We start from the raw sequence: 70,548 nt of genomic DNA, 5'->3' as shown, positions 1-70,548 counted from the left end.
AAGTTGAAGCATATTACAATAGCTGGTAATATTATCAAATTTCCATGGTAATATTTACTATTTCAGGCTGGTGCTGATGTCAATGCTGGTAGCCCTGCAACTCCATTAACATTAGCTGCAACGGATGGCTTAGCTGACTGCATCAAGTGCTTGTTGGAAGCTCATGCTGATCCCAATATTCCTGACGAAGTGAGTTTTTTTGTGATTCTACTTAGGGTATTAGTTGTAACTCTAATTGAGCTTCTGAGCTAGCTGTGTGTTGTACTTGCAAAACACTTCGTGGTGTGTTTGTGATGAGTCGATTATTGTAACATCTGATTATCTCTACATTTTGTAGATTATACTATATATTGTACTATCTAATAACAAGAGAAAATGTAAGCTATTTGATAAACGTGCATAACTGATGCCATATCTTGCTATTTAGGTTTGTTAATTGTTAGGGTTCAAATATCATTGTTTGTAACTAGCTTGTTTTATGCAGAGTTTCCCTTCTGTTTATATGGATATTTTGTATCTGTGTTACTTTAAAAAAATTATTAAGAAAAAACATCAAAGGTTATTTCTTTGAAAGAGATAACTGTTAGCATGTTTAAGTGTTCAGTGCTGCCCTGCTGAAGATGGATCAGTAAGATGTTAAATTCAAAAACTAAAGCATTGTGAAACTCAGTTGTAGTAACTGGAATTCTTTCTATATCAGATCATTGTATGGTTAAATATGCCACCCTGAAGTCCTGTGTGCGCTCTCGTCAAATAATGATCTATCACGATGAAGTTCACATCATCTGTGCTTTCACAGAAATGAGAAGCACAAAGGAATTAAACATTCATGGACATGTTTATCTTTGCACATGTCCTGTTCCTCGGCCTTAGTTAGCATTTTTCGGATATGTTGGGAACCTGGGAACAATTATATTGTAGACCGCTTCATATTCTACTATGCTTTAGTGCATGCATTGCATAATCTCCCATACTTCCTTATATTTTGGATGTTATGGACATGCTTGAATGTAATTCCTTTGCTGCATTCTCTATTTTGTGCCATTCCCTAAACTCTCCCGTGCTTATTCTAAAACTGATCCTTGTGAATGTTAACAGATTGGTAGAATGCCAGTGGAATTAGCTGCAATCCATGGATGGAAGGAATGTGTTGAGATTCTCTTTCCTGTCACATCCCGTGTAGCTAGATTCGCAGACTGGAGCATTGATGGAATAATGCAACAGTGCTCACATGTATGAATAAAATATTTCATATTCTACTTATTGTTCCAGTTAGGTTGATGTCATTAGATTTACTCAGATCAAGCAAAAAAAACTGAAATTAGCTTTCTTTGAGGTATTTGTCACTGCCATGCATTCTATTATATTTGAGTTTCATTTACACATTTGGTTTAGGGTAATCTTCATAAAAGTGAGGAACCTGCTTTCAAAGCGCTAGGGGATGCTGCATTTAAGAGAAAGGATTATACTCATGCATCAGCTCTATACACCAAGGTAAAATTCGTTTGATCAGATCGGTGGCTGCACATTAGTACAATAAATTACTTGGTTAACTTATGATATATTGAAATTACCAATGAATCAAATCACATAGTCATTTTGTCAACAGTGCTACAGATCTGGGCGTTCTACTTGGAAACAAACAACTTTTATTAACAAAATTTGAGGTCCCAAATTTTCTATTTAGAAATATTTGTACATGTAGATATCAGATTGTTCAGAATCTGCTTTCTATCATATATTTTGTTAATTTTTACATAAGTATTTATAGGACAAGGAGTGTTAGTGTAGTCATTTGCAGCAGTCTTGATCTTGTTGTGGGATACCATTTGATGGCTCCAGGGAATGGACACTGACCCTAAGGATTCAACCTTGTACGCAAAGAGGAGCCTTTGCTGGCTGCGTATGGGTGAGAAAGACAAAGCTTTGGATGATGCCAATACCTGCAAATGTATGATTCTTGATGGATCAAATTGCTTCCCTGAGCAAGGAGCAGCTCTAATACCGACGGAGGTACGAGCATTTTATGTTCCATAATGTATTGTGTTACCTGGCCATGCATTAATGCTTATGTGCTTAGGACTATGGCCAAGCATCTGAAGCTCTTATATCTAGCTTGAAGTTGGATTCTGGAAGCGGCCTGGTTGATGAAGTATCTGGGTAATCTCTGCTATCTGCTTGCCAATGTTTGGTTGGATAGCTCCAAGTTGTTATTTTAATATAAATCATTATTGTCAACCAATTAACAGAAAATATAATCACTTGGGACATCATCATGTTGTTTCTCCCATGCCCATTGTCGGTTCTGTAATGTTAAACCTTCATCTTCCTTTTTGCCCTTTGTTTTGGTTTTCAGATTACATGTCACCAAGCATAGAAGAAGATTATTCAGAGGAATCTGTTTGCTTATTCTTGATTTCTGCTGAACTTTTCATTAATGTCCAGTGATTTAAATTGTACTACTCGGAGTACTATATATATGCTACTATTATTCTATTAACTTGGCATTAGAACTTGCAGGGAGGAGGATAAGTGAATAAAGGTTAGTTACTGCCCGGACATGTGAAGCGTCCACTGAAGTTGTGAGGCGTTGTGTTTTGTTCGATCTTGCACGTTGTACTGTATAGCCTGTTGATATTCTGGTGAACAAAACAACGTAAGCGTGGAGATGTAAGTACCTATAGATAGCACAAACGAGTAGCTGGATTGTAGATGATGCCAACATGTTACATATGGTACTGAGCTGTGAAACTGAACAATGTACCATAGTTGCTTACTTGGGGTATAACTGCGAATTTGGGACAATAACTACACCACTATTGCAATTGAGATTGTTGGGAGTTTAAACATGTTGAAAGTCTTTTGTTTGTTAAAAGATGCGACTGAGATTATTGGAATTTCTTATGTTCCATGCTACTTTATTGATGATACCTACATGTTTTATACATACTTTATGTCGTATTTATGCATTTTCCGGCACTAACCTATTAACGAGATGCCAAAGAGCCAGTTGCTGTTTTCCGCTGTTTTTGGTTTCAGAAATCCTAGTAAGGAAATATTCTCGGAATTGGACGAAATCAACGCCCAGGATTTTATTTTTTCCATGAAGCTTCCAGAACACCGGGGGAGATACGAAGTGGGGCGACGAGGCGACGCCACACCAGGGCGGCGCGGCCCAGGCCCTGGCCGCGCCGGCCTGTGGTGTGGGCCCCTCGTGGCGCCCCCTGACCTACCCTTCCGCCTACTTAAGCCTTCGTCGAGAATAACTCCAGTACCGAGAGCCACGATACGGAAAACCTTCCAGAGACGCCGCCACCAATCCCATCTCGGGGGATTCAGGAGATCGCCTCCGGCACCCTGCCGGAGAGGGGAATCATCTCCCGGAGGACTCTTCACCGCCATGGTCGCCTCCGGAGTGATGAGTGAGTAGTTCACCCCTGGACTATGGGTCCATAGCAGTAGCTAGATGGTCGTCTTCTCCTAATTGTGCTATCATTGTTGAATCTTGTGAGCTGCCTAACATGATCAAGATCATCTATCTGTAATGCTACATGTTGTGTTTGTTGGGATCCGATGAATAATGAATGCTATGTTATGTTGATTATCAATATCATCTATGTGTTATTTATGATCTTGCATTTTCTCCGTTGCTAGTAGAGGCTCTGGCCAAGTTTTTGCTTGTAACTCCAAGAGGGAGTATTTATGCTCGATAGTGGGTTCATGTCTCCATTAAATCTGGGGGAGTGACAGAAACCTCTAAGGTTGTGGATGTCTTTGTTGCCACTAGGGATAAAACATCAATGCTATGTCTAAGGATATATTTGTTGATTACATTACGTACCATACTTAATGCAATTGTCTGTTGTTTGCAACTTAATACTGGAGGGGGTTCGGATGATAACCTGAAGGTGGACTTTTTAGGCATAGATGCATGCTGGATAGCGGTCTATGTACTTTGTCGTAATGCCCAATTAAATCTCACAATACTCATCATAACATGTATGTGCATGGTCATGCCCTCTTTATTTGTCAATTGCCCAACTGTAATTTGTTCACCCAACATGCTTATTCTTATCGGAGAGACACCTCTAGTGAACTGTGGACCCCGGTCCATTCTTTAACATCGAATACAATCTACTGCAATACCCGTTCTACTGTTCTCTGCAAACAATCATCATCCACACTATACATCTAATCCTTTGTTACAGCAAGCCGGTGAGATTGACAACCTCACTGTTACGTTGGGACAAAGTATCTTGGTTGTGTTGTGCAGGTTTCACGTTGGCGCCGGAATCCCTGGTGTTGCGCCGCACTACACTCCGCCGCCATCAACCTTCAACGTGCTTCTTGGCTCCTACTGGTTCGATAAACCTTGGTTTCTTACCGAGGGAAAACTTGCCGCTGTACGCATCACACCTTCCTCTTGGGGTTCCCAACGGTCGCGTGATGTACGCGTATCATACACCGGGGGTAAAGCCGTATGATCGGCAGATGACTACCGGGGTGTACGGATGGACAAAAGGGTGGGTATGAAGGGTCGCGGAGAAGGCAGTGATTGGCTTGGATGTTACACCTAGCCCCACACCAAGGAAGTGTGGACGAGAAACGGGTCTCGGTAAGGTATCAAGGATAAGTTCTCTTATGAGAAAAGTAACGCACCTCTGCAGAGTGTATCAAATTGTGGCTGTCACTCCCTGTTCCGGGAAGGGAACTACAAACGCGGCAGGAAAGGAACTCCATGAAGTCCTGTTCAACCTGTGAAGACTGGCGGGCATAGTTTTCTGAATAAAATCAACCTTTTGAAGAAATATTTTCGAAACATGCATTGACCTGAGATTTTCTGATCAATGGTCGTAGCTAGTGCATCGAACACAATTTTCATTTTGAGCTTGCTGAGTACCTCTATACTCACTTTCTTTCGACACCCTTGCTAGAGTGTGAAAATTAAGTGGAGGCCACCGACGGAGCACCGGAAGGAGATTACGAGTTGTTCTACGAGGAGCCAGATCTGTCCGGAGGAGTGGAAGGCGCGGACTATGGGATAGTCTACGGAGCCGACAGCAGTGAGGCGGAGGAGTAGTATCTTACCCTAGTATCATAGAGCCAAGCAGCGTAGTAGCTTACCTAAATAAGTTGTTGAGCTCAGTTTAATCTTCATGCTGGTTTGTAATAAACTTTAGTAGTATCTTAGGGCATTCTCATCGCACCTGTGAGAATACCAACTTGTTAAGTCTGTGATTGTAATATTATCTCGAGTGTTATGACCTGCAATGTTTCTGTTGTACCATGATACGTCTCCGACGTATCGATAATTTCTTATGTTCCATGCCACATTATTGATGTTATCTACATGTTTTATGCACACTTTATGTCATATTCGTGCATTTTCTGGAACTAACCTATTAACAAGATGCCGAAGTGCCAGTTCCTGTTTTCTGCTGTTTTTGGTTTCAGAAATCCTAGTAACGAAATATTCTCGGAATCGGACGAAATCAATGCCCAAGTTCCTATTTTCACCGGAAGCATCCAGAACACCCGGGAAGGACCAGAGGGGGGGCACTGGGCCCCCAGACCATAGGCCGGCGCGGCCCAGGCCCTGGCCGCGCCGCCCTATGGTGTCGTCGCCCCTTCGACCCTCCTGCGCCGCCTCTTCGCCTATTTAAAGCCCCTGGATCGAAAACCCTGATACCAATTGACGAAACTCCAGAAAGACTCCAGGGGCGCCGCCGCCATCGCGAAACTCCAATTCGGGGGACAGAACTCTGTTTCGGCACCCTGCCGGGACGGGGAATTGCCCCCGGAGCCATCTCCACCGCCGTCTTCACCGCCATCTTCACCGCCATTGCTGCCTCCATGATGAGGAGGGAGTAATCCACCCCCGAGGCTGAGGGCTCCGCTGTAGCTATGTGGTTCATCTCTCTCTCATGTACCTCAATACAATAATCTCATGAGCTGCTTTACATGATTGAGATTCATATGAGTTTTGTATCACAATTTATCTATGTGCTACTCTAGCAATGTTATTAAAGTAGTTCTATTCCTCCTGCACGATGTAATGGTGACAGTGTGTGCATCCGTGTTAGTACTTGGTTTATGCTATGATCATGATCTCTTGTAGATTATGAAGTTAATTATTGCTATGATAGTATTGATGTGATCTATTCCTCCTACATATGCATGAAGGTGACAGTGTGCATGCTATGTTAGTACTTGGTTTAGTCTTTTGATCTATCTTACACTATAAGGTTACTTAAATATGAACATCTAATTGTGGAGCTTGTTAACTCCGGCATTGAGGGTTCGTGTAATCCTACGCAATGTGTTCATCATCCAACAAGAGTGTAGAGTATGCATTTATCTATTCTGTTATGTGATCAATGTTGAGAGTGTCCACTAGTGAAAGTGTAATCCCTAGGCCTTGTTCCTAAATACTGCTATCGCTGCTTGTTTCTTGTTTTCTTTGCGTTACTACTGCTGCAATACTACCACCATCAACTACACGCCAGCAAGCTATTTTACGCACCGTTGCTACTGCTCATATATATTTATACCACCTGTATTTCACTATCTCTTCGCCGAACTAGTGCACCTATTAGGTGTGTTGGGGACACAAGAGACTTCTTGCTTTGTGGTTGCAGGGTTGCATGAGAGGGATATCTTTGACCTCTTCCTCCCTGAGTTCGATAAACCTTGGGTGATCCACTTAAGGGAAAACTTGCTGCTGTTCTACAAACCTCTGCTCTTGGAGGCCCAACACTGTCTACAGGAAAAGGAGGGGGAAGTAGACATCAAGCTATTTTCTGGCGCCGTTGCTGGGGAGGAAAGGTAAAAGGTACTCACACTCCGGACCTCGGCTACCAAGCTATTTTCCGTCGTTGTAAGTACTCGAAGCTATTTCCTTTAGATTCTGCAATTGCATCTTTTTGTTTCTTGTTTACACTAGTTAGGCATAATGGAAAACAACAAAAAAATTGGTGAGCTTTTTAATCTTTTTCCTGATTTAGAATTGTTTGATGCGAAAATAAAAAAACCTATGGAACCTTATTTGCATGCTAGTAGCGATGTTATTAGTATGAATGCAATTACTGCTAATACTATGGAAAAGTCTAAGCTTGGGGAAGCTAGTTTATATAAAAATAATCTTTTTTGCTCCTCAGCTTTGGAAGAAATATTTTGCTCTGATAATGCTTTATCTCACATATGCGATAACTCTAATGATGCTTCTGATATTTTAAATCCACCTGCTGAAAGTATTCCGTATAAAATACCTATGAAAATTATTGAACGTGTTATGGACAACCACTATAAAGGGGATGGAACTGTCCATCCTAGAGATCATTTACTGTTTTTGCACGAATTATGCGGGTTATTCAAGTGTGCAGGGATCTCTATGGATGAAGTGAGGAAGAAGCTATTCTCTCTGTTTGTCTGTGTAAAGCGGCGCATTGGTATAAATTGTTGGAGAATAGACATTCTCTTGGTTGGGAGGAAATTGCATCTCTCTTTTATTCTAAATTTTATCCTCCTCATGAAGTGCATATTGATAGGAATTATATTTATAACTTTTATCCTCGTGATGGAGAGAGTATTTCTCAAGCGTGGGGAGACTGAAGTCACTAATGCTCAAATGTCCCATTCATGAGCTCCCCCGTAATGTTATTGTTAACAATTTTTATGCGAGGCTTTCAGGACAACACAAGGACTATCTGGACGCGTGTTCGGAGGGATCTTTCACAAGCAAGGAGGTTGAAGCTAGGTGGGATCTTCTTGATCGGATTAATGAGAATGCTGAAGGATGGGAGAACAATGAAGGTAAAGAGTCAGGTATAAATTATGATTATGAATGCATTGAAGCCTTTATGGATACCGATGAATTTCGAAATATGAGTGCTACTTATGGTCTTGACTCTCAAATTGCTGCAAATCTTTATAAAGCCTTTGCTTCTCATTTTGAATTGCCTAAAAAGAATTTTGATAAGTATCATGAACCTTTTAAAGAGGCTTGCATGAAGAATGAAATTGTTGTTAATTATTGCAATGAGCATGCTCAAACTCCTAAGAATGCTATTTCCTATAAGCATGTTAATTTTTGTGGAATGCATAGACCTTGTGGAATTAATCAAATCGAAGATGAATATTGTATCCATCATATTAATGAAAAAACTAGAAAGTGGTTTAGGGCTCTAGATGATCTTGGTAAAAAAGTTTGTGCCCTCTATCCTTTTATTTGTGAAGTTTGCCATGAAGTGGGTCATTTTAATTTTCAATGCTCTTCCGATGATAATTTGAACCCAATGAGTGCTGCAAATTTGTATTGTGATGATGAAATTACTCCTAATCAGCATGATGAACTTACTTTATTTTTGGGGTGTGAAGAAGCGTCGAGAAAAATCTCTTTGTTACATATGAGTGATCTTGATATTGATGATGTCCTGCATGGGTGTTTTTCTTATTGCATTGATAATAGCCATACAAATACTTACATACAAAATATTTTAGAAGATGACACCTTGCCAAAATATGATAGGACCGCTGTGTGTTTTCAACTAATTAATGAAAAGGAGGGATCCTCCCAAATTTCTTCTATTGTTTCTGAAAGTAAATCAGGTTATGCGGACGAGCCACCCTTCAAGCCTCATCCTCCTAAAGAAGGGAACGAGGAGAAGGAAGAGAAGAAGAAGAAGAAGGGAACGAAGAAGAGGAAGAAGAAGAAGAAGAAGAATAAAAAGAAAGAGGTAACGGCGTATCCCCGCGTGAATGAGATAACGCTAGGTAACCGTAAGTATGTTGCTCCTAATGATTATTGTGATAATGAATCTGAATACGATGATCTTCCTATACCCTTTACATACATTAGCAATCATGATTTGAATGAGCACACTACTTTTGATATTGCAAATCTCTGGGAAACTAATTCTGAAAATGATGATGATAATAATTGCCATAGTGTCAGTGCTATCCATGCTTCCTCCCATAATGATATAGAAAGCCCTAAGCTTGGGGAAGAGGTGTTTGAAAACCCTTTTGCTACTGATCATTATGTGTTTGATACATCTCCTTCTAATAACAACGATGGTATGGTCATAGATAAACCGACTGTGAAAGATAACTATTCTATTTCTTATGATGACACTGTGCCTCCGATCTTTGATGATTATTATAAAGAATGCTATGATATAGGTTATAACTATCCTTATGAAACTTGTCATAGTCATGATTGGATTACCAAAAACAATTCTCTTAATATGCAACTTGTTTTCCATGTTCAAATTCTTGATAATAATCTTGCTCCAGTTACTATTAGTGAGAAGAACTCTTCTTATGCCAAAATTAATGATACTTCTATGCATATGAATCATGATAATGTTTTAAGTGATGGGTATATTGTGGATTTCATCAATGATGCTACTGAAAGTTATTATGAGAGAGGGAAATATGGTCGTATGCATCTTAATAATATTAAGTTTCCCCTCTTTATGTTGAGAATCTTAAAGTTACTCGTGTTTTATCCTCTTATGCTTGTCACTTTGTTCTTCATGAATTCATTTGTGTACAAGATTCCTCTTCATAGGAAGCATGTTAGACTTAAATTTGTTTTGAATTTGCCTCTTGAAGCTCTCTTTTGCTTCGAATACTATTTCCTGTGAGTGGATCATTAAAACTGCTGAGCCCATCTTAATGGCTATAAAGAAAGAACTTCTTGGGAGATAACCCATGTGTTATTTTGCTACAGTATTTTGTTTTATATTTGTGTCTTGGAAGTTGTTTACTACTGTAGCAACCTCTCCTTATCTTAGTTTTGTGTTTGGTTGTGCCAAGTGAAGCCTCTAATCGAAGGTTGATACTAGATTTGGATTTCTGCGCAGAAACAGATTTCTATCTGTCACGAATCTGGGCTGTTTTCTCTGTAGAAAAATCAGAAAAATATGCCAATTTACGTGCGTGTTCCTCAGATATGTACGCAACTTTCATTAGTTTTGAGTTTTCTGATCTGAGCAACGGAAGTATTTATTAAAAATTCGTCTTTACGGACTGTTCTGTTTTGACAGATTCTGCCTTTTATTTCGCATTGCTTCTTTCGCTGTGTTGGGTGGATTTCTTTGTTCCATTACCTTCCAGTAGCTTTGAGCAATGTCCAGAAGTGTTAAGAATGATTGTGTCACCTCTGAACATGTGAGTTTTTGATTATGTACTAACCCCTCTAATGAAGTTTATGAGGAGTTTGGTGTGGAGGAAGTTTTCAAGGATCAAGAGAGGAGTATGATGCAACATGATCAAGGAGAGTGAAAGCTCTAAGCTTGGGGATGCCCCGGTGGTTCACCCCTGCATATTTCAAGAAGACTCAAGCATCTAAGCTTGGGGATGCCCAAGGCATCCCCTTCTTCATCGACAACATTATCAGGTTCCTCCCCGAAACTATATTTTTATTCCATCACATCTTATGTGCTTTGCTTGGAGCGTCTGTATGTTTCTTATTTTTGTTTGTGTTTAAATAAAATGGATCCTAGCATTCACTTTATGGGAGAGAGACACGCTCCGCTGTAGCATATGGACAAGTATGTCCTTGGTTTCTACTCATAGTATTCATGGCGAAGTTTCTCCTTCGTTAAATTGTTATATGGTTGGAATTGGAAAATGATACATGTAGTAATTGCTATAAATTTCTTGGGTAATGTGATACTTGGCAATTGTTGTGCTCATGTTTAAGCTCTTGCATCATATGCTTTGCACCTATTAATGAAGAAATACATAGAGCATGCTATAATTTGGTTTGCATATTTGGTTTCTCTAAGGTCTAGATAATTTCTAGTATTGAGTTTGAACAACAAGGAAGACGGTGTAGAGTCTTATAATGTTTTCAATATGTCTTTTATGTGAGTTTTGCTGCACCGGTTCATCCTTGTGTTTGTTTCAAATAAGCCTTGCTAGCCTAAAACCTTGTATCGGGAGGGAATACTTCTCATGCATCCAAAATACTTGAGCCAACCACTATGCCATTTGTGTCCACCATACCTACCTACTACATGGTATTTTCCGCCATTCCAAAGTAAATTGCTTGAGTGCTACCTTTAAAATTCCATCATCACCTTTGCAATATATAGCTCATGGGACAAATAGCTTAAAAACTATTGTGGTATTGAATATGTAATTATGCACTTTATCTCTTATTAAGTTGCTTGTTGGGCGATAACCATGTTCACTGGGGACGCCATCAACTACTCTTTGTTGAATTTCATGTGAGTTGCTATGCATGTCCGTCTTGTCTGAAGTAAGAGAGATCTACCACCTTATGGTTAAGCATGCATATTGTTAGAGAAGAACATTGGGCCGCTAACTAAAGCCATGATCCATGGTGGAAGTTTCAGTTTTGGACATATATCCTCAATCTCAAATGAGAAAATTATTAATTGTTGTTACATGCTTATGCATAAAAGAGGAGTCCATTATCTATTGTCTATGTTGTCCCGGTATGGATGTCTAAGTTGAAGAATAATCAATAGCGAGAAATCCAATGCGAGCTTTCTCCTTAGACCTTTGTACAGGCGGCATAGAGGTACCCCTTTGTGACACTTGGTAAAAACATGTGCATTGTGATGATCCGGTAGTCCAAGCTAATTAGGACAAGGTGCGGGCACTATTAGTACACTATGCATGAGGCTTGCAACTTGTAAGATATAATTTACATGATACATATGCTTTATTACTACCGTTGACAAAATTGTTTCATGTTTTCAAAATCAAAGCTCTAGCACAAATATAGCAATCGATGCTTTTCCTCTATGGAGGACCATTCTTTTACTTTCAATGTTGAGTCAGTTCACCTATTTCTCTCCACCTCAAGAAGCAAACACTTGTGTGAACTGTGTATTGATTCCTACATACTTGCTTATTGCACTTATTATATTACTCTATGTTGACAATATACATGAGATATACATGTTATGAGTTGAAAGCAACCGCTGAAACTTAATCTTCTTTTGTGTTGCTTCAATGCTTTTACTATGAATTATTGCTTTATGAGTTAACTCTTATGCAAGACTTATTGATGCTTGTCTTGAAAATACTATTCATGAAAAGTCTTTGCTTTATGATTCAGTTGTTTACTCATGTCATTACCATTGTTTTGATCGCTGCATTCACTACATATGCTTTACAAATAGTATGATCAAGGTTATGATGGCATGTCACTCCAGAAATTATCTGTGTTATCGTTTTACCTGCTCGGGACGAGCAGAACTAAGCTTGGGGATGCTGATACGTCTCCGACGTATCGATAATTTCTTATGTTCCATGCCACATTATTGATGTTATCTACATGTTTTATGCACACTTTATGTCATATTCGTGCATTTTCTGGAACTAACCTATTAACAAGATGCCGAAGTGCCGGTTCTGTTTCTGCTGTTTTTGGTTTCGTAAATCCTAGTAACGAAATATTCTCGGAATCGGACGAAATCAACGCCCAAGTTCCTATTTTCACCGGAAGCATCCGAACACCGGGAAGGACCGGAGGGGGCACTCGGCCCCCGGACCATAGGCCGGCGCGGCCCAGGCCACTGGTCGCGCCGCCCTATGGTGTCGTCGCCCCTTCGACCCTCCCGCGCCGCCTCTTCGCCTATTTAAAGCCCCCTGGATCGAAAACCACGATACCAATTGACGAAACTCGAGAAAGACTCCGGGCGCCGCCGCCATCGCGAAACTCCAATTCGGGGACAGAACTGCGTTTCGGCACCTGCCGGACAGGGAATTGCCCCGGAGCCATCTCCACCGCCGTCTTCACCGCCATCTTCACCGCCATTGCTGCCTCCATGATGAGGAGGGAGTAATCCACCCCCGAGGCTGAGGGCTCCGCTGTAGCTATGTGGTTCATCTCTCTCTCATGTACCTCAATACAATAATCTCATGAGCTGCTTTATATGATTGAGATTCATATGAGTTTTGTATCACAATTTATCTATGTGCTACTCTAGCAATGTTATTAAAGTAGTTCTATTCCTCCTGCACGATGTAATGGTGACAGTGTGTGCATCCGTGTTAGTACTTGGTTTATGCTATGATCATGATCTCTTGTAGATTATGAAGTTAATTATTGCTATGATAGTATTGATGTGATCTATTCCTCCTACATATGCATGAAGGTGACAGTGTGCATGCTATGTTAGTACTTGGTTTAGTCTTTTGATCTATCTTACACTATAAGGTTACTTAAATATGAACATCTAATTGTGGAGCTTGTTAACTCCGGCATTGAGGGTTCGTGTAATCCTACGCAATGTGTTCATCATCCAACAAGAGTGTAGAGTATGCATTTATCTATTCTGTTATGTGATCAATGTTGAGAGTGTCCACTAGTGAAAGTGTAATCCCTAGGCCTTGTTCCTAAATACTGCTATCGCTGCTTGTTTCTTGTTTTTCTTTGCGTTACTACTGTGCAATACTACCACCATCAACTACACGCCCAAGCTATTTTCTCGGCACCGTTGCTCTTGCTCATATATATTTATACCACCTGTATTTCACTATCTCTTCGCCGAACTAGTGCACCTATTAGGTGTGTTGGGGACACAAGAGACTTCTTGCTTTGTGGTTGCAGGGTTGCATGAGAGGGATATCTTTGACCTCTTCCTCCCTGAGTTCGATAAACCTTGGGTGATCCACTTAAGGGAAAACTTGCCTCTGTTCTACAAACCTCTGCTCTTGGAGGCCCAACACTGTCTACAGGAAAAGGAAGGGGAAGTAGACATCATACCACTCCGAGGGATGTGATATTTATGAAGAAGTCCCTTCATGAAGATCATATCAACGACTTGTATACTACAACATGCAGTGGTATACTGGATCACCGCATCTCCCCAATCAGTTTGAAGAGCAAGAATTTTCTCGTCAAATAGTCTTTCGACATGATGCTGAAAGTCAAGAAACTTCTGAAAACATCAGAAATATATCCAAGTGAACTTGCTGTAATTATCAATAAAACTAACATAATATTTATTTTGACCAACTGTAGCAGGACCCCATACATCCGAAAAAGAAGATACACTTAACAGCTTTGGATAAGATAATTGATGACTCTTGGCCTTTTTTACAGGAATCCCAAATTGACTCTTTATTGGACTCACTAAACTCAATTTGATTGTCTCGGAGAATTTGCTGAACTACAATGGATGAAGGATGCCCTAAGCGCCGATGCCAATGCAACGACGACTTGACACCAAAATCTTGTCTCCCGGATGATGATGATGATGATGTCGAGGTTGGAGGAGGTAGAGGATAAAGATCATCCACACATCTACCTTGAAGAAGAATTTGCCTCGTGTCCTGATCCTTAATGAAGAAGTGATTAGGCCAATATTCAAAAAAGCATGATTATCTTTTGTAAGATGATGAGTAGAGATGAGACTTTTGGTGGCTTGGGAGGCATGCAAGATATTATTGAGACGAAAATCATGATTGGGGGTATGATATAGCGAATGACCAATGTGATGAATATCCATACCTGAACCATTAGCATTGTGAATTTGGTCCGAGCTGTTGTAGCGATCTCTCACGGTGAGCTTGTCCAACTCTCCTGTAACATGATCTGTTGCTCCCATATCGCTGTACCAATTTGTGTCGACAACATATGAGCTCATGGCTGCACCAACCGACCTCCCTGAACTTTGGAAGCCTTTGTTGAAGCGTTTCCAACAACGGAACGCAGGGTGCCCTTCTTTGTCACAAATCTGACAAATAATGCCAGAGCTTCCACCTTGGCGTCCTTCCCCACCTTGATGTTGCTGCTGGTAGTTGCCACCACCTTGGTGATTAAAATTTCCGCCACCATTGTTTCCTTGGTGATTGAAGTTGATGCCACCATTATTCTGGTTGCTATTACCACGGCCATAGCCGTTGTTTCCTCATCCACCACCGCGATCTCCCATATACCCAAAGCCACCACGGTTACCACCATCGCGCGCTGTAGCATTGACCGAGTGATCTGATCCAAAGCTGTGTTGCTTCTGTTGCTAGGGTTGCGTCCTTCCAGGCGGGACTCACATGAGAGGAATAGAGAGTATAGGTCACTGAGACACATGTTTTCAGCCTTGATTAGAGCTGTGATCGCTGCCACGAAACCATCATACTGATCATCAAAACCAACCAAGATGTAGGAGATAATATCTTCATCATCAAGCTTCCTTCCAGCATTGGCCATCTCATCAGCGAGGGCCTTGATACGACCAAAATAAGCCGAACCCGAGGAGAACATCTCCCTGCGTGTTTGCGCCAATTAGGTGCGGAGCTGGACCACGTGAGCCTTGGACACCGATGAGAACATCTCTGTCACGGCTATCTAGACCTCTACCGAGATTGATAGCCTAGCAACTTGAACAGGGACCTCCCTCGTCATATTCCTGAGGAGGTAACCAAGAACGGTTTGATCTTGGGCGATCCATCTTGCGTACTCCGTATTGGGAATCTTCACGTCTTTACCATCGTTGTCCTTCGCATCAACCTCCTTCTCTGGTTCAGGCACCGTTCCATCGAGGTAGCCTATGAGCTGTGCGCCTCTGATCGGCGGAAGCACTTGAGTCTTCCAAATCAGGATTCCCCGGTTAGTTTCTCTGAAACCGATTTACCAAGGGATCCTCCAACAGGCGCCATGGATGAGGAGGAAGAAGCACCGAAGCTCATCTCAATTGTAGATGCGTTTGTAGGAAGACAGGCTCTGATACCATATGCAAATTATGGAAGCGCTCGTACCCCTCTAGGGCCGGCGTGTATTGTATTTATATTAGGCAACATACAAAGATTACATAGACACGAACATATTACGTGTATACATACACATAGTACATGAAGACTACAGCTAGATTACAACTCGTTTAACACGCATGCCATCTTGTACTACTAATTCCAAATTATTTTTAGGTTTAGTCAAAATCAAACTTCTTAAAGCCTAATTAAGTAGTATTAAAGAATATCAATATCTGCATTGAAATGATATTGATTTCATATTATGTATATTTCAGTATATTTACATATATATTTGATCAAACCTTACAAAGTTTAACTTTCATCAATAAATAAACCAGATACTCCTTTTTTTTTTTGAGGAAAATAAACCAGATACTCCTACAAGAGAATGACGAAAAACACAAAACAGGCTAAGCATGCTAAATAGGCCCATCCAGCCCATCCGATTCTCTGTGCGACAGAAACCAGCCTATATATATGTGGTAGTCGGCTCCGGAAGCCCAACACGCCAAGGTCCACCCCGCCCGCCCAGCCATCCCTGGCTTCGCGCTCTTTTCCCCTTCCCTTCGCCCAGAGCCTTCTAGAACCTTCCGTTCCACCCGGAGCCATCGCCATGGCCGCCGCCTCCTCCTCCTCCTCCTCTTCCGACCGCTTCCCCCTCGTCTACGAGACCCTCCTTCTGTCCTTCAAGCCGCGGGTCTTCCCCAACTACTTGGTCGAGGTCGACGCGAGGCGCACCGACCCGGCCGCGCACATCTTCGTGGCGGCGGTCGACGGCGACATCCCTAAGATGAAGAGTAAGTCCAAGCGAAGCCTCGCGGGTAGGTTTCGCTGCTCCTGGATCTGCATCTGATGCGGTTTCTGGTTGCTGATTTGTGCGTGCAGGGCTGGCGAAGCAGAGGAAAAGGGAGGGCAAAAGCGTGGAGGTGGTGGAGGAGATCACGGGCTATCGGGGCAGCAGGAGCCTCGGGGCGCTCCATGTGGCGGCCTTCTCCGGGAAGCACAAGATGTGCAAGTTCCTCATCAAGGATCTCCGCCTCGACGTCAACGCGGCCGCTGAGCACGGTAATTAACCCGTCCCTTGTTGAATTGAATTATTGGCGGGGGTTGTTGTTGATCCAGTTTAGTTGTACGAAATCGTATCACGTGATTTGGGGTGCGGAATTGCTCCAGCCTGCTCAGCTTTTGTTTACTTTCGCAATTCTGCAAATGCTGCTATGCTAGTGCTACTTGAGTTACGCCACTCTGTGTTTTCCGATCGAGGCTGCTAATAATTGTACTCTGTTAACTGCAAATAGAAAGTAGTAGTGATGCTGAAGGTGTGCCTTATTAATTGGGGTCACGGTATATGATCGTTTGTTCCTTCTATGCTGATGGGACGTCATTGACAAGTCTATTGTGTTTTTTACTGTTTTTGTTTTAAGCAGGGAGATATACTTGTGTTTACGTCACAAAAGTTCCACGGATAGTTGGTTTCTTGAAAATGGACCTGTAAAATAGGAACATTCGAGGTACATGAAACCAGAGACCAATGATGGAAGTGTGAGTGAATTAATGTTCTTGGGCTTCGTTTTATTTTTATGCATGACTCACTTGTGGTACCTGCTCGTGCCACTTTCTAGTATGTATTTTGCAGGTTCAGTCGCTCTTGCTTACGTATCCCTCTTTTGGTCGGAAGAAAGAACGGGTGGTCATTTTGACAAAGTTTTTATCATATCTTGTGCTCTTGCTAGGTTTATCACCTCTGCTGTGTGCAATATACGGTATTGCGCCTAAAAGAATTGTGGAGCTTCTACTTGATCGTGGTGCTAATCCAGACATACCATGCACAGAAGGGTTTACTGCGCTCCATGTTCTTGCAACAATTAAAGGTTCTCTCTGCCTATATATTTGTTTCCAACTTTTGTATTTGTATCTTTAATTAGGATTATCCTGCCAAACCTTATCTGTCATATTTGATCCAAAACTGGTTGCAGTGTCTCTGCACAGATACAATTTTTTCGAAAATACTATGAAATCTAGTTTTTTATCTATTGTATCCTTCATGTTAATGTGACACAGTGAGTGTTTTCATGTAGTTTTTCCAGATCTCTTTGGAGTAGCAGATATATTGTTATCCAGAGGGGCCAATGTTGACTCTATGAGCTCAGAAGGAACACCACTACATTTTGCTGCTCAGTGTGGAAATGTGGAAATGATGAAAGTACTGTTGAAGTATAAGCCAAATGTATTGATTTCCTTCTTTCCATCTCTTCTACGCTCTCTTTCTGGTAATGTTTGGTATAGTTTATACAGTCTTATATCATGATAAAGAGAAGTCGTGGCCAAAAGGTATTTACCTCAAGGAACTATCCCAACCCTGCATACTTGGCGGAATATATATGCTATTTTTACCTCCTTGACCAAACTAAGCTAGGGCTCTCTTTTGTTTGCTGGCTCTAGTCTTGTGTCTTTTATGTTCTTTTCTTGTTTTACCATTCATCATTTGTGCATGGGTCTTTTGTTCTTCCCTTGCTTAAAATGTTTTGGATTCTTGATGAATGCCAGATCGGGGTCCGACCAAGTTCCAGTTTAATCCACTGTCCATGTTGATGGGGCTCACTTCTCCCGATCTAGCCCACATAACTGCTTAATTGATATTCTGACTTCTGAGTGCTGATGCTGGGTAGTTGCAACTTTGCACACAACTTACTGGGATGCTAGCAAATATCAATCGGTGGCGATAACTGATAACGGCAACATATGACCTTCCTTAAGTTACCTTGATTCTTTTGCAGTGCTCTTAGATCCTTCATTTGATGGATGTAGTGGTAATAATTACATGAGGGCCTTTGCTACTGAACACTGGAATATCTTTCCAAAAAGATATTGGGTGCATACTCTTATGTCCAATGATTCATTTGGAAAAGCAAAGATGATTAAAGCACATGATTTCCTTTTGCACCTATAGTTTTGTCTGGAAAAATAACTAAAGTACATCAAACGGTGGTTTTAGTAATTTCTGTATTTGGTCTGCTAATGATTGCACAATAAAGAGCTGATAGTTTATTGTTCTTCATTGACTACCGTGTTATTATTTCTCTGCAAGTAATGTGATGTTTGTCTTTTCTCCAGCCTAACACAGTTGTGCGACTATTCTATGCACCACTTACAATGGCTCTGTTCGCTTCTTCATTGAAATGTGTTGAACTACTTATTAAGGTGCAGTGACTTGTCCCTTTAAGATCTACTTACAGTAGAGATATTTTGCCAAAAGGACCTGCTTTTTTCTTGTCATGTCATTCCTATTATGAGACAACTTGCAGCATATTACAAAACACCATCTTCACAATTCTGTGGTAAATATTTATGAGACAAGTTTAAGCATATTACAATAGCTGGTAATACTACCAAATTTCCGTGGTAATATTTACTATTTCAGGCTGGTGCTGATGTCAATGCTGGTAACCCTGCAACTCCATTAACATTAGCTGCAACGGATGGCTTAGCTGACTGCATCAATTGCTTGTTGGAAGCTCATGCTGATCCCAATATTCCTGACGAAGTGAGTTTTTTTGTGATTCTACTTAGGGTATTAGTTGTAACTCTAATTGAGCTTCTGAGCTAGCTGTGTGTTGTACTTGCAAAACACTTCGTGATGTGTTTGTGATGAGTCGCTTACTGTAACATCTGATTATCTCTACATTTCGTAGATTATATTATATATTGTACTATCTAATAGAATGAGTAAATGTAAGCTATTTGATAAACGTGCATAACTGATGCCATATCTTGCTATTTGGGTTTGTAAATTGTTAGGGTTGAAATATAATTGTTTGTAACTAGCTTATTTTATGCAGAGTTTCCCTTCTGTTTATATGGAAATTTTGTATCTGTGTTACTTAAAAAAAAATATTAAGAAAACATCAAAGGTTATTTCTTTGAAAGAGATAACTGTTAGCATGTTTAAGTGTTCAGTGCTGCCCTGCTGAAGATGGATCAGTAAGATGTTAAATTCACAAACTAAAGCATAGTGAAACTCAGTCGTAGTAAGTGGAATTCTTTCTATCTCAGATCATTTTATGGTTAAATATGCCACCCTGAAGTACTGTGTGCGCTCTCGTCAAATAATGATCTATCACGATGTACTGAAGTTCACATCATCTGTGCTTTCACAGAAATGAGAAGCGCAAAGGAATTAAACATTCATGCACATGTTTATCTTTGCACATGTCCTGGATTTGTTGGGAACCTGGGAACAATTATATTGTAGACCGCTTCATATTCTACTATGCTTTAGTGCATGCGTTACATAATCTCCCATACTTCCTTATATTTTGGATGTTATGGACATTCTTGAATGTAATTCCTTTTCTGCATTCTCTATTTTCTGCCATTCCCTAAACTCTCCCGTGCTAATTCTAAAACTGATCCTTGTGATTGTTAACAGATTGGTAGAATGCCAGTGGAATTAGCTGCAATCCATGGATGGAGGGAATGTGTTGAGATTCTCTTTCCTGTCACATCCCGTGTTGCTAGATTCGCAGACTGGAGCATTGATGGAATAATGCAACAGTGCTCAGAAGTATGAATAAAATATTTCATATTCTACTTATTGTTCCAGTTAGGTTGATGCCATTAGTTTTACGCAGATCAAGCAAAAAAAAACTGAAATTAGCTTTCTTTGAGGTATTTGGCACTGCCCTGCATTCTATTATATTTGAGTTTCATTTACACATTTGGTTTAGGGTAATCTTCATAAAAGTGAGGAACCTGCTTTCAAAGCGCTAGGGGATGCTGCATTTAAGAGAAAGGATTATACTCATGCATCGGCTCTATACACCAAGGTAAAATTCGTTTGATCAGATCGGTGGCTGCATATTAGTACAATAAATACCTGGTTAACTTATGACATATTGAAATTACCAATGAATCAAATCACATAATCATTTTGTCAACAGTGCTACAGATCTGGGCGTTCTACTTGGAAACAAACAAATTTTATTAACAAAATTTGAGGTCCCAAATTTTTTATTTAGAAATATTTGTACATGTAGATATCAGATTGTTGAGAATTTGCTTTCTATCATATATTTTGTTAATATTTACATAAGTATTTATAGGACAAGAAGTGTTAGCTAGTGTTGTCATTTTGTGGGATACCATTTGATGGCTCCAGGGAATGGAGACTGGCCCTAAGGATTCAACCTTGTATGCAAAGAGGAGCCTTTGCTGGCTGCGTATGGGTGAGAAAGAAAAAGCTTTGGATGATGCCCATACCTGCAAATGTATGATTCTTGATGGATCAAATTGCTTCCCTGAGCAAGGAGCAGCTCTAATACCGACGGAGGTACGAGCATTTTATGTTCCATAATGTATTGTGTTACCTGGCCATGCATTAATGCTTATGTGCTTAGGACTATGGCCAAGCATCTGAAGCTCTTATATCTAGCTTGAAGTTGGATTCTGGAAGCAGCCTGGTTGATGAAGTATCTGGGTAATCTCTGCTATCTGCTTGCCAATGTTTGGTTGGATAGCTCCAAGTTGTTATTTTAATATAAATCATTATTGCCAATCAATTAACAGAAAATATAATCACTTGGGACATCATCATGTTGTTTCTCCCATGCCCATTGTCGGTTCTGTAATGTGAAACCTTCATCTTCCTTTTTGCCCTTTGTTTTGGTTTTCAGATTACATGTCACCAAGCATAGAAGAAGATTATTCAGAGGAATCTGTTTGCTTATTCTTGATTTCTGCTGAACTTTTGATTAATGTCCAGTGATTTAAATTGTACTACTCGGAGTAGTACTATATATATGCTACTATTATTCTATTAACTTGGCATTAGAACTTGCAGGGAGGAGGATAAGTGAATAAAGGTTAGTTACTGCCCGGACATGTGAAGCGTCCACTGAAGTTGTGAGGCGTTGTGTTTTGTTCGATCTTGCACGTTGTACTGTATAGCCTGTTGATATTCTGGTGAACAAAACAACGTAAGCGTGGAGATGTAAGTACCTATTGATAGCACAAACGAGTAGCTGGATTGTAGATGGTGCCAACATGTTACATATGGTACTGAGCTGTGAAACTGAACAATGTACCATAGTTGCTTACTTGGGGTATAACTGCGAATTTGGGACAATAACTACACCACTATTGCAATTGAGATTGTTGGGAGTTTAAACATGTTGAAAGTCTTTTGTTTGTTAAAAGCTGCGACTGAGATTATTGGAATTTCAAATCTGTATATATATTGTGTATCTTTTTGCTGAAAATTGCGATGAAGATTACATGAAGTTAGTTTATATGTTGAAAGGTGTGTCAGATTGCATCTTCAATTTCTGAAAGTCCCATCAGTTTTCTTTGATTTTTGGAAAGTTCCTGACAGATCTTGTAGCGTGTATCTGCAAATTGCAATACCTATACACCTTTAAAAAACTATGTGTGCCGACTTTGTTTCTTGCTCATGTTCCGTTGTTGTCCCAGGGTTAGAAGTTCTTGCTGGTTTGGCTATCTAGTTTCTGATTTCGTCCAGCCAAAAATATTTGCTGACCGACGCTCACCGATATAGATATCCGCTCAAGGGACGACTCGGGAATTTAGGATTGCTATCTAATCCAACAAATAAAAAGTACAGACCTAATTTTGCTTTGATTATATCATAGATAGATACAGTATATAGTTTACTGAAATAGTATATATGATCCGACGAGCATACAGTTTTTCACCGTACCAAACGACCAAATACTCGTAATTAATCAATCAAACTAAGAAAAATGAGGAACCACAGTTATAAGAAGCTGCAAATTCAGATGAAATAATGCCCTAGCTATGACGTCTACTCGAAGGCCCACTGGTTCTCCTGTCGGACATTGGCCTCCTCCTCGGGCGTGAAGTCGTTCTCGACGTTGAACACGTCGCGAACCTGCTCAACCGTCATGTCCTTGATCATGTTGGCGACCGTCTGGCAGCTGAGCTCCAGGAGCCCCTGGATGTCGAGGTAGTTGGCGGCGAGGATGATCTCGAAAAGGGTGGCCCGGTCCACTTTGATGAAGTCGGCGTCGAAGCTCTTAAGGTCATGCTCAGCGCCGGCGGCGACGACGTGCTTGTTGCAGTACTCGATGACCTTGGCGAGGATGATGGACTTGACATTGGTGAGCGGGATCAAGTTTTGGGCGCAGCCGTCCTCGATCATGTGCTGTATGGTCGACGACAAGGCCGCCGCCTCGTGCGTGACCTCGAAGATCTCGCCGTCGGAGCTCTCCAGCGTGACCGTCTTGCTCTCGTTGACGGTGGCCTCGTCGGTGTTGCTCTTGTCGGCCACGACCTCAGCGACGCTGCTCTTCTCAACCACGACCTCGTCGACGTCGCTCTTCACAACCTCGTCGACCTTGTTTCCGTCGGCCATAGTTCCTGCTTGATCTCTCGTGGAAGCTCTACGTCGGGTTTTTTTGGAGAGCTCGATTCTCAGGCTTGGTGCTTGGATTGATTTGATGCAAGGGCAGCGGATCGCAGCCATATTTAAAGTCTCAGAGAAGGCAAGAAGAGGCCGACTCGGGTCGGGTCTGGGTATTCGAGTTGGATCGGTCACGATCATGACCTAAGCAGTAATGCTACATCTACGGGCACGATCATGGTGTCCGTAACTCTAGCATTTTCGTGACCTCGGAGATTCTGTAGTACACGTTATGATCGAAGCATCAGGCGGGTTCTGCATAATTTACCGGTTAAGTGGATGAATCCGCGATGGATTTGATTTCCTTGACCATAACTTGTACTGGTACACAATATCGACGATCACGCATACATTGTTCAAATTCAATCGTCGCGCCACGAGTAACTGAGTATATTATGCATGGTCTCCGACTACTACTGCTATTTGTTGCTGCGTGCCCCGGCGAAGAAGGCGAGGGCGCCGACGAGCGGCGCGTTGGTGTAGGTGGACGGCTCGGCCTGCGCGTAGTTGTCGCGGCTGTCGGAGTAGGCGTCGCTGGAGTCAGGCCCGCCCACGACGGCGCCGACGAGCACGTTGCGGTCCGGCTCCGACGAGTGCAGGTACTGGAACCCATCGTCGCAGCCGATGCGGCCCGGGTGGTCGCGCACCGACGGCATGGACGCGCCGCGGTGGTGCACGCGCTGCGGGTACCGCGCCCCGAACCCCACCATGTACGACATCCCGGACGGGTTCGCGCCCAGGATGTAGTCCACCTGCTTCTTGGCGAGCGAGACGAGGGCGGCCGGCGCGACCGCCCCGGAGCCGCAGGAGGCCGTGCCGCCGGCGGCGCCGAGGTACTTGGCGTAGGCGAGAAGCAGGAAGGTGGTGGACGTCACGTACTGCATGTTGCTGTCGCCGTCCTTGAACAGCAGCCCGCCCGGCGTGTACTGCCCCTGGCCGGCGCCGGCGCCCGGGACGAGGGAGCAGATGTAGTGGTCGGCGTGGGACTTGTACGTGCTCAGGCCGTCCACCTTGTTCTGCAAGAACACCTTGGAGAGGAGGACCTTTGTGGCGACGCGCTTATCGTCCCAGCTGACGGTGTAGTCGTCCTGCTCTCCGCCGAGGTTGGGTCCATTGGTGTGGATGTACGACATGTACACGCCATTTGACGACGCCAGGTGCAGCCACGCCGCCGCCCAGAGGAGCTCGTCCTGCGCATTCATTTATTATAGCCGTTAAGTCTCCGACCAGAGTCATCGGCGGCAGAAAAAAAATCAAACCAATACGTACATTGTAACCGGAGTATGAGCGGTAGAAACCGGACACCACGGAGCCGAGCGAGTCGCTGTAGGAGCCCCTGTACCGGTCCGCGAAATCAAACACCTGGCGCGCGGCGGCGAGCAGCCTGGACGAGTAGGCCGGATCGCGGGCCCGGAACACGAGGGAGGCGGCGGCAAGCGCGGCGGCGGTCTCGCCGGCGACGTCGGACCCGGGGCTCTGCGTCGTCACCTTGTAGGCCGCCCGAGGCGTGTCCATGTCCTCGGGCCGTTCCCAGCACGCGTGGTCCCGCCCCGCGTCCGCGACCTGCACCCACAGGGCTCCCGGCGTCGCGGTCGCCGCCTTGAGCAGGTAGTCGGCGCCCCAGCGCACAGCCGCCTCGGCTTCGCCGCGAGAGGTAGATGGTGTGGCGTCGCCGACGAACTCGAGGACGCTCCAGGAGAGCATGGTGACGGTGAAGGCCATGGGCAGGCCGAACTTGACGTTGTCCCCGGCGTCGTAGTACCCTCCCACCAGGTCCACCTGTTCGACCGACCCAATACCGCAAAAGACAGACAGACATGCACGTAAAATACTCGCGTACTCTCTTTAACGCTCGAGGCTCTACATGCAAATGCGTGTACGTACATTGGAGGCAGATCCGTCGGAGAGGGCGGAGTCGGAGCGCCACCCGACGCGCTGGCCCGGCGGCAGCTTCCCGGAGCGCTGCGCCTCGAAGAAGAGCACCGCCTTGTCGAGGGCGTCCGCGTAGTTGAACGCGGCGGCGTTGCGCGCGCCGGCGATCAGGAAGAGGGCCGCGACGGCGATGGAGACGAACAGGTTATAGGCTCTCGGTGACATCATCATGCCTAGCCTAGATGTGTGCGTGTTCTACTACTGTGCTATGGTACGAGATCGATGGAAAATGGCGTGGTGATTGGCAGGATATATATAGTGGCCAGTGGATTGGACTCCATGAGATCGAGGTGAAGACATGGAATGAAGAAGGTGAATCGGCAGTTTGTTCCTCCGAGATTGGAAGCAACCGAAAAGACAGGCGTTTGTCGTGGACTCGAATGGCAGGGAATCGCACGTCGTCAGCTACAATCCATCGCCATTCCCCACGACCGATCCGTCAATACAGGCGATAACTTTTACTACTAATCCGTTTTATTTATGGGACAGGATTCACATGAACACGCTACGTAATGCTCGCCTTGATTTAGTGCCTGTATTCTAAAAGTATGTCATCTCGTTTCCCCTTTTAAGGTTGACAGTGCAGGGCGGCGCAGTTTCTGCCGGCGTGAATCCAGAGCCTGGCCGGCCGGCCTGCAACGGCCTTTCAGATGCGCGCACGGGATTAATGGCGCACTGCCGCAGATGCCGACGCAGCTCGTCGCCGGCCGGTGCCGCGAAAACTGAACTTGGTTCAAATGGATTGCGTTAACCGGAATGACTCTGCCCTCTGCTTAATTTGCTCGTGTTAACTAGCTTTCCGTGTGCGGCCGTCGTCGCTAATAACGGCCGCCGTTTGACTCGCGGGCATTCGGGAGCAAAGATGTGCTTTCAGGGACACCACACGCATGTTTTTCATTTTTTTTTGAGGGGGAAAACCACTTCACTAACTCATAACATTATTACAATCAGCCACTAGGCTTTCTCTAAGAAACTCTGGGTAGGCATCTAACCAATCTGTATCAACAGCATTCTCACACGCATAGCGTGCACACTCATGAGCTACTTTATTTGCCAATCTACCAACAAAACTAAAATCGAAAAACTGAAAGGAAGAGCTAATCTCATCAATCTCACTGAACAGAGGAGCAAGTAAAGAACGCTGGTTCTTCCTCTCCTTCCATAAACTCACCAGCTGTGCACAATCCGACTCACACCAGACACGCACATAACCCTGTGTTTGTGCAAAAGCAACAGCATCTCTAAAGGCCAAAGCCTCAACACAGAGAGGGTCCGAAATGCCATGATAAAGACGACACCATGCAGCTCTGAAACCCCTTTCATCCCTCGCCACACCTCCATCTCCTGCAATACCTTGTTCTTCTCTGATTGCACCATCACAGTTCATCTTAAGCATATTACGTCCTGGGCCCTGCCAGGTACAGGGTGGTCGGGTGTGACCCATCTTAGGAATCCTCACCTCTATAAGTCCCATAGTTTCAGCTATAGTCTCCATTGTTTTGCTAGGATCATATCCTTTGTCATCATGAGTCCAACGATTCCTGGAGTCCCAGATCGCAGACATAATCGAGATCACACTCTCCCGCTCCCCCTGACTAAACATAGTATCACACAAAATATCCATCGCCCATGTGTCAGGGTGCAGATTTGGTAACTTCAAATGCAAAATTTCCCGGGCTGCATTCCAAAACTGTTTCGCATGCCCGCACTCCATCATTGCATGGTAAAGAGTCTCTGATGCTGAATTACAAACCGAGCAAGTACTATGAACTCTGACATGTCGCCTAGTGAGGGTTGCATAATCGGGCAAAATGCCTTTCAAAACCCGCCACCAAAAAACTCGTACTCTCGGTAAAACATTCAGCTTCCAAAGCCTTTTCCATTTATCAACATTCTGCAGATTCGAATGTCCAACTCCACCATTGATAGCTGCCTCCCTACTCTCTTTAGATGAAAGAAGAGCACGGTATGCAGACCTTACCGAATAAACACCGGATTTCTCATAATGCCAAGCAAGCCAATCATCTCCTGCACTCCTGCAAAGAGGGATCTGCAGAATAGCATGGGCATACGGAGCAAGAAAAATCTCATGGATCTTCTCCAACTTCCATTGATGCTTTGAACAGGGTCAATAAGCTCATCCACCGTCACAACATTAGTATCAATTAACCTGCCCATTGGTCGGTTGGCATTCATACCAGGGATCCATCGATCACGCCATACGGATACGATAGAACCGTCACCAACACGTTTTAACAGCCCCAACTCCAAAGCTTGCCGACCCGCAAGAATCGCTCTCCAGGTTTTTGATGCCGTCCGAGCTGGGGTAATTGACATAAAGTCACTACTCGAATAGTATCTGCTTCTTAGAACTCGAGCACATAAAGACTGAGGTTGAGTGAGCAGTCTCCAACCTTGCTTTCCAAGTAAAGCCAAGTTAAATAATTCAAAATCTCGGAAACCCATCCCACCACAACACTTTGGTCTCGCCAGTTTGTCCCATGACAGCCAGTGCATAGCTTTCTTATCAATGGATCCACTCCACCAAAAGCGGGCGATGAGGGAAATAATTTTCTGGCAGGTACCCTTTGATAGCTGAAAACAACTCATGCTAAAGGTCGGAATTGCCTGGAGCACTGCCTTAATCATCACATCTTTCCCTGCATAAGACATTAGTTTATCCCATCCCGTAATCTTACTCCTTATTCGGTCAGAGATATACTCAAAGTCTTCATTCGTGAGGTTGCCAACAGCTGTTGGTAAACCCAAATATTTCTCACTGAAAGCCTCCACCCCAATATCCAGCTCCCGCTTCACCAAATCTCGATTTTCCTCCAAAATACCAGAGCTGAAGAAGATAGAACTTTTCTCTCTGTTTACCATCTGACCTGAAGCCTCATTATACATTTGTAGAATAGTGTTTAGACGTACTGCACCTTGAGTAGATGCGTCAATGAAAATGAGAGAGTCATCGGCAAAAAGGAGATGTGTGATCCATGGTGCCCGATTACACACCCTAATACCTCGATCAACAAAGCCTCCCGTATAATTGTTTAGGAGAGCTGATAGCCCTTCTGCACACATTAAAAATAGATATGGGGAGACTGGATCTCCCTGCCGTATGCCACGAGTAGGGATAAAATGTGGCAGCAAATCCCCATTTACTTTAACTGAGAATCTCACCGACGAGACACACTTCATAATAAGATTTATCATATGATGTGGGAACCCCAACTTGCGCATCATTGCCTCAAGGAAGGGCCATTCCACCCTATCGTATGCCTTCATCATATCCAACTTAACAGCACACACACCTTTCCTTGCTTTCTTTCTTCTCCTCATTGTATGAATACACTCAAAAGCAACCAAAGCGTTATCCGTAATTAACCGCCCTGGAACAAAAGCACTCTGCTCCTGGCTAATTGTTTCCTCCAAAACCGGCCTCAATCTCAAAGAGATCGCCTTTGTACATATCTTATAAATCACCGTACACAAGGAAATAGGTCGGTATTGCTTAATTGATTGGGGGTTTCGAACTTTCGGAATTAACACAATTGATGTATCATTAAGCTCCCTTGGAAGCTCACCACCACTCAGAAATTCCAACACCGCTGGTACCACAACTGACTTCACAGTCTCCCAATGGCGCTGGAAAAACCCTGCTGTAAAACCATCTACCCCTGGGGCCTTGGAAGGATGCATCTGAAACAATGCAAATTTAATCTCCTCCTCCGTAAATGGTTTATTCAAAGACAACCTCATCTCATCTGTGACACGTTCCTGGACATAGTGCAATAAAGCATCCATATTTGGTGCCCCTTGAGACGTATACAGTTGTTGATAAAAATTCTGTATCTCTTCATGTATTTCCCCTTCCTCAACACACAAAGAATCATCATCTCTTCTAAGAGAGGAAATCCGATTAGTTCTTTTCCTCCTAGCCGCTTGGGCATGAAAATAAGCTGAATTCTTGTCTCCTGCCTTTAACCATTGAACTCGGGACCGCTGCTTAATCCAGATTTCCTCTTGAGCCAGTACCTTATTTATTTCAGCCATCACATCCCTTTCCTCCTTGGATGGACCTCTACCCATGGAACTCAGCCGTAGCCTGTCCAAATCTTTCCGAAGAGTGGATAACTTATTTTTAAAATTTCCAAAAGTTTTGTCACCCCATTTATCCAGCCCCTTCTGCATATTCTGAAGTGTACTCATCACACCTTTTAAACCTCCACCGACAACATTCTCTGCCCATAATTTTTCAACAGTTTGATCATATTCCGTGTGCGTTTGCCACACATTCTCATATCTGAAGACACGTTTGGTCTTACTACCACTAGATTGGTCCCTTCTTTTCAATCGAATAAGGATGGCACAATGATCTGACTCCACCATGCTTAGATGCTGAGCCTTTGACATTAAAAAGTCTTCATGTAGAGCATCATTGCCAAACCCACGATCTAGTCTTGCCCTCACATTCGATCCAACTGGCTGCCTATTATCCCATGTGAAGGGTAGCCCCGTCCAGCCAAGATCAGACAAATTACAATCTTCCAAGCATTCCCGAAATGCCCTCATCTGAGAATCAGGGCGTTCCGTAATACTAAAGTGCTCACTTGCAAACATTGTTTCATTAAAATCACCTACACACAGCCATGGATAATTCAGTGAATGAGCCAACCGCTTTAACAGCGTCCAACTTAAATGTCTGTTCTCCTTCCTGGGCTCACCATAGAAACCAGTAAAACGCCAGGGTCTCTCATCATCACCCACAGCCTTGACCAACACGTCAATGTGATTTAAATTGAAACTCTTAAGTTCAACCACCACATCTGTCCTCCAAAACAGCCCAATGCCACCGCTGAGCCCATCACTATCAACTGCAAAGCTCCCTCCAAAACCAAGAGAGTTTGCCAACTTTTCTACTCTTTTTCCTCCAATCTTCGTTTCCATCACGAAGAGAAGAGTGGGCACTTCCCGCTTCACAACATTGCGAAGCTCTCTAACTGTCAGATGGTTCCCAAGCCCCCGACAGTTATAACCTAGGCAACTCATTGGTCCAGGCGGGGCTGGTTCTCAGCCGCCGCCGGAATATCAGTATCAATTTGCTGTGTTTCATCCTCCCCAGTGCCTTTAGAACGTTTTGCCGGGACACTCACACCAGACACTTTGCTTGGAGAGTTAACTAAAGCATTTCTTTTCTGTCCCAGTGGATCATCCTCAAACATCACCACATCATTAGGTCCTCTGATCACTGGGAGAACAAAATCATGTGGCTGCTTAGGTGTCTCCCTCCTCTTATAAACTTTGGTATTCACACCACAATCACCTCCCATAGCCCTGAAGTTGAAATTTGAGACTACACTTTTAACATGACTGGAAGAGGGATCATTCTGACGAGTAGGAGGATTCCCATTGCCTTTTGCCACTCCAACACGATGGCCATTGAAGTCCCCCTCACCCTTTTGAGGATACTTTTTACCAAACTCATTATTCTTCACTTGATGCCATTGATTTTCGTGTTTCCAAGGCTCCACATACCGCAAAGAAGCATCATACGGCAAATTTCCTTCCTCATCTCTCTCAGCAGGCGATGGACAGAAATTTTCAGAGTGGCCAATTCGCCCACAAGAGAAACAGAAATACGGAAGACGCTCATATTTAATTGGATACCAGTCTACTGTCTTCCTCTTCTTGGATTCAATAGGAAACCCCCTCATAAGTGGTTCTTCCAGATCAATCCATACTCTAGCGCGTAGACTCTGTCCCCAACCAGAATTGGATCCATTACCCCGCAAATCCAAACTAATAAAATCACCCACCTGGCCTGCAATGGATTTTCCTCTCACATCATTCATCCAGTTGAAAGGCAGATCATCGCACCTGAACCAGATCGGCAATCTTCTGAATTTTATCTCAGATGGTTTCATGCTCACGTCAAAATCATCCAGAACCACCGCGTGTTTTGAGACATTCCACGGTGCTCCCTCCCAGATGCGTTTCCGATCCCTCTCGAAGTCCATGCTTGCAAGGAAAACATTGTCGCCCTTGGCACTAAAGGTTAGACCCCTAGGGTTACCCCACTGTGGACGAAGAGCACTATCGATGGTCTGGATATGAAATTTTTTGTTCGACAGAACCTTGCCCACAACTGCAAATTTCATAGGAGCATCTCCTTCCTCCTTCTCGTCCTCCATCACCAGGACCTTTTTTTCCCTGGCAGTGAGTCCGAGCTTTGCGAATTTCTCCGTGACCCCAAAGGTCGCTTTGTCCCCGCCACTATCAGCCCCAGCCTCCTGCCGCTCCTCCGCCATGGCGAATCCAGCACGAACGAGAGGATCCGAGGCCTGCTGCAGGTCACCCCTTGACGCCATGACTAGATCGCCCAGATCGCCTCACGCGCCGCCAGAGCCCCTAAAACCTAAGAAAACGGTTCGGGTTGCAATGAGATGGTTATCGCACGTGCAATGAGATGGTTATCGCATGTTTTTCAGGAACACTAAACGTGCACGTGCAACGGATGCACATGCACTGTGCGTGCAGAATCGAGAGGCGCTTGAAAAAATGCTGTATGCGTGAATTATGTCTATTTTTCAAAAAACTTCGGGGTGGCCTTTGTACCTCCCGTACACGAGAACACTAGGTTTTGTTGTGTGACAATCTGTTTCAGATTGTAGGAACTCGATGAACCTCAATGGAACTTGACAGCACGGATCTCGAAGCATGAAACCTGATATGCATGGGACGAGATAACTTCTGGCTTACATTACCTAACTGATTTTGCACAACAAAGATGTGTTATCAAACTATGTGCAACTTCTTGGCTTACACGCATGGATTTTATTTTTATTTTTTACACCTAAAAAAATATGACTAATCAATAGTGCACTTACATAATTATTAAGTTGCACGTTTCGTAACGCCATTGTTGTGCACTTTCAGAAATGCGCAACTACCTCATCGATAAACGTGCAAGCAACGCGCTTTGTATTTTCTTCCTTTTCTATTTGGCTATTTGTAGGTTGCGCATTTTCGGCACACCATAGTGACGCTTTTATAGAAATGAGAAACTACCTCATCACAAGTGTGCTTATTTTGTCTAGTTATTTATGGGTTGCTCATTTGGCCACATCATAGCTGCACTTTCTTTTGAAATGATAAACCGCCTCATCAATAAAAGTCTGGCCGGTGTGCTTTTTTTTTGTCTAGTTATATGTAGATTGCTCATTTGGCCACACCATTGTGTTTGGGAGAACTAAAAATTATGTAGATACAATATATCTTTGCACCAAAGCATAGATCAAAACTCTAAAGTAATATTATAAGTAATTAATAAAGTGTTATAATTGTCAACCCATATTTTTTGGCCGCCGCAACTGAGAACATAATAAATTTCTACAAGCGACATTGTTGCTTTATTCATTTTCTTTCACATTGATTTATAGGGATGAAAATATGCTCTTATTTGTCCACATTTACAAAAGATCAACGTAAAGGATGATGAGTTTTTATCTTGAGCCTGGAGTAACGAAATTTCCTATTTGATATAAGCGACCATAAGTTAAGCCGAGATCTTGTTTTTGAAATGGATTGAAATACACTTGATTTTTTTATCATGAAACGAAGTAGCGGTACTGATATATTTACATCATTTTCTTTGCATCCTGGTTTGTATTTTGTCAAACTCCAAGTTAATCATCTGATCCAATAACAAAGAAAATTAACCGGCAATGGTTGTGCACAATGTATTGTGATCTTCTTACCTGTCCAATCCACGATTCCTCTTCAGCGAAACAAGGAAAGGCAAGTTGGGTGACTATTATATTGCTAACGGTGTGTTTTGAGTTTTATCAAAATAACATGCTAGACTTTTTAAAGGTGGTTCAAAATTGCAGATGGTGACATTGAAATCAAGGTCATGAATTCTTCATATATTTTTTTCAAAAGTGAGATCAGGATTGGTGAATTTGTTTCAATAGTGGAGTATTTTTTTATTTCCCAATAGTTATAAATAATACTTCATGAGATACCACTAGAGATGCCCTGGCATTTGCGAGGGCCATTGTGCTAGTTAACTTTAAGATGGTCTTCTTGTAATATGCAAAATGTCCTAGATTCAGCTAATATATTGATGAAATGTAACTCAAATCAGCATAAATAAAAGATATAAGTTGACCTCCACTTTGTCACAAGTTCACAACTCCAAATTATATTATTATACCAGGGATAGATCGTTGAAGCTCTATACGTACACGGTTGGACAAAGTCAGCGTTTTATTTTGGTGAAAAAAATTAACCAAGCAGTAATCTAGAATAAATATTGGCTCTCATTATGGTGTCATCTCTAAACCCCATTGGTACATATATAAATAAGATCAGCCAATCCATCAACGGTCACCAACATTTGTACACGCTCAACTGCTCCACGGTCTCGATGTAGCAGAATGTTTTCGTTGTGGCAGAGTGGTTGTTTTGTCCGGCATCGATGATGATCACTCTCCCCAGGTTCCTCGCGTTGATGTCCACCACACCGTGACGCGCCTTTCTTGTGTTGCCGCTAGGCATGTGTATGAACACGAAATTACTTGCACCAAGCGTCAGGAGGTGCTTCCCGCTATGAGCAAAGTGTGGCCCTGCGAGACAATGGCGCTGGTGGATCCATTGCGAGGACGCCGCCTGGTGCGGTAGTCTACGCACCTGCAAGATGTACCAGCAGCATCCGTCCTGACAAGGTCTTCCGCGGCGTCGTGGGTGAAAGCGATTCCTAGCCTACCGTGCACCTCCGTAAGGCCCCAGCTGCCTTGTCTAGAGAGTATAGCCAGCAACGGCCCAACGGATGCGAAGCTCTCGTGGTCGAGGTCGAATGAAACCACCCTTGCATCCGGGCCCTCCACCTTCAGGTACATGTAGCCGTCGGCGCTCACGATGCCAACGTCGAGGTCGCATCTCGTGCCACGGTAAACCGTAGGGACATCCCGCCAGGATGCCTCCCCGAGAGTGAACACCAATATCCGGTCCAAGTTTTGTGGAACGTGCACGATCTTGTACCGCCCGGTTGCGGGGTGGTACGTGAAGCTGTATGTCCGGTGCCACTTGCGGTTACCACCGGCGTGCGACGGCGGTGGCAGCGGCGGGATAGGCAGCGTCCCTCCGGTGACTGGGTTGGCCAGCGTGATGGCGCCGCCGGGCTCTCGGTCGTCGCACAGGCAGATGAGGCCGTTGCAGGTGCCAACCATAGTCATGCCCTTGAAGCCGTCAGCCATGGCATGAGTCCACAGCTCCCTGGGGCGCCCAGCTGCAGACAGGTCTTCGTAAACGAACGCGGTCTCCGCGATGGCGACGATCGTCTTGGCGCGGCGCGGACGCAGGTCGGTGGCCGTGCACGTGTCGACGGTGTGGCGCCAGTGCCGGCAGACGAGGCGGAGCCGGCGGCGAGTGTTGGGCGGGAGGCGACTCAAGATTTCCGCGAGGACGTCCGGCACCAAGGCCCTGCCGCAGCCTCCCGTGCCCTTGTCCATGATCGATCAGTCTCTCCTAACCCGATGCCGATCCTCTTCTTGGCTCTGATTTTCATGGATCGGAACTCGGAAGTTATATTTTCTCGAACGTTTTGATGACGTGATCGTCTCACCGGGTACTAATCAGAAACGGGGTTGTACACGGTCTGCACATAGGTTTCCTTTCCTTGAGGTTTTGCTTCTTCCTCTGATGAGATCCCAGCGGGTGATAGGTCACCCCAAAAGAAGTTCTGATTCTTCCTAATTTGATGCCACCCCATAGACAGCATGATGACTTTTCTAATGGTCTGTAGTAATCGACGAAGAAAATGGCAACTATTCCAACTCCCAAGAGACAAGAGTCGACACCGGTGCCAGATGTGCTGCGGTATCAAGTCCAACATCCACACTACGACCGTCGACAGATCAGTCCAAGTCCAGTAAAGCGGCCGCATCTTATCACAAGTCGACCAGGCAGGCCATATACGGATGCCTATATATCCCCTGAAACCTCTGAAACTGTGAAGCATATCATCAAGAGAAAAGGGAGATAATCAAAGCAGCAGACAACATGAGGAGGAACACTCTCCTTGCCCTCGTGTCCTGGCTCATGCTGCTCGCGCTCTTCGTCACTACCACGACCGCTTCACTGCGTAAGCCACAAACTCAGTTGCTCCTTTCCTTGCGAAGCTTTCTTGGGAAGCTTGTTTGTTAGATTGACAGTCATGTTCTTCTGCTGTTGGCAAGTCCACATCACCTTCATCTCCATGGTTTAATCTGTTTTCTGAACTTCGCCTTGCACTCTGTCTTTTGTTTCAGCATGCCAGTGCTGCTGGATTGTGGAGCAACCGACGAGGACCTGCGGCCATGCCTGCTGCGGCGACAACTGCTGCCCGCCTGCTCCACCACCACCATACGCGCCCTGAAAAAATGATGATGGTCATGCGTGTTCATCAGTAATACTTAGTATATAATAAGCATAAAGAAAAGAGATGAGTTCTGAGGGAATGATGTTGTCCTGCTCACCAGCTCTTCCTTGAGCATGTAACGATCCCTATTACTTCCATTAATAATACATCTCTTGGCTCCTTCAGAATGACTGTTTCATTTAGGTGCTGCATCAAGACTATTCCAGCATTGACTTGTCCTCTAAACCATTACTTTGCACATAGACATTTCATTAATAAATTAATCTTGACATAAATTACTAGGGTTTTTCATTGTCTAATCTCACAATAATCTAAGACCGTCCTCACCTAAATCTGATCATCTAGAAGTCACAAATACAGGCTATTTCACAAAGGCACCCTTACCGTGCCCCACTCAACACACCAGTTTCAACTTCAGGCAGAGCCCATCATTCTAAGGTACATCAACACCCACAAAGTTAAAATCGACACCCCACAGAAGACCCCACAGCAACCTCCTCCACAAGATGCAACTGCAGAGCTCTTACTATCATCGATGGCGACAAGAAAGCGGCATTCACCAACGGATGGATCAAGGTAGGTGATCATCCCATGCCCATCGAAGTCACAGCTCTTCGGATCCTGTTTCTGCCTCTGGTAATAGCTGTTGAAAGCAAAGGAAACATTTTCCTTCTGCCCAATGCCATAGCACGACCCTCCGTAGTAGAGAGTGGTGCAGTCCGCGGAGTCGCAGGCCAGCTTTAAGTGATTCGATGCCTCTTCGAGGCTCCGAGCGGGGTTTGCGATGCACCATCTGGATGGGAGATACGGAACCTCTTTAGCATTCTTCAGCACTGGATTGCCTAGCCCGAGATTCAATGGGTACTTGGCCTGTCCATCAAATGAGAAGATCCCCCAGTGCCGCTCGAAGTTTCCAGGTAGTACGCTCTTCTCCTCCTCGTCAAGAAGGCCGAAAAGATAGACATCGGCTGGAGGTACACCAGGACGGAGTGGAGTTCCTTTGTTGCTCATAATACGATTGATGAGTCCTTGGTTGAATGCCCTTGCCGCAGTCAAGTTTGCGCTTGGTGCTCCCTGAGTTGGCCAACCCACCTCACCAATTGCAATGGGTAGTTGCCCATAGCCGATTTTACTCAAAGCAGAAATTAGTGTGTCGAAGTTGCCATCGAAAGCATTGTAGTACACGTTTGCGCCATCTACCAGTGGATGAGTTGATCCTTCAAAGAAGGCATAATCTTGTGGAAAGTCAGAGTTCTGGTAAAGACTGAGGAAAGGGTAGATATTGACGACGAACGGAGCTCCGTTGGAACTGAGATAACTGGCAATCTGGGTCATTATCTGAGTCAGTTCAGTCCTGAATGCTCCTTGGGATGGAACAGAACCCTCATAGGCGTCAGCGTTGCATGGGACTACTAGCTTCACGTAGCTAGCAAGATTAGCCTTCACCAATGATTGCTGAATGTTGGTCATCGCTGGAATAATGTATGACTGGAATTGACCCTGGTAGCTTGTCAGAAATGGTTCATTTCCCACAGCAATATATCTGCAATAAATAGAAAGATTTATTGCTCATCCACACAATAAAGAATTCACAAATAGGTAATTGCCAAACAGACATGTCCCTTTATAAGGTTAAAAAGAAAAAATGGAGCCACGCAAGACCACACAGACCTTATCTATTATTATTGCACACGAAAATTTGTTAAGAGGAAATTAAAACCACAGAGAATAGCGCATAAAAGTAACTATAACACCTGGGGCGGATTTGGTAGACATAGGTCCGTGTGGACCCTTTATGAATAGTAAAATCAGAAAATTACTAAATAAAATAAAAAATATACGGTAGAATCAATGCATGTAGATAATGTATGTGGTACATGCATGTCAAGTTTGTAACTAAAATACAATAGTATGTAACTTGTGAAAAAAATGCAAACTTTCGAAGGTAATATGTGCATTGCATTATTTATTACAAAGTTCCATTTTCTCTTTTTTTGTGTGTAGGCCACATACGATCGTGTTATTTCTTAAAAATTTACACGAGTAAGTATCAAGGTAATATGTACATTGCGTGATTTATTTCTAAATTTCCTAAAACTTTCAAATACCATGTTTGAGATTTTTTGAAAATCAGGTCCACCTAGACCCATGTGGCCAAGTTTTCCTGGCTATTTTCGCTATATAGGACCATCATAACTTGACTGCAAACATTTTACTAACCTAAACTAGCAAATCCCCTGAAAATTTTTGGGAGCTCTGCATGTCTGGAAGCACGGGAGAACGTTCTTTTGCTGATATTATTACCAGTATTCGATACTGGGTTATTCAGACTAGTCACAATGCATAGTATCATATAGAAATATCATGCGTATGATACTACTACATGTTACTAACTCCACAATGCATGATATCATATACTAGTATCATAGTCTCCATATATTAATTGTTTGTATAATCTCAATGCAAATATATGGACAAGATTTACTTGACATTAATTTTTCTAATAGTATATGCTATGATACTAGTACACTCTCTCTCATACTTAATTGCACTGCCACATCAGCATTTTGCATGCATGGAATGCATGATACCTATGATACTCCCATTGTGGGTAGTCTCATAGCATTACTATACCTTCCCTATTTATTGCGGGTTGGTTATTTGTCAGTACGGGTTTAGCTTATGACGTGTTTGGAAGTCCTCGGCCAAACGAGTATTTCACGGAAAGACAAGGAATTCCGTTAATAACCCTGTGATGAGTGAATAATGAATAGTGTCCCAGGACAGAAATTGGACAATCCAAATTTGTTTAAGGCACTCGGCATTGAATTTATGATGACCTTTTCACACTATTGCCATGGTAGCAGCAGATAGAGATTATTAACAGAAAACTGAGTACAGTTCTTTCGGGATTCAAGAGTCTATAACTGAAATTACATATGACACTGTGGGATTGCGCTCCTTTAGTTAATTTTTTAAAGTATGATATAAAAAAGATCTAGTCTTAAACAGGATAATGAGGATTAGCAACCTTTTAATTAAACTACTAAATCTAAAACTCATATCAAACACGATGACTTCAAGAATATCAGTAAATATAATCCAAGCAATCCCCATTGTTGACGAACAACTCGACAATGTTGTAGTTGCCGAGCATCGAGTTATCTACATACTCCCCGTCGTGTGTACAAATCACACATCTTATCACATTGTGAACTTTTGGAAGATATGGATTCTGTTATACCAACTAAGAGTTTTTGTATCATGGCTATTATCAAATACAATAAACTCATGGAAGGTGATTCAGTGGATGTAAAGCGTAAGGGTCCTTGTTTGTGTTCCAATGCCTTAGTAAGCACTTAAAGTCTAAATGTACATTACAATCAATCAATAATAATAAATTGAAATTACCCATTTCTTTTACTACTAATGGGCAGTACTACATTTTCAAGAGAAGCATCTATAAATTATACTGTAGAAGACAACTTTTAGTAAACAAGAATCACTAGGCATCTAATTGCAAGATGAAGCAACATTTGCTTAGAGCAGCACATCTGCAATGCAATTGAAGTTATCAGCTCGATCATGAGCAAATGCAAACAAATGGAATCATGGCGGCACCAGATTCCCCTTTCCACTAACGATAAAGAGATCCCGTTTCCAACAGAGATAACCTTAAATAATGAACGCACACTGCCTGCATTGGCCAGTCAATCAACAAGAATCCCCAACCAGCAAGAATCAGCACCAGTCTTGCTAGCTAAAAATGCTTCGCAGCAGCAAGAGATCTCGAGGGAAACAACTCACCGGATGTCGACGCCACCGCGGCCGACGTACTGCGACACGTTCTGCGAGACCCACGCGTCGGCGGCGGCCGGCGACCCCGCGACGCTGGCGAGCTCTCCGTTGGTGAGTCCGACCATGACCTGGATGCCGCTGCGCGCCAGCGCGCGGAGCACGCCGGCGTCGGCGTCGAAGAGCTTGACCTTCCCGATCCGGTTCTCCCGCAGGAGGTCCACCACCACCTGCGGCGGCGCGCGGTGCGACGACAGCGTGCCCCAGTTCACCCCCACGGCCGCCTCGGTCACGGCGGCGCATGACAGCGCCAAGACGACGGCCAGGAGCGCCGCGCGGGCGGCCATCGGCGGGCCTGGATAAATCTGCGCGGCGTTTATCTGTCTGCGAGTGGCTTCTTGGATGGAAGAGAGGAGATTTGGGAGCTGGTGGTTGGGAGCAGGACGAAGATGGTGAGCGTGCTGATGCTCTCTGCCGAGCTAGCTAGATAGTGTGGGGTAGAAGCTTGGAGAGTGGAAAAGGAGGATTACTCACAGGGAAAGAGTGGAGAAGGGCAAATCGGTAAATACTAGGGTGTGAGAAACGAGGATCAAATAATACTGCAGCCGTGGCAGGACTCAGGAGTGGCCTGCAACGGATAGAAAGACATTGAGCCGTTGGATTGAAGGATCGAGGAACAGAGTGAAGAAAGAATCCGATTTGTCTCTTCATTTGAGGATCAGTGATCCTTAGTTTTTCTTTTTTTGAGATGGCTGTGATCCTTAGTTATTAGCGCGATAAAAGTAAATTCAATGAAGTTTCCTATGTCTAATGGCCCAACCTATATAAGAAAAAGGAACGAACCCAACTAAGGGTCAACTATTTAGAGATGTCCATTTAGAGCACCTTCAATGCCGAGCGCTTGTTTGAATGCTTCGGGTGGTGAAAAGTCTTACAAAAATTGTTAAGTCCAAGCTCCAGCGATGATACAAGAGCTTCGACGGAAATTAAAATATTACAGACGAAAAAGGTATGATGGTAAAATCAGCAGGGCCGGTCCTGAGAATTTTGGGGCCCGGGGCGAAATCAAAACACGGGACCCTATAAATACTAAAACTTATATTGTACATACGGAAAGTGCATGCGAAAACAATATTGATATGCTCCTTCATTTCCATGAAATCTATTTTATTTCTATCTAAATTTAAATGTACAAAGTTAAGATAAGTTTCATGAGACAGCGGAAGTACAATAATTTGTACACATTATTTTGAAGAGTTGTTCTAACATTACTAGGTACAAAGCCTTGGCGATAATAATATATACATATTGACGGAAGGATAAACATGTAAACTCTAACGATGGCCTGAAATTTTTCCTTGGGAAACCATGAGACAAATCAACCAACGTGTTTGACTGAAAAGAAAAATGTGCTATTCCCCTTTTTTGACATGGATACATTTCCTTTCTTTCAATCTTTTTGAGGGTGTTCTTTCAAGTGAAGAGTCTACATTCCTGGATCAATCTATTTGCCCTGGTCTATCCCCAGAATCTATCCCACCGGCCCACCCTAGTAATCATTTTACAGTTAACTAAAATTTAACGAAATCGTTAAAAAAAGGCCAACCTTCGCGAAGGGAGACAACTCGCTCCGCACGCGACAAGTGGCGTGCTGTGGTGCCAGAAAATCTCTGGAAAGTGGTCTCCCTGCTCGCCACGTGTCGCAAGGGGAAGCAACGTGGGGATGGGGGAGGAGAGAGAAGACTGGGTTGTGTCAGTTTTTCCCTTTTTCTTCTACATTCGTTTTTTTAAAATGAAATATCTTGAGAACCGTAAGTCCAAATTGCGAACCGTTTTCACTTTTGAGATCCTCGCGTCGAGATCTTCAAAACTAGATCCCATGTTGATAGGTTTGGAGATACTTTTTTTTCGTACTTCCAATAATATTATGATTGTACTTGTGGTGTGTCTGCTTGTCTTTCGTGTTTCAACTAATAAGTACTTGTTTTTAGTGTATTTGGTGCAATTTTTTCCCTTTACTCGCTAAATGTACTCGCCGTGTGCGGGATCACACTACTTACGCGCTGATGCACTTCGTGTGCGCCATACATACGTACATGTACTTGCTTGTGTTCATGATCATACTCGTGTGCACGCTTGTACACCTTTCGTCTGCGTATTGTATCTTGTACTACTTTGTGTGTTCAATTGTACTCGTGTATTGTGCGTGATCAGTACTCGTGTGCTTGCGATCAGCTCGTCTGCGTGATCAGACTTGTACTCATCTGTGTGTTCAATCAGACTTTCGTGTGTTGTGCGTGTTTCAGATTTCGTGTGCACGACTATACTCGTGTGTTGTACGTGCAGCTATACTTGTACTCGCTTGTATGTGCAGTTGTACTTGTGCGTTATACATAACTGTACCCACGTATTTACTGAGTTGTACTCATCCTTTGGCGTACTCCTACTTTGTTGGTACTATACGGTGTATTTTTTGCTTAGTTTTATCTCGGATGGATTGATTGCATGCAACAAGTGCTAGAGCTAGGCCTGAAGTGCATGATGAATCGTTGCATGCATGTGACGTAGTGGCTTGTGGCTGGCTCTCGCTCGTGGCCGTGTGGGACAGCAAATGTACTCGTTCGCGGGGCTGCTGCCGAGCGTGTACTCGCTCGTGGCAGAGCGCGGGACGGGGCGTCTGTACTCGCGCGCGGGTTGTCTGCGGAACGAGTACGCATCGCACGCTGACCTGCCACGTGTCACTCGCTCGTACGCTGCGTGGGTTAGATTTTTCCTTTTACGAAGGTTGGTCTCTAGGTAGTGGTAAAGGGCCCAAACGAACCGAAGAAGAAAAAAGACCAAGCCAACAAACGGGAAATATTAAGCCCAACTTGCAGCCCACTAGAAAACATCATAACGTTTCGTCGTGGTTTTCCTTCCACAGAAACTTCTGTCTGACTCCAATGGCGCCGCCGCAAATCAGTCACATCTCCTGCACTTCAGCTTAACCTTTAGAAAGATGGGACTTGGGCCCCCATGGATTCGGGGGGCCGGGGCGGTCGCCTCGCTCGACCCCCCTCAGGGCCGGGCCTGAAAATCAGATAACACGTGAAAAATAAGATGGGGCTCCTTACGCCAACTTTCGCATCGATGCAAAGACTCTTGCGTGGGATGTTACCGGATTTGTAGCTAACTATCATGATTTGAACCCTAGCACCCGGTGGTAGCGCCCTCCGCTGGAGATGGCCTTAGATGCTTCCATCAATTTTAGTTTTCCCAAAACTTAAGACAATGATACCTACCCGAATGGTAGCAGTACCGCGGTAGCTGGTAGTGGTCATTTTAGAATGAACATGCACCATATCATCTTTACCTACCCACCTAGTATTAACTACTGATAATTAACTGCCCAAAGCGATGTAAGGCATCCACTCTCATTCTCGTCGTGTCTATATATACAAAATTAAGATTACACTTCATAACATTTCCAAGAGTAACAATTTAGCAACTAAGTATCCTTGTTGAAATTTTAGGAAGAAACGATAGATGAGAGTGAGAGGCATCAAGAAAGAAGGTACTACTCAGCATGGGTACTTTTCATCTGTGCGGCGACCATCTGGTAGTCGTAGGAGCTGAACTAGCAAATATAGGAGCAGAATAGTTTGGAGCCACCTGTAACCTGGTAGGAGTCTCAAAAGCCACTACTGGACTACCAGGAGGAACTGTTACGAACCTCGCGAACAGAAGTCTCCTGCACCCGCAAGTCTTCTTTTTTTTTTTTTTTTTTTTGCGAGAAGAAACAGGTGATATTAAACCAGAGTCCTTACAGAACAGTCCCTGAAAAACAAGAAAAATACAACCCAGTCCTGAAGGACCTCAACGTCGTCGTCGCCGAAGAAGACGTGACGCTGGCGCGCCGCCGCCGCTCCTCCTCTGAAACCTTGGATTGGAAGGAGTCCCATGGCGGACGGGAAGTCGACGGACCTCAGCTCCGAAGAGCCTCCGCCCCACAACGCCGCCGACGCCGTCGATCTGGTTCGCATCACCCGCCGCTTCCGAAGCTTCAAACACCGGAGTCGCCGCTCCTCGATCTCCGGCACGGGAAGAAGGCGCACCACAGCTCCACCGAGCCGCGAGCGCCAGGAAGGAGGCCGGGCCGCGGCCGCGCTCCTGAGAGCACCACCACCGGTGAGGACGCCCGCCTCCGCAAAAGGCCACACCGACCGCGCCGCCGTCACCAAAACGCCGCCGGGAAGCCACCTACGGGAACCTACACTATGTACACGCCGGGATCCGGCGATTCCCCGCCCTCCCGCCGCCGGAGCGGCCGCCGGAGGCGAGGAATCGACCGGATCTCGCGGCGGCGAGGTGGTTCGCGAGGGGAGTTTCAGAAATCGTCTATCTGCACTGTAGCGGGAGATAGGGTTCAGCCAAGGCTCTTGCACCCGCAAGTCTTCAATCATGCGTTTGTTAGATTTCTGAGAGCTTTTTACTAATAATGGAAACATTTGTCGGTGTCTGCATCCCAAGATAAATAACTCCACTAATATCGAATATTTTAGTTGTTTATAAAACAACCGTTGATAACAAATGGTATGGAAAGGTAGTGTAACACTGAAATTGCACCCTTTGTTACCATCCGCGCACGCGACAGTCTTCGTCCCCACGACATTCATTTTCTTAGGAATTGAGGTGTTGGAATTAAAGAATAAGAGTTTACTTAGAAAATGGTTGTTTAAACTTATGAATGATCAAGGTGTGTGTGGCAAGAACTCCTACAAAATAAGTATTTAAAATCGAAAACCTTATCCCATGTTTCAGCAGAACCGACGGACTCTCCATTTTGGAAAGGGTCGATGAATGTCGAAGATGATTTTTTTATAAGAGGATCGATGGAGATAGGAAATAGACAGAATACACGTTTTTTGGAAGGTTCTTGGCTAGGGGAGAGGCCGCTTTGTGATCAATACCCATCGTTATACCTTATATCTAATCATCCTAACGTGACGGTGGCTCATGTTATGGCCTCAGTTCCGTTAGACATTGGGTTTAGGAGGTATTTATCGGGGGATCAATGGGATAGATGGGTTAATCTAGTCTGCAAGGTTTAGATGATTAACCAAGTTTTCATAAACTAAATTATCGCAACTGCTCAATTACCAATTTGCATACCTTGCCATTAACAGTGAGGTTTCGGAATCTGAGGCCTTCAAGTTCAATCGTAGACGTAGAAGCAAACCGGTACTTACGCATCGATCGAATGAGAAGTAGGTTTTAGAGCTTGGTACGCCCATCATTTAGGAGAACTTGTTTCTATTTTATGGATCCGGGCTCACTAACGAGGGAGCTCCCCGGCAATGCCCACCATGAGGGGCCTAGGGTTGACGGAATCCTGCAAGTTAGCACGAGACATCGGATACCAAACGAACAGAAGGCAAGATTTTACCCAGGTTCGGGGCCCTCGATGAGGTAAAACCCTTACTCATGCTTGTCTGATCTTGATTTATCGATGGAAAAGGTTACAATGGGGCAGCCAATAGACTACGTTGTGGTGAACTCGCCAGAGGCAAGGTTTCTAGGGTTTGGTGTATGCGGGATTTGCAGGATGATTTCGATGTCCCCCGACGTGCCTTCTCCTGGCCTTCATATAGGAGGCCAGGTCCCGAGAGTCCTGCTTGGAGTCGACTATGTTACAATGAGATATAATCTAATCTTTCTGTATTCGATATTTCCTCGTCTTGTCCACCAAGAATCCGTCTTCTTCTGCCTTTCCTTCATCGCAACTGACGTATTGGTCCATCATGGGCTGCAATGATCTTCATGAATCCCTTGTTGGGCCGAAGGACGTAGGCCAATGTTGGGTACAAGAAGGGTAATGACCACATCAGTAGCCCCCGAGTGGACTAAAGGTGTCTTCATCCGAACGTCTTGATCAGTCGAAGAATATTGAATCTTGTGCTTGATGTGGGGTTGAAATCATCTATTATTGGGTGCGCGAACAGCGCTAACGCGTAGAATCAAGTTGTACTACTCGAAGATCTTGTTGTCAATGTGTTTGACCCTTCCTCTTCATCCGATGTTTTTTGAATGTATCGGGTCCTTGCAGACTTTGAGAGAAGCCGAATAATTGATCATACGTAAGGGATAAGAGTAACGAGCCCAGTTTTACTCGGCGAACCGATACTGGTTAACTGTCGAAGCAAAACAGCGTTACCCTACACAGTTGCAAGTCCCCGGGCTCGAACCTGGATTGACAGAACCTTCGGGTCCGTTCTTCTTTGAATTCTTTTTGTCAATGATGCATTTATCGTTTTATCGGGTGCGCGACCAACACTCCCAATGGGAGTAGCCCACGAGTCTGGGATGACTGCGAAGCAGTCATGCTTACACTATAAGTTGCTAAGTCGAGTAGCACAGGTTCCTTCGAGTTTTAATAATATTCGAGTGCTCCAATATATAGGAGTCGATGACCATGACGACATCATCAACGATGTGGAAACTGCGGCGGTGAAATTGATGGGACGTGACCTATCGGGCCCACCCCTGGCCTGCGTAGTCAGTTTGGAAATGACTGGACCTTGCGCGTTAACCAAAGCGTTTCCTCGATCTTCGTGCGTACTGGAGGTAATGGGCCGCCAGTTTGCGTCTTCTTTCAACACGTGTATAACCATATTTCCGCCCATTTCGAACGATGCGAATCTGGCGACCTAAATCCAAAGTAATTTCCCTTTATAAAGGGGATCCGGGGTTTAATTTGTTTCACCCGTGCCTTCATGTTCATCTTCCTCCCTGCTTCTTGCCCCTTCTTGCTACTGCGAAAAAAGCCTTTGAAGCCTCAACAAAACTCGAAAATCATGGGCAAGAAAAAGAGTTCCGCAACTGCCAGCGCCGCTGCAAGAGTTATCGGCTCGAAGGCAACCGCGGCCGCGTCGAAGAAAACTGCACTAAAAGCTGCTACCGCCTCTACCAAGGACGCCCAATGCGGTTGGACAGCGTCCACCATCACCAAGCGCGACTAGAAAAGGATGAGGAGTCTAGGGCTGATCTCCGACGATGAAGAAGATGTCCTCTTCCCATGTTCAGATTCCCGTCCTAATCCCCCCTCCGGATTCTATTATGTTTTTCGCTTTCCTGTACCGGGGGTTGTCTCTTCCAGCCCACGAATTTCTTTGGTGTCTCATGTTTTCGTACGGTATTCAGCTCTGGTAGCTGATGCCGAATTCTATTCTCCATCTCGCAATTTTTATCACTGTTTGCGAAGCTTTTCTTGGTACTGATCCACATTGGGGTCTGTGGAAGAAGATCTTCTTCGTCAAGCGCCACAGTGGTGGCGGACCCTACTTCACCGGAGGAGTTGGCTTCGTTGTTCGGTGATGTCTACGCACGCTTCTATTTGATGGGATTCGTAGCATAGAAAACAAAAAAATTCCTACCGCAAGAACGAAACACAAGCCAAGATCTAATCTAGTAGACGGTAGCAACGAGGAGATGAAGAGACTAACCCTCGAAGATTCGCAAAGCTTAACGAGATTAGATCTCGGGGTGGATGTAGACGATCACTTGCCGCTTGCAAAAGCGCGTAGAAGATCTTGATCTCGACGGTGCCACAATCGGGCAGCACCTCCGTACTCGGTCACACGTTCGGTGTTGATGAAGACGACGTCCTTCTCCCCGTTCCAGCGGGCAGCAAAAGTAGTAGATCCTCCTCGGAATCCCGGCAACACAACGGCGTGGTGGCGGTGGTGGTGGAGAACTCCGGCAGGGCTTCGCCTAAGCGTATGCGGGAGTTGTGGTGGAGGAGGAGGCGGCTAGGGTTGCGGAGGCGGCTAGGGTTTGGGCGCTGGCCTTGGGGGGTGCGGCCAACTGTGGTCTTGGGGTGGCCGACCCCCTCCCCTTGCCCCTCCTTATATAGGTGGAAACCCCAATCCTTGTCTCCCAAGTCTTCGAATAAGACCCCAACACCAAACCTACCTTTGGTGGGAAACCTACCTAAGGAGGGAGTCCTACTCAAGGTGGGACTCCCACCTTCCCATGAGGTGGGGTGGCCGGACACCTATGGTGGAGCCCACCTGGGACTCCTTCCCTTAGGGTTTGGCCGGCCAGGGTTGTGGAGTCCCACCTTCCATAGTGCGTTTCTTCCGGACTTTTCTAGAACCTTCTAGAACCTTCCATAAATGCACCGAATCATTTCCAAACTTGGAATATGACTTCCTATATATGAATCTTATTCTCCGGACCATTCCGGAACTCCTCGTGATGTCCTGGATCCCATCCGAGACTCCGAACAAAACTTCGAACTCCATTCCATATTCCATATCTACTCAAACGACATCAAACCTTAAGTGTGTCACCCTACGGTTTGCGAACTATGCAGACATGGTTGAGACTTCTCTCCGTGTGGTGACCCAACATACCACTGCATGGTGTAGTATGCAAGTCTGATATAACACCAATGAAACACCGTTCCACTAGTATTATATCGCTCAGAGTGGTACAACAGAAACATATGCGGGTCCAAGGCATGTCTATAGAATTACAACACTGACTCTTTACAAAAGATCTACACAGCCTCCTAATTTACAATGAGGTAAAACTGCAAATTAACTTCAGAAGAACGACTCGTAGTCTAATCCTAGCACGAACTCTATTTGTAGAGTATTTAACTAGCTACAGAGGCTATGAATAGATTCTAACTAAATAGGAGCTAAGTTTAGGAAGCTAGTTCCTTTCTATTGCTAATCTAGGTTTTCTCCTTGTTGGATGTGGTATCGGACTCTTCTGACAGGGTCCTGTCCCATGAAGTAGTGGTTGACTCCTCGGCCTTCGAGTTGCATGTAGATCCTTCTTCGATGCCTCTATATCTAAGCAGGGGATTTAAGAGTGGGATGAGTACGAGCGTACTCAACAAGTTCATTATAGGAAAGAGGTGTTTAATGCACTAGCTACGGTATTAGACCAGAAAGTCTAATACCAATGCAGGTTTTCATAATCATTTCTTCAAAAGGTTGCTTTTATTCAGAAGAACTATGTCCGTCAGCCTTCACCGGTTGACTAGAACTTCATGGAGTTCCTTTCCGGCAGCGTTCGCAGTTCCATATCCCGGAACAGGGAGTGCCAGGTCACGATTCATTACACTCTGCAGAGGTGTGTTGCTTTACCCATAAGAGATCTTAACCTTGTTACCAACCGAGCTGCAGGCTCGTCCACACTTCCTTTGGTGTGAGGCCAGGAGTAAGGTCATAGCCAATCATATTCCTCCGCTACCTCGCACACCCACCCTTTGTTGCAATTCCGACCTTGGGTCCTCGCCGGTCAGCGTATCCAAAGGATACCATCCGACCTCGACTATTACCAGGTCGCAACCATGGTCCTTCGCCGGTCGTTGCAACCCCTCATAGACCGCATTACCGTGGGGAATTAGAGTGGGATCCCCACCCTTCGGTTGTTCCGCAAGACACAACTGCTACGGTAAGCATTGCATTACCGTGGGGAATTAGAGTGGGATCCCCACCCTCCGGTTGTTCCACCAGATACAACTGCTACGGTAAACGCATCCGTTGATGTACGAGAGGTGGAAATACAATTGACTAGTCCGTCCCATTCCAGATCTTATGGTTAACACTAGTTTTACGGCACAAGAATCACTGGACGACATTTGTTGTTTAATCCTAGATGGATATAAACCCTTGCAATGGAACCTCCACCATATCAACACAATCCATGGTTCCATTGCCCACCACATAGTCATATTCATAGTTATGAAAATAGTGGTTTTGCTTTTTATGCAATAGTGATAAACATAGTACTTTGCAAGTAATTTGATAAAAATACTCAAATGACATGAGCAAGCGATGAACTTGCCTTTCTTGACTGCAAGATTATGCAGACAAGGTCTTCGGTACGCAATAACTCCAAATTCTGAAATAGCATCATCGTACGGTAAGGACGATGTTTAAAAGATTGGCAAGGATGCAATAATGCATAAGTACGAGATGCAATCGTTCTAAGCGTGACCTAACCCCGATGATTTAGTATTAGTGAGTTATAATGATTGATTCAGGGTGTGTTGCACTTTTAGAGTGATTCACAAACAAGGTTCTTATTCAGGGTTGTGTTGTTTTAGAATCATAAGCAGGTGGTAAAATGCATAGTAATAATCATACACACCCAGGAATAGTAGTTGTATAGTAAGTAAAGAGCCGTTGTCAATTTTAAGTTTAATATTGCATGGTTGATGATTACTTATTATATATTTAAAAAGAATAACTTTGGAAGAACATGTTCTTGAATAAAGAACAAGTATGATAATTAGATTGGTGGGGTTTTATGGTTGACTATGGTTTCATCTAGTTTCAGGAGTAAGTATTAGATGGATCACAACCTAGTTGGGTTCATCAACACCAAGGGCTTGTAAGGTTGAGTTAAGCCTAGGCATCTAGAGCAATTTATTATAAATAGTTGCTATCAAGGTTGGTATACCTTGCTGGTGATAGCTAGCTAGGGTTTATGGATCCTTATAAGCAGAGTTGGTGATGATTCTTAGATTTCTTCAAAAGAATAACTTTTGAAGAACATACTTCTTAATTAATAAGAAGTATTGCAATTAGGGTTGAGGTGATCTAGGTTTCACTACTGGATTTATTCAGGTAGGAATAATTGGCTCCTAAATAGGATGGTTCATAATTATGAAGCACTTGTAGGGTTTAGTGGACTACAGTTATGTAATGATAAATCTTGGGCATAGATGCTATTGAAGTTCATCACAATGGTGTGATGCTAAATATGGATTGTTAAGGTTAATAATAATTGGGATGATAGGAACTAGGGTTCAGACTTGGTGGATCCTATTTGATCATCTTGGTTGAATGGTATGCATACATGGAATACTAATTTGCTAGTGATAGGGTTTTACATTGATGTGGTCATGGCAAATATTTAGTTGCTACTAGGGTTATATGACTATTATTGAAGTAACATGATCACATGTGAACTTGGGTTTAGGTTTGGAAACCATTTAGGGTTCCTATGAAGTAATGGAGCTAGGTTTTGGTTAACAATTAAATTAGGGTTTTACATGGAATGTTGATTTTCTAATTTTCTTCCTTATGGAACTAGGGCTTTCTAATTACCCTATAATTCTTGGATTAATAACTTCATTAATAAAGTTGAAGTTATTAATAACTTTGAAATAAAAATAATATTAGATTTGTTCTTTTATTATTTCTAAAGAATTAATAATTAAAGCAATTATTAATTAGGGTTTAAATCCTTCTAATAAAGATTTGCCAAATTAATAAATAAAGAAAATTAGTTTTAATGTTTTCTTTTTCTTCTTATTTTCTGTTTTTGAATTCTATTTTTTAATTCAATTTTTAATGCTTTTCTATTTTGCAGGTATTTCTTATTTTAATTCATACCAGGATTAGTTTAGGGTATTGCAAAGTCTTTAGTGGTGTATTAGCAACTTTAATATAATACTATAACCTTGGTTTATTAATTAGTATTGATATTTGGATTAATTTTCCATATGGATATGAATTTGCTTATTATCATTTGAAATATCCAAATTGTTTTCTAGATGATAGTTTTCTTACTTAGTGATAGGTAGAGTTTTATTTAGTATTACTTTGCAAGTAACAATTTCAAAGTAAAATTTGCTTATGGATTCCTAATAAGAAGTGATTTAATGGCATGATTTCATGTGCTAATTATCTCTAAGGACTTGATCTCATATTTGAGACTTTGGTTATTTGCATATGATTATATGTGAATACTTATTTATTAGGGCCCTGTAAGTTTTATTATAGCCCTGTTTCAAGGTTAGCACTAGAATTATATTTAATATCACTTTGAATTACCTAGAGTAGGTACTACTCCCATCATGGTTTGGTCTTGGTTACAATGATAAGTGGTTGATCACCACTTGTGGTTTTTAATTATAGGACTTGGCACTAGGTGTCTCTTATGTTCAACATTTGATGCAAAAGATATAACTAGTGAACAATTCTAGGGTTCTAATTATAATCACCTGATGGCATATGGTTTGAATCTCAAATATGGCTTCATTGGGTTTTAGTTGTGCTCACCCAAATGATACACCCCTAGGGTTGAGATATAATTCTAAGTTGTAGATATGAGATAACACCATATTGTACTTGCTAGGGTTTAATTCCCCCTAACTAAAATAAGATGGTTACTTGATTTATTGTTATTATACTCATTTAGTTATTAAGGATCTGAGAATTGTTTCTCTCTGATACCAATGGACTTTCTTTATATCCTAAATTTATTATTAAAGTAATTAGAGTAGCTATCTTTCTTTTTATAGTTAACTTTGGTCATATGTATATATGGTTTCTCACCATATTAAGTATAGAGTTTAACTCTAAGGTTTTCTTAGGTTCTTTAAGTGAAGAATGGGTGGAATGTAAATGTGGTAGGATTCTACTTATGATCACCATGTGATTCACAAGTTAGGGTTGGGATACAAGCCTAGGGTTGCTTACTAGTTACCTCCCTATGATTTCATGTGGTGAATGATATCTACTTATCCTATTAGGGTTTAACTTATCCTCACATACCTCAAGAACATGATCATGGTTTAAGCATGATCAACTTGTTCTTAATCTCTTCTACCTCAAGTTCTTAGGGTTTATGATCATCACTCAATTTATAATGATCAAGATTCGGTTTCCTAAGGATCTCTCATTAAATGGGGTTCTCACTTCCATGATCAAGCATTGTCTTGATCAACTAAAGTATAGTACTTCTAATTTACCTTATTGAATGGGACTACTATGGTTGTCTCTATAGTTTATATCCCAGGAGAATGCTTGAGATATTATGTTAGGGTTCTACTTAATCAATGATGATATAATCATCTGGTTATATAGATAGTTCTCTTCCCCAAGTCCAAATGTTACCTCATTAACTTGAGTGTAACACCATAACTTGAGCTCTCTCTCATAGGAATAGTTATTCTAGGGTTTATGGTGTATTCACAATATCTCAATAGGTATTTAGTCTAAGACTCCACTTGGCTACCTTGGTTGGTTTAATCTCATTCTTACTTTATCAATTTATGGATATAATGTTGTTTCACTTGATATTAGATTATGTCACCACTCCAAGAGGAAATGGTTTACAACCTAATACTTTAGCCCAAGGTTGTTCTTGATTCTTAAATATGTAAAGATAAAAAATTGGTATCGATGGTTTCTCCATTTTATTTTTACTTGGTTTGTAATTGAATTGGTGTTCATATGTTATGACAAGGATTACCATATTATGATCTTTTATAAGATCAAGTAATTGATCCTTGGTTAATATATTATTGTGTTAGTTTTTATTTCCATTTGATCTAACCCCTTAGATCAAATCATCTTTTCCCAAAACAAGGTTTTAAACAAAGTCACATTGAGGTTTATAGCGCTTGACTTGATGAGCTACTTCAATTCCACCAAGGTCAAGTGAAACTTCAGTTACTGTGACTGTTTTACTTTAAAGCGCGAAAATTCCCCGGATTTTCTATGCATGAATGCAATGCACACATCTGTTTCCTCTATTTTTGTAACCCCAATACCTGGGATATTACACTCCGACTAATAACCAATAGCGGGATCTAGAGATCTATAATAGCTCCCACATATTCAACGATGACTTAGTGATCGAATGAACCATTTACATACGATACCGATTCCCTTTGTCACGCGATATTTTACTTGTCCGAGGTTTGATCATCGGTATCTCTATACCTCGTTCAACCTCGTCTCATGACAAGTACTCTTTACTCGTACCGTGGTATGTAGTCTCTTATGAACCATTCATATGTTTGCAAACTAATTAGACGACATTCCACCGAGAGGGCCCAGAGTATATCTATCCGTCATCGGGATGGACAAATCCCACTGTTGATCCATATGCCTCAACTCATACTTTCTGGATACCTAATCCCACCTTTATAACCACCCATTTACGCAGTGGCATTTGATGTAATCAAAGTACCCTTCCGGCATAAGTGATTTACATGATCTCATGGTCGAAAGGACTAGGTAACTATGTATCGAAAGCTTATAGCAAATGAACTTAATGACGTGATATTATGCTAAGCTTATTTGGGTGTGTCCATTACATCATTCACATATTGACATAACCTTGTTATTAATAACATCCAATGTTCATGATCATGAAACAATGATCATCTATTAATCAACAAGCTAGTTATACAAGAGGCTTACTAGGGACTTCTTGTTGTTACATAACACACATGTATCAATGTTTCGGTTAATACAATTATAGCATGGTATATAAACATTCATCATAAACACAAAGATACACTACAAGAAAAGTTGCCATGGCCGACGAAGTTGAAGTCGCGCCGTGGTTGCTGGTGTACCATGGCCGACGATTTTGGGTCCCTCCGTGGTGCATGTCAAAACTTTTTTTTTTCTCGTTTTTGTGGCCACCTAGCCCGACGAAAGCGGCCAAAACGTCGCGTATGGTGGCCCGGGACGTGGTGCATCTCGAAATCTCGGGTTCGCCGGCCGAGTCAACGCAAATCCGCACCGCCGAGGGATGTAGGGCCCAGATGGCAGCCTCTCTGGCATTGTTTTTTTTCTCGATCGCGCCATCTCGTTCAACGTTCTCCGATCGAGCCGTTTACGATGCAGGATCATGGGTCCCGTATGTCATCCTCTATGAACCAAAATTCTTTCTATTCTTGGATTTTTTTTGACCCCCTGATTTCTGGCTACTTCCTTTTTCTTTTGATCCCTTGCCACCTTGGAAACGTTGAGACCGCTGCTGCTAAATGGGACCCGCATGTCATCCTCTATGTGCAATCAACTTTCTTTTCTTGGAGTTTTTTTGGCACCTCATATTTGGTCACTTGCCTTTTTTTCGATCCCTGCCGCCTCTCAAACGGTGATACCGCTGCTTGCTAAATGGGACCCGCATGTCATCCTCTATGTACTATAAAACTTTCTTTTCTTGGATTTTTTTGGCACCTCATATTTGGTCACTTGCCTTTTTCTTTCGATCCCCTGCCGCCTCTCAAACGGTGATACCGCTGCTGCTAAATGGGACCCGCATGTCATCCTCTATGTACTATAAAACTTTCTTTTCTTGGATTTTTTTTGGCACCTCATATTTGGTCACTTGCCTTTTTCTTTCGATCACCTGCCGCCTCTCAAACGGTGATACCGCTGCTGCTAAATGGGACCCGCATGTCATCCTCTCTGGACTATAAATGTTTCTTTTCTTGATTAATTTTTGGCTGCTGATATTTGGTCACTTGCCTTTTTCTTTCGATCCCCTGCCGCCTCTCAAACAGTGAGACCGCTGCAGCTAAATGGGACCCGCATGTCATCCTCTATGAGCAATCAACTTTCTTTTCTTGGAGTTTTTTTTTGGCACCTCATATTTGGGCACTTGCCTTTTTCTTTCGATCTCATGCCACGTTTGAAACGTTGAGGAACCTGCAGGCTCATGTGACCCGCATGTCATCCTCTATGTACTATAAAAGTTCATTTTCTTGGTTTTTTTCACCCTCTGATTTTTGGCAATTTCTTTTTTCTTTTGAACCCCTGCCGCCTCTCAAACGGTGATACCGCTGCTGCTAAATGGGACCCGCATGTCATCCTCTATGTACTATAAAAGTTTCTTTTCTTGAATTATTTTTGGCTCCTCATATTTGGTCACTTGCCTTTTTCTTTCGATCTCATGCCACGTTTGAAACGTTGAGGAACCTGCTGGCTCATGGGACCCGCATGTCATCCTCTATGTGCTATAAAAGTTTATTTTCTTTATTTTTTTTCACCCTCTGATTTTTGGCTATTTCCTTTTTCTTTTGATCCCCTGCCGCCTTGGAAACGTTGGGTAAGCTGCTGACTCATGGGACCCGCATGTCATCCTCTATGTACAATCAACTTTCTTTTTCTTTTGATCTCAAGCCGCATTTGAAACGTTGAGACCGCTGCTGCTAAATGGGACCCGCATGTCATCCTCTACGTACAATAAAGTTTCTTTTCTTGGATTATCTTTGGCTCCTGATATTTTGTCACTTGCCTTTTTCTTTCGATCTCATGCCGCCTTTGAAACGTTGAGTAAGCTGCTGGCTCATGGGTCCCGCATGTCATCCTCTACGAACAATAAAAGTTTCCTTTCTTGGAGTTATTTTTTACCCCTAATTTCTGGCTATTTGCCTTTTTCTTTTGATCTCCTGCCCCCTCTGAAACGATGAGGACGCTGTTGGCAGGTCGGTCCCACATGTCATCCTCTATGAACAATAAAAGTTTCCTTTGATGGATTTATTTTGAACCCCTAATTAATTTCTGGATATTTCCCCTGCCGCCTTGGAATCGTTGAGGATGCTGCTGCCTCATGGGTCCCGCATGTCATCCTCTCAGAACGGTAAATGTTTATTTTCTTGGATTTTGTTGACCAAACGATTTTTGGCTTATTTTTTCTTTCGATCACGTGCAGCCTTTAAAACGTTGAGGATGTTGCTGGCTCACGGGTCCCACATGTCAACCTCTATGAACAATAAACGCTGAGGATGCTGCTGCCTCATGGGTCCCGCATGTCATCCTCTCAGAACGAAAATGTTTCTTGTCTTGGATTTTTTACCAACAGATTTATGGTTTATTTTTTCTTTCCATCCCCTGCCGCCTTTAAAACGTTGACGACGCTGTTGGCTCATGGGTCCCCGATGTCAGCCTCCCCGTACAAGAAACATATGATATCTTGATTATTTTGCAGACAATAAACAATGTATTGCGCTCTGAGCTATTTCAAACGGATAATTAAATCTTTATTTTTACATAAACAAACTTATATGTTGAATCTCCTTGTTTTTTTGTCTTTGCGAAGCATAGGACTTTCCTGTTTTTAGAAAATTCGGAACTTTCCTGTTTTGGAGTGGGCTGAAATTGTACGAGTCAAAAGGCCAAGCGGGATAGTTCGAAGGCCCGGATGTCCGAGATGCAGCCCAATTGAAATCTTTCTTCTTGGATTTTTTTCACCCCCGATTTACGGCTACTTCATTTTTCTTTTGGTTATGTGCCGCCTTGGAAACGTTGAGACCGCTGCTGCAAAATGGGACCCGCATGTCATCCTCTACGTACAATAAAATTTCTTTTCTTGGATTATTTTTGGCTCCTGATATTTGGTCACTTGCCTTTTTCTTTCGATCCCGTGCAGCCTCTCAAACGGTGATACCGCTGCTGCTAATTGGGACCCGCATGTCATCCTCTATGTACAATCAAGTTTCTTTTCTTGAATTATTTTTGGCTCCTGATATTTGGTCACTTGCCTTTTTCTTTCGATCTCATGCCATGTTTGAAACGTTGAGGAACCTGCTGGCTCATGGGACCCGCATGTCATCCTCTATGTACTATAAAAGTTCATTTTCTTTGTTTTTTTTCACCCTCTGATTTTTGGCTATTTCCTTTTTCTTTTGATCCCCTGCCGCCTTGGAAACGTTGAGTAAGCTGCTAGCTCATGGGACCCGCATGTCATCCTCTATGTCCATCAACTTTATTTTCTTGGATTTTTTTGACCCCCTAATTTCTGGCTACTTTCTTTTTCTTTTGATCTCAAGCCGCATTTGAAACGTTGGGACCGCTGCTGCAAAATGGGACCCGCATGTCATCCTCTATGTAAATAAAGTTTCTTTTCTTGGATTATCTTGGGCTCCTGATATTTTGTCACTTGCCTTTTTCTTTCGATCTCATGCCGCCTTTGAAACGTTAAGTAAGCTGCTGGCTCATGGGTCCCGCATGTCATCCTCTACGAACAATAAAAGTTTCCTTTCTTGGAGTTATTTTTTACCCCTAATTTCTGGCTATTTGCCTTTTTCTTTTGATCTCCTGCCCCCTTTGAAATGATGAGGACGCTGTTGGTAGGTCGGTCCCACATGTCATCCTCTATGAACAATAAAACTTTCCTTTGATGGATTTATTTTGAACCCCTAATTAATTTCTGGCTATTTCCTTTTTTTCTTTGATCCCCTGCCGCCTTGGAAACGTTGAGGATGCTGCTGCCTCATCGGTCCCGCATGTCATCCTCTCAGAACGATAAATATTTTCTTTTCTTGGATTTTTTTACCAACTGATATTTGGTTTTTTTTTTATTTTCGATCCCCTGCCGCCTTTAAAACGTTGACGACGCTGCTGGCTCATGGGTCCCTGATGTCAGCCTCCCCGTACAAGAAACATGTGATATCTTGATTATTTTGCAGATAATAAACAGTGTATTTCGCTCTGAGCTATTGCAAACGGATAAATTAAATCTTTATTTTTACAACTTATATCTTGAATCTCCTTGTTTTTTGTTTTGGCGAAGCATAGGACTTTCCTGTTTTTTTTTTTTTTTTTGAGAAAAATCCGAACTTTCATGTTCTGGAGTGGGCTGAAATTGTACGAGTCAAAAGGCCCCGAGAAGGATAGTTCGAAGGCCCGGATGTCCGAGATGCAGCCCAATTGAAATCTTTCTTTTCTTGGATTTTTTTCACCCCCTGATTTCTGGCAACTTCATTTTTCTTTTGGTCCTGTGCCGCCTTGGAAACGTTGAGACCGCTGCTGCAAAATGGGACCCGCATGTCATCCTCTATGTACAATAAAGTTTCTTTTCTTGGATTATTTTTGGCTCCTGATATTTGGTCACTTGCCTTTTTCTTTCGATCTCATGCCACGTTTGAAACGTTGAGGAATCTGCTGACTCATGGGACCCGCAATTCATCCTCTATGTACAATCAATTTTCTTTTCTTGGAGTTTTTTTTTACCCCCTAATTTCTGGCTACTTTCTTTTCTTTTGATCTCAAGCCGCATTTGAAACGTTGGGACAGCATGTCATCCTCTATGTACAATAAAAGTTTCTTTTCTTGGATTATTTTTCACCCTCTGATTTTTGGTCACTTGCCTTTTTCTTTCGATCTCATGCCGCCCTTGAAAACGTTGAGGAACATGCTGGCCCATGGGACCCGCATGTCATCCTCTATGTACTACAAAAGTTTCTTTTCTTGGATTTTTTCACCCTACGATCTTTGGCTATTTCCTTTTTCTTTTCATCCCCTGCCGCCTTGGAAACGTTAGTAAGGCTGTAGGTGGGACCCGCATGTCATCCTCTATGTACAATCAAGTCTCTTTTCTTGGATTTTTTTTACCCCCTTATTTTTGTCACTTGCCTTTTTCTTTCGATCTCATGCAGCCTCTGAAACGTTGAGGAAGCTGCTGGCTCATGGGACCCACATGTCATCCTCGATACTATAAAAGTTTCTTTTCTTGGATTTTTTTTCACCCTCTTATTTTTGGCTGTTTCCTTTTTCTTTTGATCCCCTGCCGCCTTGGAAACGTTGATTAAGCTGCTGACACAAGGGGCCCGCATGTCATCCTCTACGTACAATCAACTTGCAAGATCTTGGGGCGGAAGAGCTTGTATAAGTGGGACCCATATGTCATCCTCTATGTACAATAAAAGTTTATTTTTCTTGGATTATTTTTTGCTCCTGGTATTTGGTCTCTTTCCTTTTTCTTTCGATCTCATGCCGCCTCTGAAACGTTGAGTAAGGTGCTGGCTCATGGGACCCGCATGACATACTCTATGAACAATCAACTTTCTTTTACGGGAGTTTTTTTACCCCTAATTTACGGCTACTCTTTTTCTATTGCTCTCACGCCGCCTTTGCAACGTTGACACCGCTGCTGCACAAGGGGACCCGCATGTCATCTTTTATGTACAATAAAGTTTCTTTTCTTGGATTATTTTTGGCTCCTGATATTTGGTCACTTGTCTTTTTCTTTCGATCTCATGCCCCCTTTGAAACGTTGAGGAAGCTGCTAGCGCATGGGTCCCGCATGTCATACTCTATGAACAATAAAAGTTTCCTTCCTTGGAGTTATTTTGACCGCTAATTTCTGGCTACTTCCTTTTTCTTTTGATCCCCTGCGGCCTTTGAAACGATGAGTAAGCTGCGACACAAGGGGCCCGCATGTCATCCTCTATGTACAATCAACTTGCAAGATCTTGGAGCGAAAGAGCTTGTATAAGTGGGACCCATATGTCATCCTCTATGTACAATAAAAGTTTCTTTTTCTTGGATTATTTTTTGCTCCTGATATTTGGTCTCTTTCCTTTTTCTTTCTATCTCATGCCGCCACTGAAACGTTGAGTAAGGTGCTGGCTCATGGGACTGTACAATAAAGTTTCATTTCTTAGATTTTTTTACCCACTGATTTTTGCTAACTTGCCTTTTTCTTTTCGATCATATGCCGCCTTTGAAATTGAGGTTGCCGCTGGCTCATGGGTCCCACATGTCAGCCTCTATGAACAATAAACCTTTCCTTTGTTGGATTTATTTTTTACCCCTAATTTCTGGCTATTTGCCTTTTTCTTTTGATCCCCTGCGGCCTTTGAAACGATGAGGACGCTGCTGGCAGGTCGGTCCCACATGTCATCCTCTATTAAGAATAAAAGTTTCCTTTTTGGATTTATTTTTGACCCCTAATTTCCGGCTATTTGCCTTTTTCTTCTGATCCCTGCCGACTTCGAAATGATGAGGATGCGGTGGCGAGATCGGTCCCACATGTCAGCCTCTATGAACTATAAATGTTTCCTTTGTAGGATTTATTTTTACCCCTATTTTCGGGCTACTTGCCTTTTTCTTTGAAACGTTGAGGACGCTCTTTGTCTCATGGGTCCCACATGGCATCCTCTCTGAACGATAAACCTTCATTTCTTGTTAACGACAGGTTTATCAGTATTATTTTCACAGACTAATACAAGCTCTTTGGCTCCAAGATCTTGCAAGTTGATAGATTAAATCAAGGAATTATTAGGATATGTTTTAAATTTCAAATCCACTTTATGAATTTTTAAAAATACCGTTATCCATGTGGGTATGGAGCGATCAAGGATTTTCATATTGGGCATGAGCAGTTTCAAAAATTGGAACCCTATAATTCAAAATAAATAAAAACAACTTTTATGTAGAATCTCCGTGTATTTTTATTTGCCAATCATAGGATCTGTGTTTCATTAGAAAAGGGCCGAAATTGCATGAGCGAAAGGCCCATTTGTAGTTATTGGGCTTCGATAGCCGGATCAAGTAGACCGATAACAATTACCATGTAGATGTTCCTTGGCAACCCAAAAGTGAAATATTGGGCCCAACAGGGGAAGGTTGAACAGTACTTTTTCTATTGGGAAGGTGGTACATGGGGTTATCCTGACAAAAAAAAAATGGAACATGGGTTACTGAAGGTTGCGCAGTTGTGCCTAATATGTTTGTCGGCGGGAGCTTTACCTTCGCTGCCGCTCCGCTCCGCTTCCGCCGCCGCCATGCCTCGTCGCGGGTCGAGCTACCGGTGCGGCGGCGTCTCGAGCTCGGGGTACCGCAGCGTCCGCGCGCGCCCCAAATTAAGGTACTTCCTCCTCGGGACGGCACCTACGATAGGCTCGGCTGGCCTTGGGGCATTTACCCCTAGCCTCTTCCATGCTCAAGTTTTTGAAATGTTTCTGGCTCTGTTCAACACTGGATCAAATTTGTCAACATGACCATTCTTATGGAGTAGCAACGAGTTGAATCTCTCAAAACTCTTTAAGTTCTGCAATATAACGACTAATTGGTACTACCTTATACAAAATGATTACATATCCTTATTTTGGAAGCAAGCAATCACACACTTATAGTTTGCTAGTCAGCTGCACGTAACGTTAAAAATCGGCAATTATAATGAATAAACCTGTAATTTTCACTTAAAATGCATTAAGGAGCATCAAATTTGACAAATCAAACCATGTCGTACTGAAAATTGACATGTCTTTCTCATGCAGAAATGTAAAATTATCCATGCATGTGCGTTTATACAGGTTAAGTTTTGCACGTATTATTTTTTGTAACTTTTCTGACTACCTTCAAAGCTCCAATCCTTCTTCATCATCTTTGTTGTACCGCACTGATGCAAGTGAATGCGAGCTGCTCGCCAGACGCGACTTCGTGTCCGATATGTGTACTATGCCTTCTCCATCTAGTGCTAGTTACGCCTCTGTGCTAATTAATTCAGCACAAACCTCTGTCATTGCAGCTGTGACTCACCTCGACCATTGGAGCCCAATCACAAGAGCGAGCTCAGTCTCAACCAGAGAGGCATGTGTCTCATGGTTAGCTATCTACAACCTGCTGTCTTACTAAAACCGTGCCTATCATAGAGATCACCTCGCTGGTGTAGCAATGGCTGCAAGTAGCTGCTAGCATGAGCGAAGGGGATAAGGAAGAAAAGAGTAAAAAAATGGGTTGGGGCCAACAAGCAGGAAAGCTATCTACTAGCTTTATGGATGTTTCTGGAATTGGGTAGAAAATAGTAGATGACACTGTAGCAGCGAATCCCAGAGACCAAGGCCGTTGGATGATGTCTAATGACACTGTAGCTTGAATTTTGATAATAAATCTTGGGCATTTTCCCTCGAACATGATTTATCAACTTTGGGTAGTCTCTGGACTAGTCTCCCTCGTCCACCAATTATTATCATACTACTGCGGAAAGTTGAGGGCAGTCCCTAGTCCCGAGCACTTCGCCCACTTCCCCTGGCCTCATCCCAGAGATCTCACACCAACCACCTCACCGTCGACTAGCCGCCAGTCTACAGCCCTCCGAAGAATCCCCAATGGCGGCGACGCCCCTACTAGAGCGCTCCTCACGCGAGCGCATCATCGAGTCTGGCCCACATGTCTTCCGTGCCTGCCGTGTGTCGGCAAGCACGACCGACTTCTCCGTCGGCGAGCCGCCGGCCGTGGGCGAGGGCGAGGCGTCCCCGTACACTATGACAGTGCACATCTTCTTCTCGAGGACGTACGAGCTCAGGAGGATGGCCGGCCCCCTCCCTGCCCCACTGGATGAGGACGATATCACCACTACACCCTGCGAAGAGGTGGTGCTGGATCTTGGCTTGCCTCCGAGGGAGCTGCGTAGTGGGGGCAATGTCGTGCGAACTATGCGCGAGATTCTTGCCCGTGTATGGCTGCTCAAGAACCTGAACCTCACGGAGGAGGAGTGGGACATCATCATGCCTTACGATGTTATGCACCTGATGTGGCAGCAGGAGTGTCGTCGGCTCGGTGGCCTCCACTTCGACCTCACCCTTAGGGTGGACCACCGGCTCATCGTCAACTTGCCGGCGCTGCAGGACAGCTGGGTCCTAGTTGCGCCGGAGGACGGCCACTGCAGCATATGCATGCTGGGGCTGTCGCAGCGCACAACGGTGCGTCTCCGGGGATGCAAACACCTGTTCCATAGGAAGTGCATCTTCTCCTGGTTTGTAACGAACGCCAGCTGCCCTATCTGCCGCGATAAAGTGCTGACCCATCTTATTTTCGATTTGTAGCATAGTATGAATAAAACCCCTGTATGATAGGGATGCCATGCCAACTTGAATCCTATGTCAAGAGAGATTCTATTTGATTGTGGTTATAAGATATTCTGCATTAGTTTGATCAAGTATTATCATTCTATTTTCCTATGGGATATGACCCTATGAATCAAACAGCATGGGATTACTTCCACACAATTAAGTTTGACCAACTTTTAGTAGGACAACAAACATAAATAATTAGTCATCATGGGATTACAATCCAACAGATAATTGTCTTCAGGACTCATACATTTTCCAAATAGAAAAATCAAAACAAATCATGGTTCTTCATCTCACAAAGATGATACAGAGACAAGAGTCTAATCATCATCATCATCATCATCATCATCATCACCTCCGTCTTCATTCTCGATATTCGTGCATGGTCTCATCCTGCTCGTCGTGTCCATTCTCCTCCCGAGATTCACCGGGTAGCTTCGGTTTATCCATCTCTTTGTCGACTATGCTAACCTCAACGAGTGAAATCTACTTCTCCATCATGTGCGAGGATACCCGTATCCAACGAGGTTTCATCAATGTCAGCAACTTTAGTTTGCATACAACCAGCGAAATCATCTTGCCGGGCACCAATTATTGGATCCGCATTCTCATCCAAATCATATATGTTCCTTGCCACAAACTTTTGCACATCTTTACCATCCTTTTCTAGATCTGTCTTCCAAGAAAAGTACCTTGGCCGCTTGAGGTACCAAAATATAAGGATCATCCTTGTACCACCGAGCGATAGTATTAACTGATATGAAATACCCATCATTTCTGGCACCTTTGCCCTTGTTTGGATCTTGGTTGTACCAATAACACTTAAATAGAACCACAGATCGGACGGTAACCTTATCACTATAGAACAACTGAATAACCTCTTCTATGTGACCATAATGGTCAAATGACTCTGATCTCTTCTTTCTGGTTGTCAAGTGATCTCCACTGGTTGTGATGCCACTATTTCGTGTCTTCAAATGTTGTTCACGCTCATAGGAGCTGTAATGGACACCATTGGCATTGCAAGCTGCAGCTACCAACACGGTCTTATCTGGACCACGTGATAGGACAAGGAGATCGGCACTAACGGCGCTGGATTCCCCGCATGGAGTTTCGAGATCTACGATTACAAAATAGACAAGAGGTCATCTCATGTGAAAACACATAGAAAAGTCGAGTGCAATTGAACATCTTACATATTTCTCAAACCAGTCCTGAAACCCACTCCCACGTGCCGATAGCTTTCCATTCGTTTCCATGTACAACCTGCAAAACATAGCCAAGTCAGCTGAATATATTTCATTTTGATACAAGTTCATAGTATATGCGAGGAACTGAGTATTTCGTGTGCATAGTACTCACTTAACATATTCATCAGCCTCTGTAGCATTATTCAAGACATACCAAGACAATTGTTCAAATTCGATCGCTCTAATGTTTTTTCGGTCCTCTTTCCTATTAGCTCAACACCATGATTAAAAACAGATCCTCCAACTTCCAAAATTCTGCGACCCGGTTGAATCTGGTCTCAATATCGGGAATATATCTTGAGGCAAATGTATATGCTTCAGCAGCAATATACGCCACCGCAATGCAAGCCTCCGGTCTAGCTTTGTTCCTAATCGTATTCTTGAAAGTGCACAATCGACGTTCTATAGGGTACATCCATCCATACTGTAGGACCTCTTAAAAGTGCCTCATCGGGTAGATGAACAGCCAAATGCACCATCACATCAAAGAAGGTGAAGGATATATCAGCTCCGGCTTGCACGGGATTCTTGCTATGTCCACCTTAAGACGTTCTACAACAGCTCTGCTTAGAGTTTTACTACATATTTCCCTAAAGAACCTTCCCAACTCTGCAATCACGTTGTACATATTTGGCTTCACTAAATCTTTAATGCCAATAGCTAAAAGCCTTTGCAGCAGGATATGACAATCGTGAGTTTTCAACCCTTGGAGCTTGTTTCCTTCAGCATTGAGACAATTTGCAATGTTGGAAGCAAATCCGAACGGGAACATCACACCTCGGAGGTACTCACAAAATAATCTCCTTTTAGGCATCGGCAATGTGAATTCCGCGCCTCGAAATTTATAATGTTTTTCCTTGCCTTTGTTCACTTTGTCATTACGATCCAGTTGCAAGCACTACAAGAAAAGTTCTGATAGACAACGTCTCAAAATCGTCCGCTAAGGGGTATTTTTCGTCGCCTATGGGCCTAACCCGACGATATGGGTTCTGTTGTGGAAACTGCGTCAGGCAAAGTCCTACGACGATTTTTTCGGTCCGTCGCGCTTGGGCGCCCTTCCGCCACGGAAAATCGGACCATTGCCCAAGTGTTTCGGGAGCCCGTTGGATCACGACGTCATGCAACCGACACGTGGCGACGCCGTTAATCGGCGATTAACGGCGTTAACCGGCTGAAACCCCGTGGTAGATGGTAGGCCCACACGAGGCCTGCCACGTCTTAAGCGGGCCGGCCCATTAAGTTTGCGGGCCGGGCCAGCTGACTTAGTTTGACCGGTCAACTATATAGCTGGGCTGGTCAATTAGTTACGTGGGCCGGGCCTAACCTCTAAGGTTGACTGGTTAAAACTTTAATGGGCCGGCCCACTAAGTATGTGGGCCGGGCCGAATGCACTCGTTTGACCGGTCAACAGGCAAAAGGGCCGGCCCACAAGACATGTGGGACCCACTTTCCTGGTATCGGGCCGGCCCATTTACAAAGTGGGGTCCACATTAAAGCAACTGGGCCGGCTCAAGAAGTTATTGGGCCGGCCCAATAAGCATGTGGGTCCCACTTTCCTGCTATCGGGCCGGCCCATTTAGTACGTGGGGTCCACATTTGATCAAATGGGCTGGCCCAACAAGCCAGTGGGCCGGGCCAAAAGCATCGGTGGGTCCCACTTTCCAGTTAAAGGGCTGGCCCATTTAGTATGTGGGGTCCACCATATAGCAAGTGGGCCGGCCCAACAAGATAGTGGGCCGGCCCAAAACACTGGTGGGTCCCACTTTCCTGTTAAAGGGCCGGCCCATTTAGTATGTGGGGTCCACCATATAGCAATTGGGCCGGCCCAACACGCTAGTGGGCCGGGCCAAAAACAGTGGGTCCCACTTTCCAGCTTAAAGGGCGGCCCATTTAGTATGTGGGGTCCACCATATAGCAAGTGGGCCGGCCCAACAAGATAGTGGGCGGGCCAAAAACACAGTGGGTCCCACTTTCTGTTAAAGGGCCGACCCATTTAGTATGTGGGGTCCACCATATAGCCGATGGGCGGCCCAACATGCTAGTGGGCGGGCCAAAACACAGTGGGTCCCACTTTCCTGTTAAAGGGCCGGCCCATTTAGTATGTGGGGTCCACCATATAGCAAGTGCGCCGGCCCAACAAGATAGTGGGCCGGGCCAAAAACACAGGTGGGTCCCACTTTCGTCTTAAAGGGCCGGCCCATTTAGTATGTGGGGGCCACCACAAAATCAATTGGGCTGGCCCAACTAGTTAGTGGGCCGGCCCAGTAGTGGGTGGGGTCCACCTTAAAGCAAGTGGGCCAGCCCAATAAAAGTGTGAGGTCCACGAGAAATCAAGTGGGCTGGCCCAATAAGTAAGTGGGCCGGCCGTTTAGTTCTTGTTTATATGCCGGCGTAATAGGCGCTTTAGGATTTTGCGGGTAGGCACATATGTGGTTTCGCTTAATTGGGCCGTTTAAGGGATGGGAATTCGTGATTTAGCTATCGAGAATATTTACGCAAAGCATTGATTTACGTACGATAGCCTCACTTACCACAAGCACCAAAGAAAAATGCGCGAAAGAACTATAAAAACTAACTAAATATTACATCGGTGCAAGGCATTGAAAAAATATTACGAACCCGAGAGAAATTGAATGGTAATTAAACCTAGCAATACAATGAAGGGATCCTGCAAATCTTTTAAGTTGTCCATGCGGCACCTATATCTGAAACAAAGACATTACAAGTTAAGACGACAACAATGGAAAGGCAAAGACACTACAATATTGTTTGCCAAAGAATTTGGAACTCATCATTTCGTCGTTATAACAAGATCATTGTAATGCGCACAATAAGCAAACAAAGAGTGCATGCCGCATACCAACAACCAATATAACAGAGCATGTTAGAATGAAACAATGAGACTTACTAATGTCGAGTCCCATGCAAACCAACATGTTCAGGGAGTACAAAATTGGCATGAACAACATAGTAGCAGGCTATAAATTTTGTAACAACGGCGAGCAAGATGAAGTTATGATGGCTACATCTACGTAGCGAGGGAATGTAAACCAAAAATAGAAGTTACGATGGCAAAAGCTAAAGAGGAGGGAATGTGAACCAACATGTGCCAAGTGCAATTACTTCATTTTGGCCGTGAACTAAATAATACTCCCTGAACTTATAGTGAAGGGGATGCAAATCAAGATGTTTCGGGATATAAACTTGTAATGAGCAACACATAGAGGATAGTTAATGCTGGAGCTTAGGATGGACCAGCTACAGAATATAGTGGGATCACCTGTGAACTTGTATAAGAGGGAATGCAAACCAATATGTTCAGCTTTCCATATGTGAGCGTCATGCCAAGTCAGAGAAACAAGTCAATAATGCAGCTTTTGAAGAACAAGATGGCACGCAAAATTATTATCTAGTAGTATGACAAGTTTATTTGTACTACGAGGCTAGATAAGCGAGTGATAGCATGCCAAACTAAGTCCTTACTTTGTTAGCTTACAATGAACTAGATACAAAACAATGGCATCACCGTAGTACGGGGAATGCAAGCCAACATGTTCATGGAGTAAAAAATTGGCGAAACAACATAGTAGCGAGGCCATAATTTTTGTAACAACGATCGAGCAAGATAAAGTTATGATGGCTAGATCTACAGAGCGAGGAATGTAAACCAAATATAGAAGTTACGATGCCAAAAGCTATAGAGCGGGAATGCGAACCAACATGTGCAATTACTTAAAATTGGCCATGAACTAAATAATAGCAGGATGTTACTATAATACCTATAATTTTTGTAACAACGACTGCGCAAGATAGAAGTTATGATGGCTACATCTACAGAGCAGGGAATGCAAACGAAAATGTTCAATCGCTTAAAGTTAGCAATGAAGTAGAAAATAGCAACGTGTTACGGTCATAGCTAGGAATGAACTAAAAGAGCTTCGGACAAACAAGCATCTGAACCCGAACATGGCGCTAAAACAAGGGACTTACATTAGGAGAAGCACTCGTGGGAGTCACAACAGATCTTCACAGGGTTGATAGATCCGGTGATGAAGTACGCTACATGTGCTACTTGGGGTTGGAGAGACGGCCATTACACTTCATGATTACTCATCTCATCTGCAAAAACGTAACGAGCGCGTCGTTAGCACAAACAGGTTCCCCAAGATTAAACAAGAACTTGCAGGCAAGCAATAGAAAAGCGACAGGTAGAAGAGTTTAGATCATGCACGGTGCGGTGAAGCAGATCCGGTTCATGCACAGCGGTGTCGGTGAGCAAGATCCGATGCGGTGGACGACGGATCCGGCGAAGCGGCTCAGCTGAAGCGACTGCGGTAGACTGCTGGATGAGCATATGGTTTCGAGGTACGGCGGGGATGATCCGGTCCGGTTGATGACGGCGTCGATGAAGCGGCTCCGGTGGCGCAGCCGGTGACGAGGATCGCGAGGGCTCGGGTAGACCAGGGAAGTCCGGCGGGGATGTTCGGTGCGGTGGTCGTGGAGGTGGGAGAGAGGGACTTGGGAAGTTCCGGTGGGTGGTCTCGAGAGGAGAGAGTGAGGGAAATGAATTTTTTTTGGGAGGGTCTCCGGGCTAGGGAGGTGGTGTTCTAAAAAATGACGGGCATACCCCCCCACCAACCGACTTTGCTGCCATCTCCACAGGGGTAGAATGGGAATTTGGAAGCGTGTGAAATTTTTGTATTTTGTGGGCGGGAAGTTTTGCCGCTATGAGATTTTGAATTTGGCTACCGTCCAAGTATAATGATAAAAAATTGTGACACCGTACTAGTACCTCTGTTCAAGGCCGAGTGCAAAATCAAATCATCATCACATTAAATACCGGTTACTATCATCGTGATCTATCTTGTTATCCCATTCAAATACCCGTCTGAAATATTTCAGGATTGGCGGGAGATTTTGCCGCCCGACTGAGATTTGATTTTGAATATGGCTATGGTCAAGTAATATAATATAATACTAATATAAAGACGGTACACCTGGTTAAGTACTAATTGCTCTGCTCCCGTGAGTCAAGGCCAAGCAGCCACATCAAGCCATCATCATTACAAACAAAATCAGTCAAATCTAGAAGCTAGTATACGAAAAATCACAGCAGCATAATAAATCCAGAAAACTAAGTACGGAGTATAATACATCAACTGCATACAACAGCCAAAAGCAGCCAATAACAATGTTAATGTTCACGACAAACTAATCTGAAAATAATACAAGACGCAATGTATGGCCAACATGAAGATTAGGATACCCCAAGATGAATGAATCTGATCTTCATTCAGCATATATTTCTTCGTCACTCCATTCTACGATCTGAAGGAAATATTCATTGAACTCCTTCCGTCTGCAGGTGTGCAGCCAATACATCCTCCAAACGGTATGGCCTTTGTTCATTTCTCATACCATAGTTTCCTAATCTATCCACCCGTATTGGCCACTCATCCCAGGCCTGTATATCAGCAAAGTACTCTCTGATATAACCCAAATCTGCGTAGTAGATGCAGCCAGGTCGAAGTGTCGGGTGCACTCTGGTGTCGATGGAGATACACCGGATATAATGGACGAAGAAGGCACGACTGCCAATGTTATTGACGGCATGGAGAGAGCGGCTCTCAGTGTCCACACGGTACACCAATGGTTGACCTTCCTCCAAATGCTTGTTGTCCAACAACACAAGCAGCAGAGCACCATCCGACTTCACAAGGTAGAACTTGTTATTTCCAAGTTCTGGAAATGAAAATAGTGTATCCATGTTGACAACTTTGCTCGCGCTGCTCAAGCTGGACATTGTTGGTGCACACTAATTTTCCGAACTCAAAATTGTTCACAGCTATTGCATACAGTTCACCATTGAACGGGGTAATGCAACGCAGAGAATGGTGCTCGGTCGAAAATCTTCCTTCTCCCCAGTCTTCATCTATACCCTTAGTTGGAGTGCTCTCATCGACCCAAGCAATTTCCGCCGGGTAATCTTTGGAAAGCGAAGACCATAGTCGGGGACTTCATTACAGCGATCGACTTCAGAATAACATATGGCATATGCGCCTCAAACCTAGTATTCAATGTCTTTGTGAGTGGGTTCAAAAGACGTATCTTGTGCGGCTGGTTCTTGGGCAAGGACGATGACGCCACGGTAAAGCCGACGAAGTAGTATCTAAAATATATTGATGAAGATAACATTCTGCACTAAGATGTTTACGATTGAAAATAAAAATAGATTAACTCTATAGATATGGAGGAATTTGAACCTTGCATGAACTTCCGTTAGATCGATGGTGACGTAGCGGGATGTGCGGAGGTGGAGGAAGGTGAAATCAGCCGCGCGTGGAAGGACGTGTTCTACCATGATCCATTCATGCGAGGTGCACGTCGGGCTCGAGTAAACCTGAGCGCCAATTTCTACAAACTTGCCTCAAAGCAGAGTAGGTGTCCATGTACTCCTCGTTCGCGATCGCAGTCCCCGATCTTGTGAAGTGGTCCGTCAGCCACGAGAGAGGCCCGGTCCACGGAGCGCCGCGCTTGGATGCGCCGCCCTCGGAGGCGACGGTCTCGGGGCGACGACGGCCGCCGGCGC

The 70,548-nt window shown here is 43.7% G+C and overlaps 7 protein-coding genes and 1 pseudogene across 10 annotated transcripts in view; 3 read left to right on the top strand and 5 right to left on the bottom strand.

Moving 5' to 3' along the window:
- LOC127300495 (uncharacterized) overlaps positions 1-3,480 on the top strand; it is a 5,089-nt gene extending 1,609 nt beyond the window's left edge. Inside the window, exons 4-9 of one of the 2 annotated variants that reach the window (XM_051330624.2) lie at positions 67-189; positions 1,099-1,233; positions 1,396-1,494; positions 1,843-2,013; positions 2,081-2,160; positions 2,512-3,480. In XM_051330624.2, the coding sequence (XP_051186584.1) occupies positions 67-189; positions 1,099-1,233; positions 1,396-1,494; positions 1,843-2,013; positions 2,081-2,160; positions 2,512-2,536 (633 nt within the window). In that variant the 3' untranslated portion in view covers positions 2,537-3,480. The remainder of the gene's footprint in view (positions 1-66; positions 190-1,098; positions 1,234-1,395; positions 1,495-1,842; positions 2,014-2,080; positions 2,161-2,511) is intronic. The other variant, XM_051330623.2, reaches the window with a different exon arrangement.
- An 11,601-nt stretch (positions 3,481-15,081) lies between these two features.
- Positions 15,082-15,175, bottom strand: LOC127305003 (small nucleolar RNA Z247; annotated as a pseudogene).
- A 1,078-nt stretch (positions 15,176-16,253) lies between these two features.
- Positions 16,254-22,022, top strand: LOC127300493 (uncharacterized). 3 transcript variants are annotated; one of them, XM_051330615.2, is made up of 11 exons: positions 16,254-16,532; positions 16,621-16,800; positions 17,469-17,606; positions 17,814-17,962; positions 18,850-18,936; positions 19,157-19,279; positions 20,165-20,299; positions 20,463-20,561; positions 20,894-21,064; positions 21,132-21,211; positions 21,575-22,022. In XM_051330615.2, the coding sequence occupies exons 1-11, from the start codon at positions 16,349-16,351 to the stop codon at positions 21,588-21,590; spliced, it is 1,362 nt and encodes a 453-aa protein (XP_051186575.1). In that variant the 5' UTR covers positions 16,254-16,348; the 3' UTR covers positions 21,591-22,022. The 3 variants fall into 3 exon arrangements, with proteins under 3 accessions (XP_051186575.1, XP_051186574.1, XP_051186577.1); XM_051330614.2 differs by having other exon boundaries at positions 21,566-22,022; XM_051330617.2 differs by lacking the exons at positions 21,132-21,211; positions 21,575-22,022 and having other exon boundaries at positions 20,838-20,955.
- A 523-nt stretch (positions 22,023-22,545) lies between these two features.
- Positions 22,546-22,912, bottom strand: LOC127303719 (SKP1-like protein 1). The gene has a single exon (XM_051334424.2). It carries the CDS (start codon positions 22,910-22,912, stop codon positions 22,556-22,558), a length of 357 nt encoding a protein of 118 aa, XP_051190384.2. The 3' UTR covers positions 22,546-22,555.
- A 537-nt stretch (positions 22,913-23,449) lies between these two features.
- Positions 23,450-25,492, bottom strand: LOC127300492 (endoglucanase 4). The gene is made up of 3 exons (XM_051330613.2): positions 25,058-25,492; positions 24,443-24,952; positions 23,450-24,363 (listed from the first exon to the last, which is right to left on the bottom strand). Exons 1-3 carry the CDS (start codon positions 25,274-25,276, stop codon positions 23,593-23,595), a joined length of 1,500 nt encoding a protein of 499 aa, XP_051186573.1. The 5' UTR covers positions 25,277-25,492; the 3' UTR covers positions 23,450-23,592.
- Positions 25,493-33,699: 8,207 nt separating this feature from the next.
- LOC127303718 (F-box protein At3g07870-like) lies at positions 33,700-34,620 on the bottom strand. Its single transcript, XM_051334423.1, has one exon. It carries the CDS (start codon positions 34,618-34,620, stop codon positions 33,700-33,702), a length of 921 nt encoding a protein of 306 aa, XP_051190383.1.
- A 473-nt stretch (positions 34,621-35,093) lies between these two features.
- Positions 35,094-35,695, top strand: LOC127300491 (uncharacterized). The gene is made up of 2 exons (XM_051330612.2): positions 35,094-35,252; positions 35,419-35,695. The coding sequence occupies exons 1-2, from the start codon at positions 35,171-35,173 to the stop codon at positions 35,523-35,525; spliced, it is 189 nt and encodes a 62-aa protein (XP_051186572.1). The 5' UTR covers positions 35,094-35,170; the 3' UTR covers positions 35,526-35,695.
- A 61-nt stretch (positions 35,696-35,756) lies between these two features.
- On the bottom strand, positions 35,757-39,829 carry LOC127300490 (glucan endo-1,3-beta-glucosidase 5). Its single transcript, XM_051330611.2, has 2 exons — positions 39,336-39,829; positions 35,757-37,071 (listed from the first exon to the last, which is right to left on the bottom strand). The coding sequence occupies exons 1-2, from the start codon at positions 39,668-39,670 to the stop codon at positions 35,943-35,945; spliced, it is 1,464 nt and encodes a 487-aa protein (XP_051186571.1). The 5' UTR covers positions 39,671-39,829; the 3' UTR covers positions 35,757-35,942.
- Between the last annotated feature and the right edge of the window lie 30,719 nt (positions 39,830-70,548).

The sequence above is a fragment of the Lolium perenne genome, chromosome 5 (genome assembly GCF_019359855.2).
Source record: "Lolium perenne isolate Kyuss_39 chromosome 5, Kyuss_2.0, whole genome shotgun sequence".
Taxonomy (NCBI): domain Eukaryota; kingdom Viridiplantae; phylum Streptophyta; class Magnoliopsida; order Poales; family Poaceae; genus Lolium; species Lolium perenne.
This window is presented reverse-complemented; position numbering and strand designations above follow the sequence as displayed.

Coding starts and splice junctions, on each gene's coding strand:
- LOC127303718 (XM_051334423.1), bottom strand. CDS start 34,620: ATGGACAAGGGCACGGGAGGCTGCGGCAGGGCCTTGGTGCCGGACGTC.
- LOC127300490 (XM_051330611.2), bottom strand. CDS start 39,670: ATGGCCGCCCGCGCGGCGCTCCTGGCCGTCGTCTTGGCGCTGTCATGC. Junction 37,072..39,335: donor CGCGGTGGCGTCGACATCCG/GTGAGTTGTTTC, acceptor TATTTATTGCAG/ATATATTGCTGTGGGAAATG.
- LOC127300491 (XM_051330612.2), top strand. CDS start 35,171: ATGAGGAGGAACACTCTCCTTGCCCTCGTGTCCTGGCTCATGCTGCTC. Junction 35,253..35,418: donor TACCACGACCGCTTCACTGC/GTAAGCCACAAA, acceptor CTTTTGTTTCAG/CATGCCAGTGCTGCTGGATT.
- LOC127300493 (XM_051330614.2), top strand. CDS start 16,349: ATGGCCGCCGCCTCCTCCTCCTCCTCCTCTTCCGACCGCTTCCCCCTC. Junction 21,065..21,131: donor CAGCTCTAATACCGACGGAG/GTACGAGCATTT, acceptor TTATGTGCTTAG/GACTATGGCCAAGCATCTGA. Junction 21,212..21,565: donor CTGGTTGATGAAGTATCTGG/GTAATCTCTGCT, acceptor ACTTGGCATTAG/AACTTGCAGGGAGGAGGATA.
- LOC127303719 (XM_051334424.2), bottom strand. CDS start 22,912: ATGATCGAGGACGGCTGCGCCCAAAACTTGATCCCGCTCACCAATGTC.
- LOC127300492 (XM_051330613.2), bottom strand. CDS start 25,276: ATGATGATGTCACCGAGAGCCTATAACCTGTTCGTCTCCATCGCCGTC. Junction 24,953..25,057: donor CCGACGGATCTGCCTCCAAT/GTACGTACACGC, acceptor TCGGTCGAACAG/GTGGACCTGGTGGGAGGGTA. Junction 24,364..24,442: donor GCTCATACTCCGGTTACAAT/GTACGTATTGGT, acceptor ATGAATGCGCAG/GACGAGCTCCTCTGGGCGGC.